The sequence below is a fragment of the Orcinus orca genome, chromosome 12 (assembly GCF_937001465.1).
Source record: "Orcinus orca chromosome 12, mOrcOrc1.1, whole genome shotgun sequence".
NCBI lineage: Eukaryota > Metazoa > Chordata > Mammalia > Artiodactyla > Delphinidae > Orcinus > Orcinus orca.
Window position 1 is genome coordinate 78,296,430 of NC_064570.1, and position 72,089 is coordinate 78,368,518.

Consider the following 72,089-nt stretch of genomic DNA (forward strand, 5'->3'; position numbering starts at 1 on the left):
TAGATTCCTATTAATAAATTGCATTTGCAAATAAAGATTATATTTAAAAAGTGAAAATTAGTGGAATCCCAAGACCCATTTAAAATGTCAAAGGGTGAAGGAGAGAAATCATATTTCAAGGTAAGAAAAGCCAAAAGACAGAGAGAGAGAGGAGGAGAAGAATGAGTAGAAGGAGAGAAGGAAAAAGAAAACGTATACTTAAGGTTAAAGTTAAGTTAACTGCTATGCCATTTGAATACCCTAGAACAGTGGTTTTCAAAGTATATAGTCTCTGGACCAGCAACACCTAAGAACATGTTAGAAATGCACATCTTCAGGCTCCACCCCAGAAACCCTGGTTGGGGGACTCTGTGTTAATACAACCTCCAGGTGATTCTGAGGCACAATGAACTTTAAGGACTACGACTAAGCTTTAAGTTCTATTATCTAATACTAAGACTATAGCAAAAAAGGGGTGGATTTAATTAATGGATGTTAGGTGACTGAATAAGCTCATTCTCTGAATGGGATAAAGAAATATTCAGGAATGTAAGGAGGATACAATAAAATGATTATTTATTTTGAATTATGCTATTTAAATGTATATCCGTAAGTAACAAAGTGTTTTGAACTTGAGAGAACAAAGGCATGGGGAGGCGGGAATTGGAGAGACACGGACCTCCCAAGAGCTTGAATGCCAGGATCACCTGGGGGCACTTTATTTAAGCTGGACATGTCTCTTTCCCTCTTACCCATTGAACATTCTTGCCATAGTCAGCCATTGTACTGATTGGAGTATTTTTATGTCCTTCAGATGAATTGAGGTGGAAAAAATGCTGAAACACACTGGATCGTTGGTGGATATAGGACCAATAATAATAAATTAAAAGAGCTGCAAGTTATTTGATATTGCTTTGCACCAGCACTGCACTGAGACCTTTAAAATTTTTTTGTTTTAATCCTTACAGCAACCCATTAAATTAAGCATTATCCCCATTCACAAGTTAGTAAACTATGATGTAGAGAGTTTAAGTAAATTATACAAGGTCCACACTTGGTAGCTAGTATGGTTTGGATTTTAGGAGCCCAGTGCAGAGCCCATGTTCTTTTCTTAGAAACAGTGTTTGGGGTTCGGTAGAGCACTTATGGCTGGAGACATAGAATTAATTGGTCACCACTGATGCGTAGTAAATAGTTGAAACCTTTGCAAACGACAAAAATTCTTACTAAGTAAAAAAAGATGAGAACTAGGGACAGAAGTCTGGGGAATGACAACATTTACGGGAAAAATTTTGGGTGACCAACTTTCTTGGTTTGCCCAGGACATTGGGGTTTCCTGGGACAGGGGACTGACTCCTGGCAAAATGGGATGATGGGTTACCCTACAAGTGGCAAAATAAGAGACAGCAAAAAAGAGTGGGAAGGAGCAATTGGAAAGCCAAAGTACATAGCATCGTGTCACAAACACTGAGGCAGCTAGAGCATCCAGGAGGAGTAAATTCTCATGAGTCTCATAGGCTTAGGAGGGCACTGCAAGCCTTCGGAGCACATTTCAACCAAGTGGTGGTGGCCAAAGCCAATTTGTAGGCTTGAAAAAGAAATGGTTGATGAAGAAGACCAAGAAGTTGAAAATTACAGAAAGGAAACAAAGATATATTCAAACAGAGGAAGTCTTAGAGGAAGATTGCAGTCTGTGTGTTAAGGCTTGGGGAGACATAAGCGCATTTTTAAACTAGGAGGAAAGCAAGTAAAGAGATGAGTTTACCATGTTGTAGATGAAGATCCATGGCTAGGGTGACACACCATGAGAGATAAACATGGAAGCAACCACACACGCTTTGTAAAAAGATGCAATACGTACCAAACAGAATCTGGGATTTTCAAAAATAATTAACAAACACAGGGTGTCTGTTATGGGCCAGACTGTGACAAGTACAGTCCCTTGAACAACGGGCGTTTGAACAGTGTAGGTCCACTTGCACGCAGATTTTTTTCAATAGTAACTACCATAGTACTACATGGTGCATGGTTGGTTGAATCCAAGCATACTGTACACTTACTTATTCTGTCACAATAAACCCCTGTTGAAGAGGTCAAACACTTACTCTCAAGAGAATTTTATTGGTGTCAGCACCTAAAAGTAAATACGTGTTTTCTTGAGAACTAAAAATAAATAAATAAACCAAAGAAATTTACTTTACTAGAAATATTATCACGTTTCAATTGGTTTTCTTCACATAAATTAGCAAAATTCTTTCTGATTCTTGCCATATTTACATAAATAATCATAAGTCAAGTTCTTAGCAAAACTGGTTTGCCCTTGCTATTCACCTTTCAATGTCTAGAAGACTTAATCCTATTTGTAAATGTTAGCATCCCTTTATTTTTAATCCACTTCAGTTTACAGCTAAACAGAATCAGGAAGTGTGACACCCAAAATTTTATCTTTGGTCATCTAGTTTCACCCACTCCAGGGGATGGGGGATGGGTAACCACCTTATATTTTTTAAAAAGTCTTTATCCTTATCTAAAATTATTTGTTCAAGTACTAAAGCCTTTGCCATTTAAGTTCAATTTATGCTTTATAACTAAGTTAAAAATGAAATTATTTTATCTGTATAAAACAGTGGTTATAACCTCAGGACAATGCCTTAGAGCTAGAAAGTATCTACAAAAGTTCACCAAAAAGAACTCAAATAGAAAGAGTCCATAAAGTAAACAACTCAGTGCAATTTCTGGCACAGAGCAGGGATGAAACAAAGGCTAATTTCCCTCAGCTTATAGATGTACAGACCAGTTTATGAAGGTTTTTTTATATGGAATCAATTATTTATTTTCTCTCTGTTCCCAAACTCATCAAAAAGTTAACTCATTTTACAGAAAACAATTCATACCAATTTTTTCTGGACGTTTCTTTTTCCCATTTATATTTATTTTTACACCAACATACCTCATTCTGCCAAATCAATAGTTTCAAATATTTTAGATTATCTTATTGGTCAATACTATCAGTTTTGGATTAAAGGCCATAAAACCCACAGAGAATAAATATAATATTTGTTTAAAATAGTTTGTGTTAATGCTAGCATGGTTATAAAGCTTGGGAATAGTTAATACATAATCTTGTTATAATGGCAGTGGTAGTAATGTCAACATTAAATAATACTTCAAGTTATAATAATCATACTGCTAAATTAATATGTATTATGTTATTAACATTTTCTTATTAATATAATAGTTCAAAAGAGGTGACTGTTCTGTATCCAAAAAATCCACAGTATTTTATCCACTGAATTGTGCCAAAAATGAGAGATTTAAGACCACACATAACTACAAAGGTCAACTGCAAATGTCAAAGGATCAATTCATCAGTAAAGTCAAAGGACAAGTTTGAAATTTATTTTTACACATTAGGCCAATTTTTTGTCTGCTTAAACTAATTTGACTTATTCTATACCCTAAAGGGAAAGACCCAACAATTTATCATTTAAATGATAATTACCATGACACTGTTCCTGTAAAACTCCACCCATTTAATTTAATGTGGTATACACAATATAAAACTATAATTACAGTTAAAACATCATTATTTGTAATTAAAATATTAAATCAGAGAAACTCTTTGATCTGGACATTTAACTCTTACTTTTAGTGGTTTGAAGTATTCAAGTTGACATTGCAACTGTACAAATACTAAAAGTATTGGAACTGTGAGTCTATAAATAAAAATAGAATTATAATATCAATGAAACACTATGTGTACTAAATGCCTTAAAAGATTATAATCCAGATGTATAAAATACTTTAAAACTCTCATTTTCTAATAAACTAGTAGAGTCCAGCATATTTTTTATTCTCTATAATCATTCACACTATCATTCTTTCAACAAGAACCTTTGATTGCCAGCCAATAAAGGGACACATGCCACCATCAGGAAGCCTGGATTGACTAGTAACCCAGAAGATAACAACCAAAATATTGTAACAGTTAGAAAAAAAGGCAACCTATCAGAAAAGCCATCTGTATATATAATTAAGTGAAGTCCTCAGCTAGGAAAAATTATGGTCAGGAATTTTGCTAAACAAATCTAAAATAAGTATTATAATAAGAAGCATGTGTGTTAAATTACACCCTGTCCTCCAAAAAAAAGTGTCACAGACATCAAAGCTGTAAATTTTCATAGGTATTTTTGTTAGGACGCTAAATTATTTTAATATTTTGCTACTCCCATCTGTTATAAATCTTAGAAAATATTCACTGGGTAATCCTTTTTTCATTAATGAAAGAGTTGCCAAAGTAGGACTAATTCTCAAAATGGTACTAACTATTGAAATATCATAAAATTTATTATAAAAAATGCTTACTTCCCCAAATCAGTAGAAAAGCTTAGAAATTAGATAATGCATCACTACAGTGGTGGTAAGACTGAAGTGACAGAGGATTTACATTTATCTTTTTTTCTTTTATAGAAAGGGGCTGAGTTTTGGAAACACTATATCATGGGTCCTTTCATGGAAGAAAAAAGCTTCCAGCATCTGTTGTGTTTTTTGGAGTTTATTGTTGTTGTTTTTTCTCTTTTCAACTTGCATCTCTTTCTATTTAATTACATCTTCTTGGACAAATCAATTACTCCTCTCTCTCTCTCTGTGACAACTGCACTCTGTCCCCCCTCTTACCATCATATCCTGTCTCCCTAGTGACCCCACATGACTTTCCTAAATAAGTAGTCATATAAGATTCAAGAAACTTCGTTTATCAACTGGCTTTGCCACTTACTTTGTTAGCTACTCATTTTTCTTCTCCTTCAGGCTTCTTGTATGGAAAGTAGAAAAAGTCCTAAAAAGTCCCTTCTAGTCTATCACTGGGGGTGAGACCACTGTTCGTATTTGAGCACAATATAAGATATAAACATTTTTGCACCCAAGCTTGTCAATTACTTTCAAACTTTTTTAGAGAAATTTTAAAGATCTCAACATTGGTCTGGAATCATCTCCACGCCAGACAAGCTGTCCAGAGTTGATGACATAACTCAGCATCTCAGGCAGACAGGGAGAGCTTGGATTCTAATCAATCCACCACTGTTTTTTCCTGCTGTCCCAGAATGGGGCAATGTTCTAAGCTCGTCCTCTTAGCAAAATAGCCGTTAATAGGTTTAGAATATGCTCAGTGTGAGAATGCTCACTGGCCCATCTTCCATCACAGGTTGCCACAGTTCTCTGAGGGAGGACGATCCATTGCTCTGCTGTCTGGCTCACTCAAGTGAGCTGACCTCACTTGGGTTCTTAGTGTCACAAATTTTAGCTCTCGTGTTATTTTAAAATTTTTCATACGTCGCCATTCCCCTGGCTGCCAGCCATACCACACATGAAATATTTGTCTCCTTTCCTTCCCCATAGTCTTCATCACTGCCAGGATTAGGCAATTTTCCTTCTTTCCTTTTCAAACCTCAATAGCAAAGGGTTGGTTGTACCTTGCCTGACCTCTTAATTGCACCCAACCTCTAAGAACAGCTACACAGATTGTCTTTAGGGCCCTACATCTGCCTGAAAATTCCTCTCTTTTTTTGACTCAGTGGACTCTGTTGGACCCTGAAGATCCACCCAGCTCCATCCTACTCCAACTTTCCCCAACCTTCTTTAGGTTGACTTTTGACTTTTATCAACCAGATTAACCTGAGTCCTTTGCCCGCTAGCTCTCGATTCGTTGGGCAATGGAGAGTATAATAGCTATAAAAATGCACCTCTCAGATCTCCAACAGCAGGGCCAGCTGGTGCATTCTAAAATCCAGCCCCGCACTTCCCATGTGCTACACCCAGGCAGTCATTGAACATAACAGAGGACCTAAGGGAGGTTCATGCCTACAAGATCTAGGACTCCTCTGATGGATAGTTTCACTTGAGGACTTCCCAATGGCTTTTTCAAGGCTTTATTAAAACTGTATCACAGTCTGACTTGTCCTACCAAATCTTCCTTCCTACAGGCTTTAGATGGTGGCCTAATGACTCACAGCCTCCTCAGGCGCCCTCTCTATTTCTCTCACAGGCATTTCCCTGATAAATCTACTGCACGACCAATTCCATCTTGATGTCTGCTTCTTGAAGGCCCTGAACCGATATAGAGGATGAGAAGAGAAGGCAAGGGCAATTTCCCTGAGTTCTTCCTTGTTGGGCCACAGGTTGGAAGCTCCTATTAGGTTGCACTCCTCTAACAGTTGCAGGCTTTTCTGGGTTCTGGTAACTGCTCAGTCAACTTGTTCTTTCAGACCCAGAGTAGGTAACAGTTTCTTCCTGTTGCCAACCCTGGATGCTTCACCACCCTTTAATCTTGCCCTGTCTTTGTCCCTTTATTAAACTCTCTTCATTCAACCCTCCTTTTTCTAACATTTTATTTTATTTTATATAAAGACATATTTAAATATCATTAAAAATCAAAAATAATATAAAGAACCCCTGTATACCTTTCACTCAGATTCCCCAATGTTTAACATCATACACATTAGTTCTCTCTCTCTTTGTATAAAACTTTTATTACTTTTTCTCAATTATCTAAGAGTACGTTAAATGCTTGATGCCCTTTCTACCCTAATAATTCAGTGTGTATTTCCTAAAAACAAAGACCAAGGACATTCTCTTACATATCCATAGAATGATTATGAAAATAAGGGGAAAAAATGAACATTAATGCAGTATTATTTTCTAAACTGCAGATCTTATTCAACATGTTTCAAATTTTTTCAAAAAAAAATCCTGGACCAGATTTGAATCCAGAATCACATCTCTTTGCCTGCAGCAAAATCACTCTCTTTGCATACAGCATCTATTCTCTTTCAGGATCATAAAATTTATAGTAATTGTTACCAGGGAAGGCCCTGGTAACAAAACCTCAAACAAAACCTCAAAACTGGATTTTAGGATAGGTTTGCTTACATATTTAGTAGGCATATAGATGACCTTATTTCGTTGTGGGGGAGGGAGAGTAATCCATGGCATAAAGTAGCCTCATGTTCACTCGAATTATCAGCGGTGTTGTGGAAGACGGTGCAGGTGGAGACCAAGGCACTGAGAGATCAAGTGACTGCAGTGTTAGTTGCTATGATGATAATGGACCATTATAAAAACTGTATCATGTGATAGCTTCTTCTGATAATCCTAGAGAACATCACAGGAGAAAGACAAATTGAAAGCTACAGGGCACAGGTCAAAAATTAGAAAGCCTCTATTGCAGCTATAAAACTGTTCCTTATCTGTATCCACAGCAGATATGGTCAAAGATCAAGTACAAAGCCTGAATGTAAGGGTTTAGGAGTTGCAACACCACATAAATGTGTAACCTTGACATATCTCGTATCCTCCTGTTGGGGAAGGAGTGGAACCCTGAGACATGGGATGAGGACATTGTGCAGACAAGATAAGGCTGAGAATTTTGAGTCCCCATATCTCCCTGGACTTTTCCTCCCAACAGAAGCAGCCCCATCCCTCCTGGCAGAGGAGGAACCAAGCTTCCCCTGCTATCACCAGGGCAGCTGACTCACAAGGAAATGCCTGTTCCCCTGAGGACCTATCCACAACATCCCTCATTGTCTCCAGGTCCATAGTGAAAGCTGAATACCAGTATAGCCTAGTCAGGGAGGACTAAGGCCTGGCCCAGATGGAGAGAGCCTGCTCTCCTAAAGAAATGCAGGATCCTGACAACATAAATCAGCAGGAATCTGGGGAGCATGTATAAAAATGGATAAATTCTAATGTTACATTAGAATGGAGCAAATAAATAGATATAATACAATCACCAGGATTCCGGATTTACCCATAATGTATATGGGTAACAATAATAGTCTGCTATGTTGATGAATTGAGCTTGAACTCAACTGACATTTACAATCAGTGAGATTGAAATACCGGAACTTAAATCCCTGACATTCTGTAGAGGAAGGAGTCCAGAATTCCACAGAGATGAGAATGCTTGCCTGGACCTATTTATGTACAGCCTGTTCAGTCACTCCCTAATCATAACCCCTGGAGGGCTCAGGGGACAACTTTTCACGAAGGCCCTAAGAAATGCAGTGGTGAGGGAAAGCTCTGTGATGTCTGTCTCCTGCAGGTCATAGATGACGGGGAGAGATGTTGCAGATGAATGGGTCTCCCTTACTTTAATGGCAATCATAGGATCAGGTGACAGGGGCCAGGTGGGAGGGCCTAACCACCAGAGCCATATCAGTTGTACAGACAAGGCAGTAATCAGTTTTGACCAACAGGAATCTGTGGCAATGGCTGCCTAGGAATAAAATCATTGCTGGTGCGCCTTAATATTTATAAATGGAAAAATTCAAGATCTCACTCCCATCACTGTAATGAGAATTCTCAGCCTCTTACCTGGTTGCCAAGCATGTACTAGTTCACAGAGCCTCCTGAATGAGAAGAACAGGTTCTACTGAGAAAGGATCTTACAAATTGGACGTAATGAAAATCATCATTCCAGTCAGTAGCTTTCAACACTGGCTGCAAATGAGACTCACCTACAGAACTTTTGAAAAACAGTAATGCTTTGTCTCTACCTCCAGACATTCTGACACATGTGGTCTATGAGGGCTTGATGAAAAGAAAAATTAAAAGTGGTTAAAGTTTGAAACAATAGAAATGATACTCAAAAACATCCAAATAAATCAGAAGTAACTAAAACAATACCCATACACTACAACACTCAACTTTTCATTTTCTTTACAAGGAGCAATTGAGATAATCAGCTTGTAGAAGTTTGCAGAAAGAAGAGGGAAGAAAGTGTAAATGAAAGTGTGAGAATATTTAATCCAACAGAAAAGAAGTGAAATAGAAATAGAAATAATTGTATGATTGGTACCTAAAATTTTGTATTTAATAATCATGAATAAAATGATAAAGGAATTTTCAAAAAAATAAATTGTTTAAAAATCTCCAGATACAGAAAGATAAAATATGAAATGTACTAGGAATTAATAATAAATTTTACCTGGTAACTGTTATAAATCAAGTTTGATATTCTAATTAGGAAATTGAAAATAAAATCATAAAAATGCTAAAATTTTAGGAAAATGAAAAATTATTGAAAATATGAACTAGACAAATATGAACTGGACAAAATATGAACTAGACAAACTAACACAAACTGAAAAAAAATCCATATTAAGCTTTGAAAAAAAATTTTTACTGACTTTAAAATATACTTTTCTGAACTTTAAAAACATTCATAGTAGCTAAAACTCTGTGATCTTTGATTCTGGTAGGTTGAATGTTTTCTACTGCTGTTATAAAACAGCTGATTAAAATTTTGCAGGAATCATTGTAACCTGTTAATGTCACTCCATAATTTACAAAAACTTTTAAAATAGTTTAGAAGAAACAAAATTTTAATAAATTGATTTAGTAAATTTTTTGAATTGAGTTTTTTCAAATTTATTTTAAGCTAACTGATTTTCAGCTTAAGAGTGTAATAAAGAGATTTTATGATCCGTAAATACCTCAATTTTGCCTCAATTCTCTACTGCTTTGGGCTATGTTTACACAGACTCTAAACATCTAGATGTGTCAATGAAACAACTGTTCAATTCTGAAAAACATGTCAAAATAATTTACTGCTAACATTTTTATAAAATGTAGGAATTCCATAGATCTCATCCATATTTTCATCTTAATACACATAAATTCAGTCAAAAGGTATTTCTAAGTTCCATTGGTAACAACTGCTAGAAGAAAATATGTCCAAATTATGCAGAAGAAATGGAAGAGGAGGAGAAAGGGAGGGGATGAGGGAAGGAAGGAGAACAAGGAGAGTGCTACATGTGGGTTTTGAAGCACCCCTGTCACTACATTTGATGTCCCAACAATTCAGTGAGGTGTTTATGGCAGTTATAACTTTAGTTTTCAGACAGGGAAACTAAAACTGAATGAATTTAACTTATCAAAGACTATATAGAAACAGAATAACAGAGTCAGAACTAAAAACCAGGCAGAGTCAGAAGGGTTTTTGTTGTTGTTGTTTGTTTAAGTATCATTTGAACCTTAACCCTCAATCTTAGAGTATAACTTCCAACCTTACAAACCACATCTTGTGTTTTTTAATCTTCTTACCTTGAATCAGGGTTGGGTATTTAAAAAATCCATTTTGGGCTTCCTGTAAGATCTTGGAATTACAGAGCTTGAGAAAATATTGTTAAAACATTCAGTGTTCTCTACAATTAAATACCATGCTCTATACTAATCCCACTTTTCATAAAACTCCAATGGAACACCCAGTTGCCAAAGATGCGTATAAGGAAGTTTTGACTGGAGGAGCTTGGCCATGGCTAAGAGTTCCAGTCCTGGAGTCAGATGCCTGGGCCAGAACCCACTTCGGCTACGTAGCCAGGGCAGGTGACTCAGCCTCCCTGAGTCTATTTCCCCACTGCCAAGTGGGTAAATAATAAGAGTACCAACATCACAGGCTGTGTTGGGAATTTAATGAGTTATCCATACAAAGCACTTACTCTCTGGCACATAATAAGTACTCAAAAGTTTTAGCTATTAGCTCTGTTTAAAAGGGAAATGTTTTATATTTTTTTCTGGGACAGTGAACAATAAATCTAATACCATGTAATTTCAAAAATATACACTGTTAACAGTGTATGCTGTCTAGCATGCAAAGTACATACTGTTCCAAAAACAAGTAGGTAAATCTTCAATAAAACCCATATCACACTGTGCTCAAACACATGGAGCATATTACATAAGACTAGTTGGATTATAGGTCTTCTGTTGTGTAAGAGTGCCTGCATGTGTGATTATAGACATTCCTTTTCTCTAATCCCATCTGCATTATAGTCTGGACAGTGTCATCAGTGACATAGCTCAAAATTGAGTCCAGATGGAAGGAAAAACATTTACTAGCCTAATGAAGGAAATGCCATAAGACAAGCGTATTTAGTGTGAGAGATGGAGATAGGAGGCTCCTTTGAGACTAAACCAAGTTTAGATATTTTGCAATATAAATTTCACCATTCTTTTCATGTCCTACCTTCCCAGTTATTGCAAAATATCTAATTCATAAGCCTAGTAATGACAGTGTTATTAAAAATGAATAAATAACTCTGGGTTATTATCCTTATGTCTTCGTCCATGGGAGATGAAAGACTTCTTAGAATGTTGCCTATAAAAGCTGAGACTGGGGTTTTAATATGAACAGCAATCCATGAGAATTGGACATCAATAAAAAACACAGCTCAGACTTAAGAAATGTAAAAATATTTAAAGTGCTGTTCTATTGGTGTAATTACTCTTCAACTCTTTCTTAAGCAATGTGATAAACTGACCGTTGTTCACCTCTACTTCACGAGTACTTGAGCAAGCACATTTCTCAGCCCCTCAGTAATTAGGAAGAGCCATGTAACTAGTTCCAGCTGGTAGGCTATGGGCTGAAGTGGTATGCTTCAATTCCTGACCAAAAGACCTAACTGCAGGTGCAAAGTTCTCTTCCTCTCCTCACCTTCTCCATGAGTTTAAGAGGGAATCGCTGAAAGATGGTGTAATCTCTATCAGCCAAGGTCCATAGAAAGCAGTCTCCTACCAACCCATAAGGGACTGCAGCATCACCAACTTATGTTAAACCACTGAGATCTGAGAATCTTTACTGTAGTATAACTGAAACAATCCTGCCTAATAAAAGCAAGAATCAGTATTTTTCTTCCAGATTCCTGGAATGGCTATTTTGAATCCATCTCATCTTACTATTATTAGTGAGAAATGAAAACATCTACACCCTTCAGTGTACTGTCTTCAATAATATGCCACTACTCTTGGGCTGTGTTCTTCAACATGACTTTATTACTCCAAGCAATTTTGCCCGGGAAGAAAGAGTTGCAAATAAATGACCATCAAACTGCTCAACTTTTCAATTGATGCCATCAAATCACTGTTCACTCTCCAAGACTCTCTTTGAAACCCTTGCCTCAAAACCTTCACTTGGCAAGCCCATTGGTCCTAAACCATCATATCATGAACCTTACCCAAAGAGAATCTATATCAACCCAGTTTCAGAGAGACACGTTAAATGTTGCACCCACATGTTGAAATGTATTTACTATTCCTGGTCTAGAAGGCTTAGGGATTAGATGATTCTAGTACTTCTGAAAACACAGAGGGTGAGGCCAACAGTCTCAGGGATTAGAGGATTCAGGAACATCTCAAGGCAGAGAAGGTGGGGCTAGTTGAAAGTCTCAGGGATGGAATCAAAGATCTAGATCATCTTCCCTAGCCCAGGAGACAGGATGATTATTCTCTGGAGAGTGTGCAAAACAGGGACTGTGTATTTAAAAATATCAGGAAGAGCTGAAGGAAACATACCTACTAAAGTCAAGGGGATTTAATGAAAGTTAACATTCAGAACAGGGAGATGCCTAGCTTCCTCCTTCACCTACCATCCTTTGGCTCCCAGAATGCAGGAGCTAGGGCTATACTCTCCAGAAAGAGACTGGTGGATTCAAGAGAAAATGCTACCAAGACTGACATTCAATTATCCCAAGATGAAACAGCAACATTCTTGATCTTATGAGTCCTATGAATTTTAGTTCCTCACTCTCAAATGTAAATGGCAAAGATTGCCAGATATTTGAGGAAAGCCTCCAACGTGAAATGGTATCCTCCACCCTCAAAAGAAAATACGAAATTAAAATGGACACTATGCAAAGCAGAAGAAAACTTCTTAATCAACCTCTGAAACGTAAAATTATTTCATTTGTAAGGGGAAAAAAAGAGAAGACAATAAAGAAGGTACCAGATAAAAACAAAAAACTCTTTAAAATCACAATTATGATAGAAGAAAGAAAAACATCTAATACAAGGATTGAAAGATAAAATTAAAATTTTTCCAGAAAGCAGAATTAAAGAACAAGAGATTAGTAACAGGTAAGAAACAATAAATGTAAGCAGGTCACTGCAGGAATCTGGCGTGACTAATAAGTGTCACAAAAATAGGTAACAGGTAAAACTGAATTATCAAATAAATAATAATAGAAAAACTTCCCAGAGCTGAAAACTGACTTTCTAGATCAAAATTTCAGCAAGTGCTTGGTACAATGGATGAACAAAGACCCAGACCAAGGCACATCATTGTGAATTTTTAAAACACCATGGATAAGGGTTAGAGCCTAACAGCTTCTAGAGAAAAACTTAAAAGGCCATATACAAAGTACTGATGGTAAGAATGGTGTGAGACTTCATCAAAGCATCACTGGAAATTGGAAGACAATAGAAAACAGCCACAAATTTTGATTATGGAAATATCAAAAGTAGAGAGCATAGTATAAGGCATCTCAATGTACATATCACCCAGCTTCCACAATTATTTACTCGTTGCAAATATTGTTTCTTTTTACCCCCACCTATTTCTCCTTCTCTCTGAAAAGTCTGAATAAAATCTAGGCAACATATATCATCTGTAAATATATCAGTGCATATCTAAAAAGAAAAAACATCCATTTTAAAACATAATCACAACACTATTATTCTACCCCAAATAATTACACAAAATTCTTTAATAACCAATAAGTCAATGTTCACATTTCCATAATTATCTTCAAAATGTTCTTCTTTTTTATTTTTAACAGTTTGAATCTGGATGTAAGTAAAATTCATACATTGCCATTGTTAATATGTCTCTGATCTCTGTTAATCAATAGGTTTCCTCTCCATCTCTCTTTTATCCCTTGTAAAATTTTTGTTGAAGAAACTGAGTCATTTTTCCTTCAAAGCTTCCCATTCCTGGATTTTGCTGATTGCCTCTCTGTGGTGTCAGTTATTGTGCTCCTCTCTCTCTTGTCATTCCTGTAAATTGGTCATGAGATCATGAGGTTTGAACAGATTTAGGTTCAAGTATTTTTTCAGCTTGACTACGTCATAGGTTGTGTTCTGTATTTCAATCAAGAGCTACATAAAGATGATGTTAGCAGCCACTGATGAGCATTGCCTGCATCCATTCATTCACTGGTGATTGCAAAACACCACTACTTTTGTTCTAGTTTTTCTTGTTTTTCTTTGTTCTTAACTTGGTATCTGGAATAGTTATATAAAAAGAAAAATAAATGTCCTCTTATCAACTGTTTAGTTACCTGACATGGTTCCTATTGGAAAGGCAAGATAAATTCTTGATTGTTCTCTATTTACCAATTTTCAAAATAATTTTCTTTTCTGGTACCTTCCAATAGTAACCAATGAATTAGGGGGGTTTATATGAACTTACGACTTTAAGTATATTTGATGTGTTCATGTGTCTCAATCCATTGAGGTTATTATGCTTACTGATGCCCAAATCATTGCATCATTGGCCATGTAACCCTTTTTAAATAAGCCCCAAGTCCTTGTGATATGATCTGATAGTTTTTTCAGCTTCCTTGCTTTCCAGTATAATAAAAAAATTCCAGGCTTATTTTTTATATTTCCTGACCCAGATCTGGAATAAGCCATTTCTCCGAGCTTTCTGATTTCTTTCAGAAGAAATGGCACTTAAAGAACATAATAATCTGGGTGCTAGGTGGATACAAAGACACTGGGTTGCTCACTGTGTCTAGACTTTTTCAGTTGACAGAGTTGGAAAATATGTAATATGTAATTTTTCAGACAAAATACATCACAATATAATACAACAATAATATATCATTGATAATTTCAATTAAAATTCAACATATTGGTTTTTTACTTATTCCTGTTAACTCTTACATATTTCCTTCCCTTCTATAATAACAGCAACAATAACAAAATATCTATTCTAAAGGACACTGACATCATTAATATCTGTTTTGTCTCATATGCATACAAAGCTATTCAAGAGCAACAATACTATCATCATCTTTATGAGAACTGTAATAGTTTAAGATGTTTTTGCACTTCTTTGGTCTTCACAGAGCTAAGAATGTATAGTCAAATCACTGTGTTGCAAAGTCACTTGTAAAAATTCGTCTCTCTAAGGTTGTGCCACCAAACTGCTCCAGCAGCATCAGAATTTCCTGTAACCCCCTTGTACTCGACTTAAGATGGAATCGTTCTCTCTCAGTTTCAGCTGCTCTCTTCAGAATTGCCTGTGAAGCTTTCCAGTGAGTACCTGATTGTGGTAGTGGTATTCTCCAGGTCTCTGGATTATCAAAATCTCATTGTTTTCCCTGCTCTTCCTCTTGAATTGCTTCTGATACCACATGGAGCTATTAGTGGTTTCTTCCCATTTGGTCATATTTTGCTGTTTTGTCAACTAGTTTTGTTAGTTTTCCAATTCTAGTTTTTCTGTGTGTTTCACTGGGAAAATTCAGTGACATTTTAAAACAATGTGGTTTCCTCCCATCTTCCAAAAATGCTTGAGGTTAATTTCATTTCCTAATCTTTCTCTTCAAAACTTTGACTAACAATACTTTTCAATTTAGAATACTGTATCCAGTGAAATCTCAATCAAGTCTGAGGCTAGAATAATGACATAGTCACACGTGCCAAATCTCAAAAAAACGTACTTTTTATGTACCCTTTCTCAGGAAACTACTGAAGTATGTGCTTTGACAAAGTGAGCAAGAAAACAGAAGGAAGAGCACATAGAATCTAGAAAACAAGAGCTGTCAGATGGGATATTAGCAGAGAAAGTTCAGGAGGAAATTTCCAGGCTGCTACCAGGCCTAGAGAGCAATCAGGCCAATGTGGAGTAAAGGAATTGAAGTCTCCCAGAGGCAAGTCTCAGAGGTAAAGACACTGACAGATTATCTAATGTGTTTAAGTCTGTGAAATAGAGCATTGGAAGGTTCTACAATTTTATTGGAATATTTGGGACATGTGGCAGAACTTCTAAGTGTCCTACAATTTCCTTTCTCATATTCTTACTCACATACCTTCTTGGAATAAGAAGGATGTTTCCCAGCTTTCTTTGCATCTAGGGGCAGTTATAGGACTAAGCTCTGGCTAACAGAATGTAAGTGGAAGTGATGTTTGAAACTCCTGGGAAGTATCCTCAAAGAAAGGAAATATGCTTGGGGAGAGCAGCCAAGATGACGGAGTAGAAGGACCCTAAGCTCACCTCCTCTCACGAGCATACCAAAGTCACAACCACCTGCAAAACAAACATTGTTGAAAACCCTACCAGGAAAGATCTTCTATAACTAAGACACAAGGGAAGAAACACAACAAGATGGTGGGAGGGGTGCACTTGCAATATAATCAAATCCCATATCCCCTGGGGTGGGCGAACCACAAACTGGAGAATAATTATATTACAGAGGCTCTCCTACAGGAGTGAGAGTTCTGAGCTCCACATCAGCCCCCCAACCCAGGGGTCTGGCACTGGGAAGAGAAGCCCCCAGAACATTTGGTTTTGAAGACCAGCTGGGCTTGATTGCAGGAGCTCCAAGGGATTGGGGGAAATAGAGACTTCACTCTTAAAGGGTGTACAGAAAACCTCACATGCACCTGACCAAGGGCAAAAGCAGTAATTCGATAGGAGCCTGGGCCAAACCTACCTGCTGGTCTTAGAGGGTCTCCTGGGGAGGCAGGGGGCAGCTGTGGCTCACCCTGGGGACATAGACACTGGTGACGGCTCTATCAGGAGTATTTACCTGCATGAACTCTCCCAGAGACTGACATCTTGCTTGGATCATTAGCACCAAGACCTGGCCCCACCCAATAGCCTGTAGGTTCCGGTGTTGGGATGCCTCGGGCCAAACAACTAACTGGGTGTGGACACATCCCCACCCATCAGCAGACAGGCTGCCTACTAACTTTCTGAGCCCTCAGCCACCTTTAGACATGCCCCTAGACACAGCCCTGTCCATAAGAGTGCCCAGGACTCGTCTCCACCCTTCAATGGGCAGGCACTGGCCTCTCCCACCAGGAAGCCTGCACAAGCCTCTAGACTAGCCTCACCCACCACAAGGCAGAAGCAAGAAAACTACAGTTCTGAAGCCTGCAGACCGAGTCCGCAAATGCAGGCCAGACACTACCCTGGGACCAGCTGGTCCCTGGCCCTTGGATGACAAGTGGGGAGTGCACGGCTGGGATGCATAAGATGTATCCTACAGAGGGACACTACTGCAAGGTTGAGAGACATACTAACCTACCACATACATAACAATACAAATAACAATTTAGACAAAATGACGTGACAGAGAAAATGTTTCAGATGAAGGAAAAAGATAAAAACCCAGAAGAAGAGCTAAGTGATGTGGAGATAGGCAATCTACCAAAGAAAGAGTTCAGAGTAATGAGCATAAAGATGATCAAAGAACTTGGGAGAAGAATGTATGCACAGACACTACCCTGGGACCAGCTGGTCCCTGGCCCTTGGATGACAGGCGGGGAGTGCACGGCTGGGATGCATAAGATGTATCCTACAGAGGGACACTACTCCAAGGTTGAGAGACATACTAACCTACCACATACATAACAATACAAATAACAATTTAGACAAAATGACATGACAGAGAAAATGTTTCAGATGAAGGAAAAAGATAAAAACCCAGAAGAAGAGCTAAGTGATGTGGAGATAGGCAATCTACCAAAGAAAGAGTTCAGAGTAATGAGCATAAAGATGATCAAAGAACTTGGGAGAAGAATGTATGCACAAAGCAAAAAATTAGAAGCTTTTAACAAAAAGACAGAAAATATAAAGAACAACCAGAGTTGAAGAATACAATAACTGAAATGAAAAATACACTAGATGGAATCAATGGTAGACTAAATGAGGCAGCAGAATGGATCAGTGAGCTGAAAGAGAGAGTAGGGGAAATCACTACCACAGAGCAGAAAAAGGAATGAAAAGAAATGAGGACAGTTTAAGAGACATCTGGGACAACATCAAGTGTGCTAATATTCACATTATAGGGGTCCCAGGAGAAGAGAGAGAGAAAGGGCCTGAGAAAATATTTGAAGAGATAATAGCTGAAAACTTCCCTAATCTGGGAAAGGAAGCAGTCACTCAAGTCCAGGAAGCACAGAGAGTCCGATACAGGATTAACCCACAGAAGAATACACCATAGCACATTGTAATCAAAATGACAAAAATTAAAGATAAAGAGAGAATATTAAAAACAACAAGGGAAAAGCAACAAATATTTAACATACAGGGGAACTCCCATAAGACTATCTATCAGCTGACTTTCTGGCAGAAATTCTGCAGGCCAGAAGAGTGGCACAATTTACTTAAAGTGATGAAAGAGAAAAACCTACAACCAAGAATATTCCACCCAGTAAGGCTCTCATTTAGATTTGAAGGAGAAATCAAAAGCTTTACAGGCAAGCAAAAGCTGATAGAATTCAACACCCCCAAACAAGTTTTACAACAAATGCTAAAGGAACGAAAAGAAAAGGCTACAACTAGAAACAAGACAATTACAAAATGGAAAATCTCACTAGCAAAGGCAAACATACAATAAAGGTAAGAAATCGAGAAGCCACTGCAGTGAGAAGCCCATGCACTGCAACGAAGAGTAGCCCCCGCTCACCACACTAGGGAAAGCCCATGTGCAGCAACAAAGACCCAACACAGCCAAAAATACAATAAATTAATTTTTTAAAAATCCCCTTAAAAAAAGCTAGTAGGGAGGTTAAAAGACAAAAATAGTAAAATCATTTGTATCCATGATAAGTTAAGGGATACACAAAACAATTAGATGTAAATATGACATCAAATACAGTAATCATGAAGTGAAGAGAGTACAGATGCAGGGTATCTAAAATGCATTTGAAATTAAGAGATCAGCAACTTAAGCACATATATATGTATATATATATAGAGAGAGAGACTGCTATACAAAAACCTCGTGGTAATTACAGACCAAAAATCTATAATAGATAAGTGCAGAAAAAATAAAAAAGAATCGAAACAACACTAAAGATAGTTATCAAGTCACAAGAGACAAGAACAAAATAAGAAAGGGGAAAGGAGATATGCTCTTATTTTTTTCTTTCTCTCTGCTTCTGAATGTAAGGTGGGCAACTAGATACAACTTGAGTAGCTATCTTGAATCATAAGGTACAAGCCACGTGTTGAAAATGGAAGAGCAGTAAAGATAAAAGGAGAAGACTTAAACACTGATGACCACAGCGCTGCCACGACAGCTCTCAACTGCTCACCTACAGATTCTGTTTTCCAAGGGTAAATAAACTTCTACTTATTTAAGCCACTGCTATTTTTTTCTGTCACTCTAACTGAATCTGATCTTAAATATCTAGGAAGAAATAGATACATAGAAAACTAAGCAAAATATGGAATATAAAAATATGAAGCAATTAATAACTCCAGGGAAAACAAAATTGTATAAAAAAGCAAATGTCTTTAGAACACACCACTTTACTTAGCAGTAATATGCTGTTATAATGTCATAAGAATGTAAACACTGGATATTGATTTAATCAGTAATTGTGATATAACTATTTGGAAGGTGAAACAAGGTGGTGTTACTAGAAGAGTAAACCCCATTTCTTTAATTAGTCAACATAATACTTAAAACTGATAGATGAATAATAACAATATGAGTATATTATTTTAGAATATGTAGAAAAATACCAGAATAAACTACTTTTAGAGGTAAAAGTATTCACCAGCGGTTGCCTCTAGCAGAGAAACTAGATGATGGATGGGGTCTGGTAAGAGGCTGCTGTTTTTTCTTATAAACTTTGAAGAATGATTTGTTTTTTAAACTCTGTGCATTTATCTCTTTGATAAAAATGTAAGTAATTTTTAGTTGCTAGATTGGGTTAGGTGGTCTGCCTGCCTTAGATGCAGCAACAAGCGCTCTAATTCATAGTAAGATGTCATTCTGGCTGGTGAAGGTAGAGACAAATACTAACTCATCACTTGATCTCTGCAATGGCCCAGTGGACTTCATTGAATATTTGTGTTTGACTATCAGGAAAATTCTTCCTCTTTCATCACTTCAGAAAATATTATCTATACCATCCTTTAAGACTCCACAGAGGAACTGCATAAACTTCTATTGACTCACTCACTGTCTTCCACGCTGCCTGGTTAGCAACAGGAGGGCTGGCGTTTGGTTTTCCAGTCCTATCTTGAGCTCAGGGTGTGGCACATGGCAATTACTCAGCAGGTATTTGATCTTTAAATGACAGCATTTCAGGGCCTAAAGTCTAGTTAACTTACACTTGTCTTCCAATGATCCATGTATAATTTGTACTTTCTCATTGGAGCATTTCCTTTCTTATTGATGCTCTAAAAGAAATCATGGGTAGGATGCAGGAAAGAGGAGAAGGTATTCCAGAGGGAGGAATCAGTGATATCCAAAACAGAGGAATGGAAACGTGCATAGCATTTGACAAGGGTAAAGGGAGGGGGGGAAGACAAGAGATTGATGTTAGTCCAGCCCCATATACTTTCAGCAACTCAGAATGGGAACCTAAGCTCAGAGACATTCATTAACTTGTCCAGGGCACATATTCCACTTGTGGTAAAAGGAAGATTAATTCACCAGCTTGTGTCCACAGCAAGGCACTAGTAATTTTTCATCGTGTACAGATACAGATTAAAATAAATGTATTTACACACATATGTAATTCCACAAAAATGAAACCACATAACTGATATTTAGAGGACTGTGGTGAACTAATGACATAAAATTTACATCATTTTATATCATGCTTGTTCAAAGAGTGGTTTTTAAGAACAATCTCTTTCTGAAGCTTATTCAAGTGTCTAGAACTTTGGACAAAAGTCACCATATATAAACTCAGAAATAAATGGATCGATAAATCAGAGATGTCACGATGTGCTCCTGGTGGAATGCTAGATTAAAGCAGAAAACAGTTATTCAGAAATCATAGACATTGTTTAAGAAATGGGAAGTTTGGACAAGTTCTCATGGTTCAGTATCCGTTTTCTACCCAAAAGCATGCTAGCAATGCACCCCACCTGGGCCACAAGCATTCATGTTACAGTTAGGGGTCTTGTATCCACCCTCACCAATAACACTGGTAGGAGGGCTGATAAAATGAAACAGCATGTGCTTACACAAGCCTTTATTTAGCAAAAATGTGACTTAGTGTTTTGTATTCAAAAAGTAACTTTCTGGCTCTCAACATTTTAAAAAATATAAATCAGTTCCCATAACACATAGCAAGAAATGTAAGGATTCTCAAGCTTGAGAAATGGGGGTTGAAATTATTAAAAAGGGGGGACTTTTTCTGCACTTCAATGTTTATTTAATCTGCTTGAAATTAAGCTTAGCATATCTATAACATACAGCATGAAACGTGAACTATTTGGAGCTTAATATTGTGCATAATACATTTATAAGTACTGTACATTTTTAGCACTTATTTTTAGATCAAAGGTTAAAAGTTTTTTTATTGAATGAAAGATTCTTTAAATTCTATAGTACTTTACAATTTTTAAAAGTTTCACACACATGATTTCATATAATCCTTTAAAAACCCTTTTTTTCCCCAGCTCTATGTTGCCCCTCCTCCCTTCCCTCTCTCCACTAGTAACCACTAGTTTGTTCTCTATATCTGTGAGTCTGCTTCTTTTTTATTTCACTTACTAGTTTGCTGTATTTTTACATTCCACGTATAAGTGAGATCATACAGTGTTTGTCTTTCTCTGACTTATTTCACTTAGTGTAATGCCCTCCAAGTCTATCCGTGTTGCTGCAAGTGGCAAAATTTTATTCATTTTTTTATAGCTGAGTATTCCATTGTATATATATACATTGTATATATATACAATGTATATATATACATTGTGTATATATATATATACAATGTATGTATATATATATATATATATATATATAACATCTTCTTTATCCATTTATCTATTGATGGACAATTAGGTTGCTTCCAGACCTTTGCCATTGTAAATAGTGCTGCTATGAACATTGGGGTGCATGTATCTTTTCAAATTACTGTTTTTGTTTTTTATGGATATATGCCCAGGAGTGGGATTGGATCATATGGCAACTCTATTTTGAGTTTTTTGAGGCACCTCCATACTGTTTTCCACAGTGGCTGCACCAATTTACATTCCCACCAACAGTGTAGCAGGGTTCAAAAAGGGGGATTCTTAAATCTAGAAACTGTAAGAGTTTCTAACTCACTAGAAAACTGTAAGAGTTCTTTAATATTGAGATTCTCAATTTATCAGTTTTAAAGGTGATGCTAATTTACCTTTGAAATGGAGTTTTCTGATAGTATTGGCTGTTGATTTGAGTGATATCACTTAAAATGATTTCAACAAATCTAAATTTGTTCCTTAAGTTTTACATGATGTAACTGTTGATTATGTAATCTAGAAAAAAATAAAAGAAAATGTACATGGAAATTTTAAGTAGAGAGAGCTGGAGGAGCTTGGAAATCACAGGGTAAGCCAACTCTTTGCGGGCCTCTCACTGCTGTGGCCTCTCCCATTATGGAGCACAGGCTCCGGACACGCAGGCCCAGCGGCCATGGCTTACGGGCCCAGCCGCTCCGCGGCATGTGGGATCTTCCCGGACCAGGGCACAAACCCGTGTCCCCTGCATCGGCAGGTGGACTCTCAACCACTGTGCCACCAGGGAAGCCCAAGCCAACTCTTTAGTTCTCTCTTCAGTCTGCTTTTTGAGAAAGTAGAAAGACACTGGCCATGAAGTCAGACCTAGACTAAATCCTCCCACCAACTAGCTTTGTCACTCAGGCTCTTTGCTCTCTCTGAATCTCAGCTCCTCGTCTATAAGTATGGGAAGAAAAATATCTACCTTGTAGAACTGAAGTGATTATTAAAGAAAACGTTATATAAAATGTATAAGCTGAGCATCAGATCAGGTAACCAACGAGCCGTTGTCATCATCTTAATTCCAGCTCTGAATCATATTAAAATAATTCTTTGCATGGTCTTATCTTCAATTTCTCATGCTCCTTTTCCCTGCTCAATCTTCATTTTCTACAATCTTCATCCTGCTATGCTATGCTTTTACTTGAGGTGTTCTCATTTCAATAAAAAAGATTTCATTATTTTCAATGGTACATAAAAGAAAATTAAGTGCGACAGGCTATAATAAATCTCTCCTGAGATTATTATCCCTCTTAGATTTAATTACAATACAAATACTGTCTTTCTTTTTATGCAAAGATGGTGCTGCTGGCAGTAGTATCCCTGTGTGGGTATATAGCTACAAAGACCAACGTGTGACCTGAAACCTTTCTCTCAATTATAGCTTATGGAGATCAGCCTGTTTTTAAACTTCAGTAGAATCCATTTAAGCCATTTACTACAAGACTAAAACCATGTTCTGAATCACTAGGGTAAGATTCAAATATGTAAGTCTGTGGTTGTTGTTTTTTTAAATTATTTGCCTGTTTTAATGCCCATCTCTTATATTATGCTTTTTTACCCAAAACAAAATAAGATTCAGATTTAGAGAAAGGATGCTTCTTTTTTTTTAATGTGTTTGGGACCATGAGAAAAGAGATAAGAAGCTCCAGTGGTCCCTCGGTAGACAATTCTCTACTGTCAATAGCTCAGAACTGCTGGGAAAGAAATGAGGAGAGAGAAGCTGTCAACAGAGTGACCTGCACATCCCTAGAGCTACTCTCAGCAGCTGGCCCAGAAAAGCCGGATCCTAGAAAAGTCCATTTGCCATGAGTTCTAGAGTCAAAGAAGAAGCAAGAGAATTTCTCAATATCAAGCAACTAGAAAAATGGAGACATTGCCTTCCATTTTTAGTTGAATATTTGCTACCACTACCAAGATATGTATGCATGGGAGCACTACCCACCCTTTGGGAAATAATTAATCACGTGAGGTCCCTGAGGAGGTATGAGAAGAAGGGGTTCACCCCAGAGGCCCCAGGAAGGAAGCTTTAATCTGAAAGTCTACTTCTAGTGAGACAGGGCGTGTACTAAGGACACATATGAATGCAAGGAAGTGTATGGGAGTGGCAGGAGGGGGTGGCACAGAAAGAGACCACTGAACAGCCTCTACTACGGGAATGCCATATATGTTTGCACATATATAAAACAACACATGTACAAAAGCAGTTGAGTTGAGTAGTGATTGTCATCGTATTTATTCTAGGGCACTGACAATGCATGCTTTGGCCACATTCTCAGAGCTCTCAGTCTCTGGGCCAGTGAGAGCGGCACATTGCAGCAATGCCCATGACAGTGTGCCCTGTACCATGTCACCCTGGGCAAGGAAGTTCTGCAATGGACCATGTTTTCTGCACTTGGACCTCTGTTTCTACCATTTATGTTGTTGATCTGTAATAACTAATGAAAAGATATGGACATGATAATTCTGGACCAAAGGAAAGATGAGCATCAAGAATATTAGAAATCCAATTTCATGGCACCTCAGTCACCTTTAAGAATCTGGTAGAGGTAAAGGTCAAAGGATATCCAGTGACTGGTGGGAATTCTTTGGCATTATAAAGAGCAACATCAAATGGCACTGGGTCATGGACTGAAAACTGCATGAAGGTCTGCAGTAAGAAACTGACCAGAGGCTCGTCCTGCCACCAGGGCATGTGTGAGGACCAAAGACCATGTGTACCATGCTGAGAAAGTGGCCCTTACACCACGTTATAACATCACCTAGAGCCCTGGCTCAACCTGGCTCCATTTCTCACCAACCCTACCCTCCCTGTCACTATTCCGTCCACACACAGACAGCAAAATTAGGAAGCTTACCTCTGTCATCTGGTCCCACACAATGACAGACACCAACTTGTGTTCACTGCCATGCACAAATGTGTCACCTCTATCAAATAGCCAGAGCCAGTGCACAGCTACACAACAGAGACAGGAGCCTCTGAGGCATTAAATGAGGGCTGAAGAGGAGAGGAAAGGAGCACACACATATCTCTGCGTCTCTGCCCACCTCAGGTCTCATTCAATTAAAAAGAAGGAGAGCGTAGGAAGGGAGGGCAGGACGGGACTGGGGAAGAGGCAGAGAGAGAGAGTCAGACAGGAAATCAAAAGCAAGTAGCAGACATTCTCAACAGATAGAGAATTTTGCCCATTTTTCATCAAAAAATTTCTATGTTTTATATTCCTAAGCTATTATATGTCTATTATTTTCATATATGGAAAATATCCATAGAATACTGAATGTTTTCAAACATCTAATGCAATTTTAATAAAGTAACTTTACAATCATTCTATTGTGTATTATACTTGACCAGTTTTATTGTAACCATAGATTTGGGTATTCATAACTTCCTTCACTACCATTATCCTGGTTAATCAAGAATTAACTTTGCCTTATGTTAAAGAAAATATTTAAATTATTTTCTTAAATCAGAGAATTAAGCATTTCTTAAATCTGGATTTCTTAAGTCAGAGAACAAAGCATTTCTGAAGATTCTCTTACTTGCTTTATTCCTGTGGCACCTGTAGTGTCTTCTCTTACTATCTGTACAGTGAAAGCAAGAGTTGAGGGTTGATGCCCATCTCATAAAGTACAGCATCCTTGGAAATGAAACCCAGCTCTAGGTATTTACATGTCTAACTTCTTTTGATTTTTCCATGAACTTCTTAACTATGGGGTCTTAGAGCAGGATCCACTCAGGATCTGCTCAACAAGAATGACAACAGGAAGATTTCAATCTATTTCTGGCTTCAGTTTATCAAATAGATGAACCAAGCCTATAGAAAGCTATGTATGTACTGAACACTAAATCTGATGTAAAGTTAAATGAAGTTCAAGTGCTTCTGTAATTATTTTATGTAATGAATTTTGTATTTTGTATTATTTTGTGTGCAATTTGTATTAAATATAATTATTTTAAAACTAAATGAGAAAATGTATACACACATCCTGGTTTGCCTTTTTAAAGTCCAGGTTTATGCATGTTACTTGGCATAATTATTAACAGTGTCCCCTTGTTCCTCTCAAACATTCCAAATAATCTTAAAACTTCAGTGGCATAAAACAATACATATACCAGACTTTTCAAAAGTACACCCTTGGTGTCAAAAGGGAAATGCACCTTGAACTTCATTGTGCTTCTGTTCAAATATCTTTAATCTCTCCACCTAAAATATTGTAGAGCCTAAGAACCAATCTTTTGAGGGCAGATTTCATTAGCATACCTTGGAGGGCACATGAATTTATTTAATATATACTCAGTTATTTTGCCTCTCAAGTGACCTGCACTATCTTTTTTCCACTCCAGATATCACACAGAACATCACAAGCTCCTATGGGGCTGATTCCAGCCACCTTTGTGACAGAATTCTATCTAGCTTGCTCTGAAGTTCAGAAAAGGTGTTTCAAAATTCTAAAGTCTGAGGGCAGAAGTAGCATTGTGCTGCTGCAAAATAATTATTGGTTGATACCAAAAAAACTTCTGAAGTTAGCTTTTCTTCCAAGAGCAATCAGTTTAATGTGATATACTGTGACATGACAGAATAAATAAGAGAAATGGAATTATGTTTAATTATGTCATATCACATTAAGTCATATGATAAATTTGAAAAGGGGTTTTTTGGGGAAAACCTTTTAATGATATGAGCTTTGACTTCAGTAGAAAACATTTTTTTTCCTCATTTCTGGCAAATCAAAGCAGAAATCTCAGCTGTTACAAATAATTTAACTACTTCCAACAATATTTCAGACAAACAGATTACATCTGAAGCATACATATAAGGCTAAAATTAAAAAAATACTCAGTTCTAATTTTTACACTAAATATGCAGACTAACAAATTATCAAAAGACTTGCTCTTACTTACATTAACTTTTCCCAGTAAAATAAGGACTTAGATGTAGCCACTCATTTTTTAGGATACCATTTTTTATATTCTGTTGAGCAAAAATTACTAAACCAGAGAATAAAAAAGGAAAATACGTATGGTAGATCTACACAATTCAGAGAAAAATAGTAATATTAGAAAATGATATAGAGTTGTCCCTCAGTGTCTGCCGGGCATTGGTTCTAGGACCCCCGTGGGTACCAAAATCTGCACACGGTCCATTTCCTTACAGTCAGCAACCTCTATTCACAGGTGCGCCCCATGAATGTGAAGGGCTGACTGTATAAGAATTGGCCTTATCTAAAACATTGACATCCTTGAATTTTGTGATTTATTTGAGAAGTACCAGAGTTACTGAAATAATCTTATCAGAGCGTATAACAAGTATGATGACCTATTTTCACAATAAAAAGTGAAAGAGTAGTTCTTTGGGGTAGTCCCTGGCCAGGACTGAAATTGATGTTCAGTATCTCCCAGGCCTTGCATGACAGGAGACAACTGTTGGGCATCACCACACAGCAGTCAACATTTCAGAGGTGAAATACACCAACTGACAATAGCCATTATTATACAATCTGTTAACAATGTAACGGGATAACACTGACTGTGTAGGAAAAAATTATGCAGATGGCCTTCTCACTGTGTCCCCATAGGACAGAGAAAGAGAAAGCACTGGTCTCTCTTCCTCTTCTTAGAAAAACACTAATCCCATCACAGAGGACCCATCCTCACATCCTCATCTAAAGCTAATTATCTTCCAGAGGCCCCACCTCCAAATACCATCACATTGGGGATTAGGGCTTCAATATATGAATTTTGGGGGGACATAAATCTTTAATCTATGATATTCTGCCCCTTGGTCCCCCAAATTTAAATCTTTCTACACGCAAAATATATTCATTCCATCCCAACCTCCCCAAGTCTTAACTCATTCCAGTGTTTAAAGTCCAAAATCTCATCTAAATATCATCTAAATCAGATATGCGTGAGACTTGAGGTACAACTTAACCTGAGGCAAAACTCTTCTCCAGCTGTGAACCTGAAGAACCATATAAGTTGTGTGTTTCCAAAATACAATGGTGGAACAGACATAAGACAGACATTCCCATTCCAAAAGGGAGAATCAGAAGGAAGAATGGGGTGACGGGTTCCAAGAAAGGCCAAAACCTAACAAGGCAAGTTCCATAAGACCTTAAGGCTTGGAAATAATCCTCTTTGGTTTGATGCTCTGTCTTTTGGATTCACTGAGGCAGCAGACCTAACTCCACAGCCCTGCTGGTCAGGGGTCGCACTGCCAAGGCTCTGCCAGATGGGGTCATGAGCCCAAGGCTCTGCTAGGTGAGGTCATGTCCCCAAGACTTTGCCAGGCAGGGGGCCCGCCCGTAAGGCTCCATTCTTCCCCTGTTTTGAAGAACGGTATGTGTTCACAGCCAAATAACTCTACGGTCTGGTCCTGTAAGATCTAAGAAGTCCAATAGCCTTCCTTCCTTTCATTCCATTTCTGACTCCTTCAGTTAAAACCGGAAGGGGCAATATAGGGGTAGGGGATTAAGAGGTATAAACTATTAGGTATAAAATAAGCTACAAGGATATATTGTACAGCACGGGGAATATATCAAATATTTTAAATAACTATAAATGGAGTATATCCTTTAAAAAAACTGGCAATTTTTCTGCTCATATAATCCCATAATCTCTTTATCAAGCGATACTCCAGTCAAACTTTTGGCATTCTCTGCTAATGTTTCCTCATTTTTTGCATTGTGGACAGGCTGAGAATCTTCCAAATCTTTCCTTTTTGCTTAACAATTCCTTCTTCAATTCATTTCTCTCTTTTCACATTTTACTATAAGCAGCCAAGAGGAACCAAGCACATTTTGCTTAGATATAACCTCAGCTAAATACCCTATTTCACCACTCACAAGTGCTTTCTTCCACAAAACACTAGAACATGAACACAATTCAGCTAAATTCTTTGCCACTTTCTAACAAGGATCATCTTTCCTTCAGTTTCCAATAATGTGTTCCTTATTTCTGTCTGAGACCTCATCAGAATGGCCTTTAATATCTATATTACTACCAACATTCTATTCATGATTATTTATGTATTCTCAAAGATGGAAGCATTTTCTCCAGTCCTCTTTTCTTTCTGAGCCCTCACCAGAATCACCCTTAATGTCCATATTCCTAGCATTCACCTCAAAACCCCTCCAGCCTCTACCCACACTCAGTTCCAAAGCTGCTTGTGCATTGTGGTATTTGTTACAGCTGAGCCCCACTTCTTAGTTGTACAGAAATCTGTATTAGTCCAAATTCTCCATAGGAAAAAAACCATGTATATATACATGTATATATATGATTTACTAAAGAAATTGATTTACTAAAAGAAATTGGCTCATGTAATTGTGGAGACTGAGCAGTCCAAGACCTGTGGTTGGCAAGGTGGAGACCCAGGAGAGCCAATGCGTAAGTTCCAGTCTGAGTCTGAAAGCAGTAGAAAACCAATGTCCTGCCTTGAAGACAGTCAGACAGGGAGGGAGACTTCTTTCTTACTCAGCCTTGTATTATATACAGGCCTTCAGCAGATTGGATGAGGTACCCACATCAAGGAGGGCAATCTTCGTTTCTAGTCTACTGATTCAAATGTTTGTCTTATCCAAAGACACCCTGACAGACACACCTAGAAATAATGTTTAATTAGATATCTGGGTACTCCATGGCCCAACCAAACTGACACATAAAATTAACCATCCTGCTTATAATCATCTCAAGGGTTACAAGTTATCATACAGAGGGGAAAAGAGAGATCTACAGGCTTTACATTGATAATTAAATGGGCCAGCCCAGAAACGACACAAGTCACTTTTGCTCCCAACCCATTGGCCAGAATTTGTCGTATGACTTCATCCAGTTGAAATGGGTCAATTTCATGGTTGTGTAGTGCTATGTTATTGTGGTTTTAGTTTGCATTTCCATGATGATTATGAGTATTAAACACATTTTCAAATGTGCTGGGCTTCCCTGGTGGCACAGTGGTTAAGAATCTGCCTGCCAGTGCAGGAGACGTGGGTTTGAGCCCTTGTCCGGGAAGATCCCACATGCCATGGAGCAACAAAGCCCATAAGCCACAACTACTGAGCCCACGTGCCACAACTATTGAACCCCACGCACCTAGATCCCATGCTCTGCAACAAGAGAAGCTACCATAATAAGAAGCCCATGCACTGCAACAAAGAGTAGTCCCCACTCACCACAACTAGAGAAAGCCCATGCACAGCAACAAAGACCCAACGCAGCCAAAAATAAAATAAAACAAAAAACAAATGTGCTATATATAGTGCAGGGCGATCAGCTTGGTGCTTTGTGTCCACCTAGAGGGGTGGGATAGCAAGGGTGGGAGGGAGACGCAAGAGGGAGGAGATATGGGGAAATATGTACATGTATAGCTGATTCACTTTGTCATACAGCAGAAACTAACACACCATTGTAAAGCAATTATACTCCAACAAAGATATTAAAAAGAAAAAGTGCTTATTGGCCATTTGATAAATCTTCATTGATGAATTGTTTGTTCAAAATTTTGCCCATTTTTTAATTGATTGGTTGTATTTATTATTTTATTATGTGTGTTATATTATTTTGTTAAATATTCTAGATACAAGTTCTTTGTCAGAGAGAAGTTTTGTACACACTTTCTCCCAGTCTATCTTGCTTTTTAATTACTTAATAGAGTATTTTGATGAGAAGAAGCTTTTAATTTTGAAGAAACCTAATTAATCACTTTTAAATTTTACTTTTATTATTCCGTATTTGCTTTCTAAGAAATATTTGCCAACCTCAGGCTATATTTTCTTCTCTAAATGTCAGAGATATAGCTTTTACATTTAAGTGTATCATCCATTCCCTCAAAGAATTGCTTTAGCACCTTTGTTAAACATCAATTGATTGTATATGTGTGGTCTATTTTCAGACTTGCTATTTGGTTTCATTGATCTCTTTGTCTATTATTATGCCAATACCCCACTCTCTTGAATAACAATTCTTTATTGTAACCCGTGAAATGAGGAAGTTTAAATCCTCCAACTTCATTCATTTAAAAAATTATTTTGAATATTCCAGGACCTTTGTATTTTTATATAAATTTTATAATGAACTGAATAATTTGTACAAAATTTTCTGTTGATATTATGATCAGGATTTCACTGAATTGACAAATTAAGTTGGAAAAAATTAACAATTAATGAAATTCAGTCTTCCAATTCATTAATATGGTATATTTTTCCACTCCATTTCTTTCAGCATTGTTTTGTGGATTTCAGTACAGAGGACATTCACATATTTTATTAGATTTATTCCAGAGTATTTTGTTTTTATATTTTAAATGTAATGTTGTTTTAACTTGTTTCCTATTTGTACACAGTATATAGATATACCTTTGATTTTTGTAAATTGATCTCTTACCTATGAAATCTCTAAATTCATTCATTATTTCTTGTAGTTGCTTTGAGATTCCTTAGGAATGTCTACATAGATAATTACGTCCTCTGTGAATAGAGATTATTTTACATCTTCCATTACAATCTTTATGCTTTTTATTTCTTTCTCTTGCCTTATTGTACTGACTGGAACCTCTAAGACACTGTTAAAGTGGTGAGCATTAGCATTCTTGCTTTGCTACTCATGCTAGGGGAAAATTATAGAATTTTGCATCATTTAGTATAGTTAGATGTAGTTTATGATTTATAGGTGTTCTTTGTTGGACTGAGGAAGTTACCTTCTTGTAATTGCTCAACATTTTTATAATGAATGTGTGTTGAATTTTGCAATTTTTTTTTTTTTCAGACAACAGAATAAAGAATATTTATTCTCAAGCAGAAAAGCAAAGTCAGATAAAACTGCAGGGGGCTCCTAAGAACCTGTTATCTATGTTCAGGATCAAGAGAAACCTGAAGAGGGCCTCTGAAATTTACAATAGCTTAGGGGTGTTGGTGAAGAAGAGCCTGTCCCTTCTTGCAAAGGTGACAGGCCTATCATTCATGAGTCATTCATTCATGACTCAACCCTGATGTCATTTGTTCTTTTCAAACCTTCCCTTTGGATTTCTCCTCAGAATTATTTGTGTATAGTGTGCCTAAATTTTAAGAGCCACAGATTCTTTTCGGAATAACAACAGTAAGCAGGTATAAAAGTCTACGATTCCTCCTCTGCAACCCCTCCAGTCCATTTCTTCTTCTTCTTTTTTTCTTTTTTTGGCCATACCGCCTGGTATGTGGGATCTTAGTTCCCTGACCAGGGATCGAACCCGTGCCCGCGGCAGTGGGAGCGTCGAGTCTTAACCACTGGACTGCCAGGGAATTCCCCATTTCTTCTTTTGTGTTCTCAGTACAACCAGTGACATCCTGGCACTTGCTGTGTGATGGGACTGATGCAATAATCTTCTAACTGGTTCCTCAGATGCTAGCCTTTTCCAGCTCCAATATATCCTGTATATCTCTGCTAGACCACTTTTCCCACAAATTTTTTTAATTGAGATAATTATATGGTGCTTCTCCTTCATTCTGTTAGCATGATTAATTAGACTGTTTGGTTTTCAAATGTCTAACCTGGCATTCCATGTACAAGCCTCACTTGGTCATGATGTATTAGCCTTTATATACGTTATTGAATTTAGTTTGCTAATAGTATATCAATGATTTTGCATCTATGTTCTTTAGGAAGGTTGGATAGCAATTTTCTTTTCTGGGTTTTTTGTTTTGTTTGTTTTGTTTTGTTTCATATTTTGGTTTTAGGGTTGTGCTGATCCCATAAAACAAGTAGGGAAGTGATTCTTCCTCCTCTGTTTTTCCGAAAAAGGTTGTATAAGATTGGGATTATTTCTTTTTCAGTTGATAGAATTCACCAATGAATCCATCTAGGTTTGAAGTTTTCTTAATGGGAAGATTTGTAATAACATATTCCATTTCTTTAGTATATACAGAGCTATTCCGATTTCTTATACTCTCTTGTGCCAATTTTGATATTTTATGTTTTTTCAAGGAATTTGTCAATTTTATCTATGCTGTTAAACTTCCTGGTAAAACACTGTTTGGAGTACTCTCTTTTTATCTGTTTGAAGTCTATAGAATCTGTAGGGATATCCCCTCTTTCATTCTTGATATTAGTACCTTAGTTATCTCTCTCTCTCCTCTCTTTCCCTCTCTTATTTATTTATTTATTTGTTTGTTTATTTATTTATTTATTTAGCCCAGTCTTGCTAGGGGTTGATCAAGTTTTATTAAACTTTTCAAAGGGCCAACATTTTTCTTTGTTGATTTCTTTATTTTTATCTGTTTTCTATTGCGCTGATCTTTTTACCTTTCATTTTAAACTCTTCTATCTTTTGATATAAGTATTCAAAGTCATAAATTTTCTTCAAAACACTGCTTTGGATGCATCCCAACAAATTTTTATATATTGTCTTTTCATTTTCATTTAGTTTAAAAATTGTCTAAAACCCCCTGTGATTTCTTCTTTGACCCATGGGTTATTAGAAGTATGTTGCTTAGTTTTAAAACATTTTGGAATTTTCTAAACCTTTCATTGTTACTGATTTCTAATGCAATTTCATGGTCATCAGAGAATATACCCTGTAAGATTTTAATCTTCTAAAATATATTGAGACATGTTTGGTAGTTAAGGATAATCTGTTCTAATGAGCAATTTTTATCAATATATATGCACTTGAAAAAGAATGTGTATTCTTCAGTTGTTGGAGTTAATGCTCTATAAATAATAATTAGACTCAAATGATTGGCAGTGTTGCTCAAGTCTTCTACATTCTGCCTGATTTTTTGCCTATTTGTTCTACATATCACTGAGAGATTGGTGTTTAAAAAGAACTCTAAACCATGATTGTGAATTTTCCTAGCATCTTCTTTCTTCTCTGAGTTTTTGATTCATATATTTTGAAGCTCTTACGCACATACACAATTACAAATATTAAGTCTTCTTGTTGAATGGACCCTTTTATCATTATGACTTGTTCCTCTCTATCTCTGATAATACTCCTTGACTTGAAGTCACTTTGGCCTAATATGATCTTTATGGTTAATGTTTTAATGGTATATCTTCATCTATCCAAACGGGAAGAGGAAATAAAAGTGAGAAAAGTAAAAATGTTCAGCCTATCTAGTATTTATATCTAAAGTATCTCTCAGACAGCATGTAACTGAGTCTTGCCTTTTTATCTAGTCTTACAACCTCTTTTCATTGGAATGTTAATCCACTTATACGTAATGCAATTATTGAAACAGTTGCACTTAGATCTAGTACTCTGATATTTTTTATTTGCACTGTTTTTTATTCCTTTGCTATTTTTCTGCCTTCATTTAACTGATTTGAATATTTTTAGTATTCCATTTAAAATGTTTTATTGTCTAAGAAGCTATATCTCTTTGCATTATTTTTGGTGAATCTGTAGGGATTAAAATGTGCACCCTTAAATTTTCACAGTCTACATAGAGTTAATTTTGTATTACTTCATGTCAAATGTAAAAATATTATACTTCTATTTATACTCCCCACCTCAAACTTTGTGTTATTGTTGTCATATATGTTATACATACATACATTATAAACTTCACCATTCAGTGTTATAATTTTTGCCTTAAATAGTCATATGTCTTTTAAAGAAATTAAAAGAAGAAAAATTTTTAATATTTACCCACATATTTACTCTTTCTTGTGCCATTCAATTTCTTCTGTAGATCTGAGTTTCTAGATAGTCATTTCTCTTCAGACTGAAGAACTTGCTTATCATTTCTTGTAATGCAGGACTGCTGTGAGTAATTCAGTTTTATTTTAAGCCTGAAAATTTCTTAATTTTGCCTTCATTTTTAAAAAACATTTTCACTGGTCATAACACTGGATTGACAGAACATTTTCTCCTTAGTTTTCAGAACTTAAATATGCTGCTTCATTGTCTGTTGGCCACCATTGTTTCTGATAAGGAACAGTTATGTATATATCACTGTCAGCAGTTACATGCATCATTGTTCTCTATATGTAATGAGTCAATTTTTTCAAGTGACTTTCAAGATTTTCTCTGTATCTTTGGATTCCACCAGTTTGACTATGATATTCCTAGGTGTGGCATTATTTGCATTTACGCTTCTTGGGTTTTGCTAAAATTCTTGGATTTTAAGTTAATGTTTTTCACCAGTTTTGGAAAAATTTTAGGCATGATGTCTTCACATACTTTTTGTGTTCTCTCACTATTTTTTTTCATTCTAGTCTTACAGTTACATGCATTTTAGACTATAATCATACTTTACTTTATTGTGTTTTGCTTTATAATGCTTCACAGATATTGTATTTTTTATAACTTGAAGGTTTGTGGCAACCCTGCATCTAGCAAGTCTATTGGTGCAAATTTTCCAACAGCATTTGCTTACTTCAGGTCTCTGCATTACATTTTTGTAATTCTCACAATATTTCAAATTTTTCGTTATTATTATATATGTTATGGTGATCTTTGATGTTACTACTGTAATTATTTTGGGACACCACGAATTGCACCCACATACAATGGCAAATTTAACTGATAATTGTGTGTGTTCTGACTTCTCCACTGACTGGCCATTTCTCCATCTCTCTCTCTTTCCTTCAGCCTCCCTAATGTCAACAATATTGAAATTAGGCCAATTAATAACCCTACAATGGCCTCTAAGTGTTCAAGTGAAAAGAAGAGTTGCATGTCTCTTACTTTAAATCAAAAGCTAGAAATGATCAAGTTTAGTAAGGAAGGCATATTGAAAGTCAAGACAGGCTGAAAACTAGGCTTCTTATACCAAAAAGTTAGCCAAGTTGTGGATGCAAAGGAAAAGTTCTTAAAGGAAATTAAAAGTGCTACTTCAGTGAACTCATGAATGATAAGAAAGTGAAACAGCCTTCTTGTTGATATGAAGAAAGTTTTAGCAGTCTGGATAGAAGATCAAACCCCCTTAAGACACAACAACCCCCTTAAGACGAAGTTGAATCCAGAGCAAGGCCCTAACTCTCTTCAAGTCTATGAAGGCTGAGAGAGGTGAGGAAGTTTGAAGCTAGCAGAGGTTGGTTCATGAGGTTTAAGCTATCTCTATAACATAAAAGTGCAAAGTGAAGAAGCTGATGTAGAATCTGTAGCAGGCTGTCCAGAAGATATAGCTAAGATAATTCATGAAGGTAGCTATATTAGACAACAGATTTTCAATGTAAACACAACAGCCTTCTACTGGAAGAACATGCCATCTGGGACTTTTATAGCTAGAGAGGAGAAGTCAATGCCTGGCTTCAAAGTTTCAAAGGACAGACTGACTCTCTTGTTAGGGGCTAATGCAGCTGGTGAATTTAAGTTGAAGCCAATTTACCATTCTGAAAATTCTAAGGCCCTTAACAATTGTGCTAACTTAACTCTGTTTGTGCTCTATAAATGGAACAATAAAGCCTGGATGACAGCACGTCTGGTTACTACATGGTTTGCTGAATATTTTAAGCCCACTACTGAAAACTACTGCTTAGAGAAAAAAATTCTCTTCAAAATATTACTGCTCATTGACAATGCACCAGGTCACCTGAGGGATCTGATGGAGATATACAATGAGATTAATGTTTTCATGACTGCTAACACAACATCTATTCCTCAGCCCATGGATCAAAGAGTAATTTCAACTTTCAATTCTTATCATTTAAGCAATACATTTTGTAAGACCTGAGCTGTTTTTTTTCCTCTTAGTTTTTCTCCTGTTCTATTGACTTCTCTTCACATTCACTAATTTCCAATCTCATATTAAGCCCATTCAGTTCAAATTTTTCATTTCAAATACTGTATATTCAGTTTTATAGTTTCCATTTGGTCTTATTTTATAATTTCCATTTCTCTGCTGAGATTCTCCATCTGTTCATTCATTATGAAATATTTTTGTTCCAACCCATGAAAATATTTACAACAGCCTTAAAAAAAAACTTCTCCATTAATTCGAACATCTGAGTCATCTTGTGGTTGTTCTCTTTACTTTTTCTATCTTGTCTGTGGGTCACATTTTCCTGTTTCTTTACATTTCAATTCATACTGATCATTATGAATGATGCATTTTAATATCCTGGATCCTGTCAGTTTTTCCTACAGTGTTGATTTTTGTTCTAGTAGTCAGTTAACTTGATTGGATTCAAATTCCAAACTCTGGCTCTTCTGTAAGCAGCTGAAATTTCTACTCAGTTTTGCTTTCTGGCAAGTCTGCTGCATTCCACCATGTATGCATAGTTCAGGGACCAATCAAAGTGGGGTTTATCTGCTGGTTTGGGGGCCTCCACCTCAATTAGCTCCCTTTCCAGAAAGCCTTTTCCTCACTTATCTTCTACCTTGGCAATATCAAACTCCATTCTTTGACTCCTCAAGCCATTAAGACTGCAGATTTCTGCTTGAATTCCAGCCATTCCATGGCACTTTCAAAGAGAATGACCTCAGGCAGAAAATTCATAAATGTAAAACTCACCCAGAGCAGTTTCCCTTTTCAAGTGTCTATACTCCTGTTTCTGCCTGCTTTTGGTCACTCTCCAGTGCCTTCAACTAGATGTTTTTTACTTCACCAAGAATTTATTATTCTTCTCTGCATAATGGTTTGTCTAATACAAACTACTCTACCATTAACTGAAGTAACACCTCCTATTTATAGTTTATTAAGATAAAATAATACCTAACTCCAGCTTATTTGAATAGAAAACATAAAAAACAAAAACAAAAAAAACAGTTCCCGGGGACTTCCCAGGTGGTCCAGTGGTTAAGACTCCACGCATCCAATGCAGTGGGTGTGGGTTCCATCCCTGGTCAGGGAACTAAGATCCCACATGCCACGGGGCAACTAAGCCTGTGCACTGCAACTACTGAGCCCGCATGCTCTGGAGTCCATACGCCACAACTAAAGAAGCCCACATGCCACAATGAAGAGCCCATGCAGCCAAAATAAATAAACAGTTCCCTACTTTCTAGTGAACAAATGTTTAAAATATATGCATTTAACTCCCACAAATTCAAAGACAAAAAAAAAAAAGGTAGTTCTTCTATTACATTTTAAAATTACCCTCTTCCCTTTAAAAATACACAGAAATTCTACTGCAATAACTTCTACTCTTACTTCACAGGCTTATTCTAACTTCCTAGTAGAGCCCTTCTTCTTGTTATACCTCAATAGCTAGAGAATATAAGAGTTTATCAATCATATCACTCTCTAGTTGCTGAAAAATATAGTTAGCTTCCTTATCATATATCAGTTATTACTTTTCAAGTTGGGGGGGTGGTGGTTACAGTAGACCTTATGGACAAGCTAACCCAACTTGATATTCACCCTCCTGCTCCATTCCATCTCTATCACAGAAGTTGAAAAAACTAAATACTCAGCTATAGTTCCCTTTGCTGCTAGAAGTGGGCATGTGACAAGTTTTGGCCAATGATAAATAAATGGAATTTTGCTAGATGACATCTAGGAAAGCATTTGTTTCCCTGATAGAAAGAAAAGATGTCATTAGCACAGCCCCTGCCCCTGTCTACCTATCTTTAAAGCAGTCACAATGCCAATGCCTGGAATTTGCAAGCATGAAAGAATGACTATAAGGATGGTTCTATCATTCAGTGCCATTGAACCAAAGCCAGAAGCCTCCCAACCCCAGAAATCCTCAGTAAGAGAAAGCTATTCATTTCCTTACGCACAGCCAAAATTACTTCTAACTGCTATAGAAATCCATTTCCTTCATAGCACATTTATGCTAATTTATATCCCCAATGCCTGTTACAGTGCCTGGAACACAGAATTTACTGTCTTTGTTAAATTAATTAATATATGTCTATAATTTATAGTAATATTAAGATTTAAAACCAATTCAAATTTAAAATATAATCTTGGAAGTCAAAAAATTTTTCAAATTTGCATTTCTCCCAATACCTTCTAATGAGCTCTTTGTTGATGACAATCACATGTTCACATTACTATATCATCCTTCACAGAATGTTGACTTTGCGGTTGGTTTGGAATATTCTTTAAAAAGTCTCCCAAAATGTATAAAACATACCTGCAAATGTTAGATTCGAGGGCAAGTATTCCTGTATGAACCTTTCTTATGATTTTAATGTCCTTACTTAAATTTCTAACAATTCTTCATCTCATTTGTGAAGATTTAGTTCATCTCTATTAACCTCACCTTAGATACATTTTTTTTAAGATTTTCAAAGACGTTTTTTACCATAGAACATTGTAATAATTATAAATTGCCAAAGCAAAACATTGCAATATCTAAAACTCTGAGATTTAGATTCTGTGGTTTCGATTCTATTTTTCACTAGTTATGAAGAACTGCATTTAAAAATATTATATTGCTTACAGAAATCTAAATCATTAAACTTTTGGAAAACATTAACTCCATGGAGAATAATCTGTTTATTTTCATTAATATGTTTCCATGCAGTTTATATGTTTAAAATAAAACTTTTCTAGTAGCATAATTTCTCATCCTGAATGTAAATATTCTCAAAGTAGAAGTAAGTGGTTGTTAACTTGCAGTATTATTCAGTAAATATTTTTGTTAAAACCCTCGGTATTTTAAATCACAGAAAGTAGTTATGGATGAACCATGTTTTGGTTGTTTAAAGAATCAAAGGGAACATAATGGAAAGTTTCTCTTGTTGCTGTGCTGCTCAGAAAAAACTGATCTCATCCTGGTGAGGTTTTGTGGTGTGATTGACACCAAAGCTTCCGTGTAAGGTATGGAGACAATGCATCAACTCTGCCCAGAACACAAACATGTGGTTTATAAATCATGAGAATGGCTTCAAAAGAAAACATGGAGACAACTGAGTCCAAGGGCTTCTGAAATGAAGGCACCCATGTATCAGAAAGCAACAAAATAGTTTCAAAAGTAAGTGAACCCTTTCCTGGGATAGTGGAGTTCCCTAACTCCTTCCTAGGCTCTGAAGAAGTCAGGGAATTCTAAGGTTGAAGAAGTTCAATAACTTGGTTTTTAATCCTCAGCCCGTAGTAATAGACAACAGAGATATAGATAGATATAGTGTGAATATAGATATATAGATGTCTGTGGTTAAGATATATTAATCAAAGAATAATGTTTAGGCAAAAATCTCTAATTCCAACCTACGGCTATTCAATTTTATGCAAAGGGCCAGAGTTATTTCTTATTTAATAATTAAATATTCTAATGTATGTCCTTCTATCAGATGGACAACTTAGACACTAAGTAGAAAGTATTCCTTACTTCCATAAATGATTTTTTTAACTTATTTTTATTCTGTCTTATGAGTTTAATCTCACATGTCTGAAATAACAAGACTGGAGGTGGGCAGAGCTCAGAAGTCTGAGGCGCAGCATGGGTTTCTTTGAACAATAATTAATCTCTATTCCAAGTAATTTGCATCATTCTATTCTCCAGATTTCTAGGAAATATTTACCCACCAATTGCAAGCCACAAAACAATGCAAAAGCACAAAAGAACAAAGAAACAAAAAAGATATAAAACCTACCCTGAGGGTTTCCCTGGTGGCGCAGTGGTTGAGAGTTTGCCTGTCGATGCAGGGGTCACGGGTTCGTGCCCCGGTCCCGGAAGATCCCACATGCCGCGGAGCGGCTGGGCCCGCGAGCCATGGCCGCTGAGCCTGCGCGTCTGGAGCCTATGCTCTGCAACAGGAGAGGCCACAACAGTAAGAGGCCCGCATACAGCAAAATAAATAAAACCTACCCTGACAATAGGAGACACTAGGAAATAGTCATACAATTTCTTGTCTTAAGAAAGTCTAAGAAATTTAAAGAAGAAAAGGTCGAGCAAAGTGAAAAGTATCCCATTTCAAGGAGAATCCAAAGAAAGCATCCATTACATGTAAACACTTTTATATTCTGATTTTTTTTTTTGAAAAAAAGTAAGAGATTCTAGAGACATTATTTGGTAATGATTGTGGATCAAATTTCTGGCTCGAAAGAGCTCCATTTTCTATATCTTAGCTAAACTTACAGATTTGGCCATTTGATGAATGAGGCCCTCAAATTATAAGATTTTCATGAACTGCAGAACTGTGTCTTTAACAAAAATACTACATAAGGAAAAAAAAGCTGAACTTAGGCACAACTCTCCTATTCTGAGATTTTGCTAACCTCTGATATACATAATAACTAAATTGGCTGGGAACTGAAGACTTGCTGTCCTTAATTTCACTTTTATGCAAAGGTGAGAATGTCATTCATTCAGGCATCAATCTTAATTAAGACTTCTTGGTGCGGGGGGAAGATGGCCGAGCAGGTGACCAAGTCGGGGGTGTTCGTGTGTCTGGGTAACATCTGTCTATTACCCACTGCAGAAGCAGTCTTCAGGAAACTTGTAACTGATCAAAGCGTTTCAGATACTTGGAGGATGGACAGTGCAGCGACGTCCACGTATGAACTAGGAAACCCTCCTGATTATCGGGGGGCAGGCTTGCATGAAGAAGCATGGTACTCCCATGAGTCACGTTGCCCGGCAGGTTACCAAAGAAGACTTTGCCGCTGCTTTTGACTGTATACTACGTATGGATGAAAGCAACCGTAGAGATTTGAATAGAAAAAGTAACCAAGTTAAAAACTGCAGAGCGAAAATTGAACTACTTGGGAGCTACGAGCCACAAAAACAACTCATTTTTGAAGATCGCTATGACGGCAGGGATGTTCACTTTGAGACCATCTACCAGCAGTGCGTGCAGTGCTGCAGAGCTGCCCTGGAGAAGGTCCGCTGACCCGGGTCCAGTCCTGCGCGGCCCAAGCTCAACCCCACAGCCCGGGGGCTCAGTCGAGTGTCACAGTGTCACCCTTCCCTAGCTCAAGGCACAGGCCTTTCTTCAGTTGACTCACGTTTCTTACCTTAAAAAATAATTGTAGATGGAAATCAGTTGTGTTTGGCGGAAGAATAAATAAAAATTTTTGATTCAGACAGTTTACGAGGTGAAGAAGAATCAGAAAGCAATGCTCCCACTGTCCATTTTGGATGATGTGTGATGTTCGCCCGTCTGCTCAGGGTCAGGCAGTAGTCCGGGCAGAGTAAGTGCATAAGTAAGCAAGTTGCTTCCACTTGAGTCATCTGTTCATGGAAGAAGCTGGAGGCCCTGCAGCCATAGCGGCCTTGCCCTGCTACCTCCATCTTCAGCAGAGTGTGGGTTCTCCTCCTTGGGGCTGCAGCCCCAAGACAGGTCCCCGTGTGGAGGACTAGATGAGCAACAGCTCTCCTCCACTCACTGTTTATAGTTGGCGACCCAAAATCCTGGGAGCACACAGGCACAGCTCAGTCTGAGTGACGGTCGCTTAGAAGCAGGGAGAGTTCAGAGGAACGACTTCCAGTCCTCGGTATCGGGAGGGTCCCCGGTAGGAGACGTTGAGTCTTGAACCCACTTGGGACTGAGGGATGTGCAAGGCAGCTTTCCCACCAAGCCACCAGGGGTGGCAGAGGCAGAAATACTGGGAGGTCTTGGCAAGAAAACTGAGCAGGGCTTCCCTGGTGGCGCAGTGGTTGAGAGTCCGCCTGCCAATGCAGGGGACGCGGGTTCGTGCCCCGGTCCAGGAGGGAGGATCCCACATGCCGCGGAGCGGCTGGGCCCGTGAGTCATGGCCGCTGAGCCTGCGGGTCCGGAGCCTGTGCTCTGCAACAGGAGAGGCCACGACAGTGAGAGGCCCGCGTACCGCAAAAAAAAAAAAAAAGAAAGAAAGAAAGAAAAAGAAAACTGAGCAAACTTGTGTCTGGCTTCCTGCGGAATTGCTCCATGAGATTCTTATCCTGAAAACTTGAGAGGTTAAGTGCATTGAGAATTTGATAATGGTATCCCTAAAAAGTAAAGAATTGAGAAAAAATGTTTAACTGCAACTAGAACATAGGAAAGTAAGGCACTTCAAAAGTTATACCCTAGTGCCCTAATCATTCAGTAATTGCTTAATAATCTCAAAGTAAAGAAATTTCTTACTCTTTTCTGTTCCTTCATATTCATAAATAAATCTCGACAGTTTGCTTTCTTTAATGTTTATATATATATATGACTTAACTTAAATACGGATTCTCAGACAAATCCTAGGATTCTTAAGTTGACTTTATCCTTACAGCTGTATCCAGACTAGGAGTCATATGAACAGAGAAACTCATTGCTGAATTCACTTGTCTTTTAAAAATTAGATCCAATCAGATTGGTTCAAAATATATCTACCTGTACAAATCTGGAGCTTCTTGGAAGTCTTAAGGTCACTCTTAGTTTAGTGTTTCCATTACAAAGTCATACAGGAAATACAGATGCAACCCTCATTTGAAATATTCACTAACAAATCAGGTTCTATCTTAAGAAATATGTCAAAATACATAGCGCCACTCTCTTTAAAAAATGGTGATTTCATTGTCCCTTACAAGAATTCATAGCCTTCCCATTTTATTTATGTATGCCTTTTATATTCTGTGACATTCTTCCAGTATTTCAATCTCTTCATAGATTTGTAACTCACGAATTCCCAATGATGAACTTTTTCGGAAGTAAAGAGTCACTTTGAAGATTTCATTATAACGACAACAACAAAAAAGACTTCTCACTTTTCTTAAGAGGCCCTTATTCTACTTTTGGACTGGTTGTTTATTATAAACATCTGCCCTAACTAAGTATCCTAGCTATACCAGATAATATCCGGCGGACACATCTTTGAAATTTCAGCTGCCAGTGCTTATTAAAAACCATTTTGGAAAAAATATTTATAGTCGTTAGAAGCAAACATTACCATTGTAGTTCTCATGTCATATCTTAATCTCTAATACCATTCTCCACTTGGACAAATAGCTGATTCCAAGACTGGGGCAGGGATGGTACAGGTGTGTCTGAGATGTATTGTGACAGGAAGCAAGAAGCTTTCAAAGGTTAGTGGGTTGGTCATAGGATATGAGAGCTAATACGAAGGGGCTCCCACTGGCTAAAGTTGTGAACTTTCGAACAACACAAAGAATAATGATTCTAGTAAATTAACACACATGGATCCCCTGGAAATCCAGAACATTATGCTCAGGAAAAGACGCCAGAAAATACAGCTGTCATTCTCTAAGGTGTCTTCTGAGCCACCTTCATAGTTCAAAAATCGGTAATTAAAGTGAAAGAGTTAAGTAGATATCCTGATTTTCCTATAGAAACTGTACTTCAAGGTAACTAAATAGACTAATTGGACCCATTCTTCTATGGCCTGGAGAAATGCCAGTAAATAAATATCAAATGATAGAAAAAATATTCATTTATTTAAGGATTACCAATTTTCATTAAAACATTAGATAAATTGTTGATGGAGAACTGTACACTTATGTAGTGACAAAGCAACACTCTACTGATTACTTACACAATTCAATGAGAGAACATGTCTGTACAAAGAGGGGATCAGGCTTTCATCACCCTAATCCACAGGTCAGTCTCAGCACTGCTAAGTGTGGGACAACCAGATATAATGTATTTCCTGATTTGATGCACCGTGAAGGACACAGTATTACCCATGGTGTATTCCAGCCAAAATTGTTTAATTGGAATTCATTCCAGTTCATTAGGAAATATAGGAGGTTTTCTATAAGAGAACAGCCACATAAATCCAGAAGATAAAATATCATATAGGACAACAAGCACAGTTTCTTCAGCAAGTCAGTGTCATGATAAAAAAGCACTATTCTAGATTAACAAACTTTAAATGACATAAAAACAAGATTCAGTTCATGGACCTGGACTGGATTCTGGTTTCAACAAACCATTTATATAAAGGACATTTGGGGGGAAGTTGGGAAATGGAATATGGAATATGGACTGGTTTTTAGAAGACATAAAACTTTTTGACATAAAAAATTAAATATTTTAACTAACAATGTAACTGGAAAAAGCAATTTACAAAACATTATGCATTATATGACTTTCTTTTTTTACATCTTTATTGGAGTATAATTGCTTTACAATGGTGTGTTAGTTTCTGCTGTATAACAAAGTGAATCAGCTATACATATACATATATCCCCATATCTCTTCCCTCTTGCGTCTCCCTCCCTCCCACCCTCCCTATCCTACCCCTCTAGGTGGTCACAAAGCACCGAGCTGATCTCCCTGTGCTATGCGGCTGCTTCCCACTAGCTATCTATTTTACGTTTTTTGCAAGACACACTATGATCATTTTTTCTGGGTAGGGGTAAAATGTCTTCTTTCTTATTCTTATGTATCTGTATCATTTGATTTTCTACAATATACATATACTACTGTGTAATAACAAAAGATGATTTTTAACTAGAAAATACTTATGGCCCTAAGAATATGTCGTCCCTTCACGTATGCTGTAACTAGTTGGTCTAATTTTTCCCTTGAAATACACCATATCATCTCAGAGCTAAATATATGGGCCAAATTATTTAGTGCCCACTCCCAACTATGGCAACAGAAACGCTTTCACTCCATGATATGGCTGATTCATGTACTCACCTTCCTCCAAAGGATATATTCAGACAGCACAATATGTAACTGCCTCAGTATGATGTCATTAGGGATTTTAGGCTGTTTGTGAGTACTTCTGGGGAAAACTCAAGTCTCCATATCAGAAATATCGATGCTTCTCATTACCCATTAGTTGGCTTCTCTATAATGGACACTGATATTTATAATTATCTCTCAGTTTTTCTTTGCCCTCTAGGAAACTTAGAGCCACATTCTTGGTCATTCTCCAGGCACTCTTCAGGATGGTGTGTTATGGGCATCAGTCTTGCTGCTGTCTTTATTAATTCCTTACCCAGCTTTTCTCCTTACCCAGATCTGTTCAACTGTTTGATTTTTTTTTTAACTGCATATGTTAATTTGGTTAAGATCTTTTACAGAAAGACATGGGGTGTTGATTAATTAAGACTGACAGGCAACAAAATCTAAGAAGCCTTCTAGCCAAATCACTCTGGCTCGATGACCTCAGTCCTATTTCTAATCCAGTATAGTCATAGGAAAGTTACTTCCCTGGCCTTCATCGTGTCAGCTCCCTGTGGGAATATCTTCCACACTACAATGTAAAAATGATTCCCTAAACGTTCATTGAAAGCCAACATTGTGGAAACAGCCCTATGAAGACATTTTCTGCATGACTGGTAAAGCTGCTGTGGAAGACACTGCTTATTATATTCCTCAATAACAAAGTCAGAGAATTCAACATTTTCTTTTCATTGCTCCCTCTGGAGTTTCTGTGAGAGTCTACTTCAGAGAAAGATTTCCATCCACGAGAAACTGCTTTTTCCTTGCCAGGAGTCATAATACATACATCACCAAAATTGGATCTAAAGATAAGTGCTTCAGTCCAGTTTCACAAGTCTCAATCTAAACATTCCCGATTTATCATCAGTTTTCAGTGTTGCCACACAGCCATTTTGGCAGCCCGAGGACATGATCTGGGAATTGAGCTAAATTTGTAAAAGAACTAATATGTGGAAAGTCTTACCTTTGCAATAAATGCAGACTTCAAAATGATCATCATACAATGAAACCATAGTACTAAGAGAGACGGTGAATACAACAAAAAGGGATCTATAAACACTTAGCTGGAACTTAGAAGTTGAATCTTACAGTTGAGTAAATAATGAAGAATGAGGTAATGAAGTTTTCTGTCCAATGTGTAAAAAGAATTAATAAAACTGCTCATGTGAAAATCTCAAAAAAATTAAGAACTCATCAACTGGAAAAAAGACAAAATTTAAATAGAAAGAATAGGCCAGTTAATAAACTGTTAGGGCACACGACTGAATAAACTATTTCTTTGTAATCACTATGTAAAGTTTTAAATTAAGTTAATAATAAAGAACACTGGCTTTGGAGGTAGGAGGATATGAGCCTGGATGCTGGCTGTGTCCTTTACTAGCTTTGTGACCTTAATGAAAGCAAATTAATTAGCATCTTTTAACCCACTTTCTCCATCTGGTATTGTAGTTAATAATACTCCTACTTGGTAGAATTAATGTGATGCTTCTACGACACACTGCATAAAAATTGTTTAGTCCCGTGGCTGGAACGTAGTATGTGCTTGGTAATTAATATTGCACAGTGTCTGCAATGATCACTAAAAGACTGCTGAATTTATAAGACCATGAAAGTCCAAGGTATTTATTTTCTTTGTGAATCCAAAATTTCTTTCCTTTGGTAATGTACCATAAAGAATTTTGTATCTATATCTGGAGTCATTATGAAAGCAATCAAAGAAGAGTTGTAAAAACATGGGCCAGCAAAACTGAATATTGCAGAAAATAAATAACCACTTAAGAGAAAATGTTATAAATATACCTGGAAAACATACTAGAAATGGAACAAGTGTTAATGTAATCATGAAGAAGTGACAGACATTTATAGATTATTTTGATAGCATATGGTTGTTTCATACATGTTTCAAAGATATGTGTGATTCTGTGTGTACTATGTGTTTTAGCTGCCGAGGTAAATAAAAATATTCCTGTAGAATGGAAGTCATGAGACCAGATCTTCTATTTCTAGGATGCATGTCACTTTCCTCCTAACTTCTAGCAAGCAAACACACCAATGCCTACACACACACACACACACACACACACACACACACACACACACTCACTGGATTTTTGTATCATGAAAGTTCAACAAGGCACTTTTGGTGGATGGTAGATTTATCTAATCCAAGAAACACTACAATGGTTTTAATTTTTTCTACCTATAGTTCAATTTCCTAATTTCAGATTATGTATTATTCATAAATAATTTTTGCTGAATAGATAAAGATAACGCCATTTAGCGAGAGAGTTAACACAGAGGAACAGGTTTGGTGGTTAATGAAGAATTCTGAAGTTTGTTTGGAACATGTTAATTTGGGGATCCAACTAGTTTTTACCTCTCTTTTGAACATGTTAATCTGGAGATCCTACTAGCCATCCATGTATAGTTTAAATAGGCAGGTGCATATGAATCTAAACTTTAGAAGGTCTAGACAAGAGATATAAATCTGAGAGTTTTAAGCATAAAATAATATCTAACATTCATTGAGAACTTAGTACAAGTCACACACTGGTAATATAATCCTCACAATAATCACATAACTAAAGTACTATTATCCTAATTATATGGATGAAGAAACGGAGATACAGAAAGGTCAAGTAATCTGCCCAAGGTCACACAGCTAGGAAATAGCGAAGCCGGGATGTGTATGCAGATACGTGGCTCCTCAGCCATGCCCCAGGTTGGATGGAAAAGAATAGAAAACTCTGAGTGAAACCAAGGATCCATGGGGTCATTTATGGCAAAATATGAAAATTCTTCTAGAAGGGGAAAATGTTTCAACTGGGCTGAATGCTACTGTGAGGTTGATAAACATGAGGACCAAGCAAGGCCACCGAAGTTGGCTCCATGGAGATACTGACCTCCTCAGAAGTGCACTTGGTCTCTGCAGAGGTATGGGTTCAGGTACCAGACTGGAAAGGGCTGAAAGTGGTTGGAGATCAGGAAGTGGACAAGTAACTGCAGAATACTACTTTGAAGTCTTACCATGGATGGGAACAGAAAGAGGGTGTGTGCGAGAGTTGTTTATTTTTTTTTTTCAGTTGTTGGTAATGGGAGAGTGGGTAACAGTAAGAGAAGGATCTTAGGAGAGGATGGGAGGGCTTCCCTGGTGGCGCCGTGGTTGAGAGTCCGCCTGCCGATGCAGGGGACACGGGTTCGTGCCCCGGTCTGGGAAGATCCCACATGCCGCGGAGCGGCTGGGCCCGTGAGCCATGGCCACTGAGCCTGCGCGTCCGGAGCCTGTGCTCTGCAACAGGAGAGGCCACAACAGTGAGAGGCCCACGTACCGCAAAAAAAAAAAAAAAAAAGAGAAGATGGGAAAAGGGATGCAAAGAACAAGTAGAAGGATTGGCTGTGATCAAAGAAAGGCCACTTCCCTTATGAAAATAGGGAGGAAGAAAGAGGAGTGGGTGCAGATGCATTAAAGAGAAATGATTTGGTGGAAGGAAGATGAGAGTTTCCAAATTAATCTGTATTGTCTGCATTATAATTAAGTGTGAACTGAGATCATCAGCTGAGAATTAGAGTGAAGAGGTGTGAGACAGGAAAAAAAGAAGAGAATGTAATGTCATCTCCCTGAATGGGAAAGTAAGCTTTACAAAGAACAATACTGATGGCTGGGCAGGGTTGAGAGCCAGTTTCAGGGGTGAAATCATGAATTCAAAGAGAAACCAATAAAACAGTTGTGTGATTTTTTGCAGCAATATTTACTTGTTCTGGTGCAAGCAGGGAAACGAGGAAGATGACGATGATAATATTCACTGAGAACTTACTTTGTGCCATTTTTCTAAATGATTTACATATGATGAACTTTAAACAACCCTGGGTGGAAACATTACAAACAAAATATTAAAGAGGGAGGAAAGGGTTGAACGGTTCACACAACCAAGTGACTTTAACTGTAGACCCGCAGTGAGAAGATGGGGCACGGTATCAGCAGCTGTAATTACTCCAGGTGAACTAGGAGAAATGATTTGGAAACAGCCGTGGGACATTGGAAAACAATGCCCCACTTCCTGGCCCTGAGATACATCGCTCCAAGGGAAATCGGTATCCTCGAGGACAGCCAGATTTTTAATTTAGTGAGGAGGTAGAAAGGGCATTCAGAGGAGATTCTGAAGATGCAGTGGGATTGCTAAACAGAGGTAGAGAGTTCCAGAAGATACATGCACAGGTTTAAGAGAAAGAGAAGGAAAGGAGATTGGATTCAATCTGATGATGGCTAGAGTAGGGTGGGAAGGAAAGGCTGGGTGTGAGGAATAATGGAGCTGGTTCTGAAAGTATCTCAGAGGACTGGTAGAACTAAGTTTTAGCATCTGATATGGAATGCTCAGCCCAATGGCCATATCATGAGTCAGAGTCTGATCAAGAAAACAAGAATTATTTCAGGTATTTTGAGCAGGAAGGGATTTAATTCTGGGAATTAGAGATGTCAAAAACTGTTGGAAGGCTAGGGCTGTGCAGGCGTCTCAGGGAGACAGCACTGATGGTCTCAGTTGCCTGCAGCAACGGAGGGGGTCACTCTCAGGACACCAGACTTTACATTGAAATAGTGCCTTGGCTTCTCCCTGACTCCCAAGTTGAATATAAATGCCTCCCATCAACAAAATTTAAATAGGAACCTTGCTGACAGGAAGTCTGGAAAATGTACTTTCCAGAATTCAAGTCCCTGAACACAGAAGAGAGAAGTGAAGGGGAAATAGCACCAAGTTACCAACATAAAATCCTTCAAACGACCTGACACGACTGACATGGCCTCTCCTGCTCTCCTGCCCGACCTCTCCTGGAATTACAGGGCGTAAATGCTGGCCTGGCCATCACCCATCCCCTTATACCACCCCAGCCCATCTAAGCAACCACAGAGTTCGATCAGTGCTGCCTCTTCTCTTTGTCACCACGCTCTGTTTGCACTGAGCTGTATCTCCCCTCCATGCCTTCACCCTTCCTGTTCCCTCTGGATTCCTCCTCCAAAACCAGCACCCCCTTATTGGGCTCCTTCCTACTCTTTCTTCAGATATCATCTTGGTGTCACTTACTCCCAAAAGCCTCCCCTCATATCCACCCAAGAGGTTTAGATGCCCCTTTCATGTGTTTTCATAATGTTTCTCCCATGAGAACTCATAGTACATTTTTAACTAGGTTGATTGTTAAGTTATCTCTCTCTTCCACACAGAGAGACTGGGGCTCTGTTAGGACAGAGACTATAGCTTCCTCATTCTTATTGTGACCTCAGTGCCTTTCATAACATAGGTCCTTAACACGTATTTGTGGAAGAAAGGAAGATAGGTTTATGGACTGAATTTTGTTCACCCCAAATTCATATGTTGAAGCACTAACCCCTAATATGACTATATTTAGAGATAGAGCCTTTAAAGAGGAAATTAAGGTTAAAGTTGTCAAAAGGATGGGGCCCTAATCCAATAGAAATGGTGTCCTTATAAGAAGAGGAAGAGACACCAGAGATGTGCTTGTCACATTAGAAAAGGCCATGTGAGGACACAGCAAGAAGGTGGCCATCTGCAAAGCAAGGTGAGCAGTCTCAGGAGAAACCAAACCTGAGAACAGCAGAATCTTGGAGTTCTAGCCTTCAGAACCATAAGAAAATAAATGTCTGTTGTTTAAGCCCTCCCGTCTGTGGCATTTTTTTATGGCAGCCCTGGCAGACTAGTACAGACAGGGAAGAAAAAGAAGGGAAAAAAGGAAGGGAAGAGAGAAGGAAATTGATAGGACTTAGCTTTTATTTCTTGATTAGATTCATTGATGTAATATAGTCTATTTTCAAAATCCATGCATCTAGAACACATCATTTACTTCGTTTGTAAGGAATTCCTGATATATTTATTTATACTGTTCGTTTATATTCCCACTGATGTGAAACTAAGCTCTAAGAAAATACACTGCCCATATCAAGAAAAATTGGCAACTACTTTCTTTTTTTTAAAGTAATTTCACAGAATAGCGGATCCTTGAAGGGTAAGATTTCCAACTGGGAGAAAAGGTAAAAGTGTTTCCCTATTCTGGGCCTCTCCTATATGACCCAACTCCAAAACAAATGCAAATCAAATTATCAAATACACCAAACCTCCTGTGTTCCAGGCCCAAGTTTAAGTTTCCCAAGAAGAAGTTTTTAATGAGTTATTAAAAATGTGATGAGTCCAACTTATTATTTTTCTAGGTACTCTGCTTTTTAACAGTGGAATCTGTATTTTCCCTGCCCAATATGATAGCTACTAACTGCATGCAGCTATTTAAATTTAAGCTTAATTAAAATTAAGTGGGCTTCCCTGGTGGCGCAGTGGTTGAGAGTCTGCCTGCCGATGCAGGGGACGCATGTTCGTGCCCCAGTCTGGGAAGATCCCACATGCCGCGGAGCGGCTGGGCCTGTGAGCCATGGCCGCTGAGCCTGCGCGTCCGGAGCCTGTGCTCCGCAACGGGAGAGGCCACAACAGTGAGAGGCCCGCGTACCGCAAAATAAACAAAAAAAATTAAGTGAAATTTAAGATTCACTTCATCAATTCACTTCCTCAACATTTCCCTAATGTCTACCATATTGGGCAGCCCAAATGTAGAATATTTCCATCGTAACAGAAAGTTCTATTAGATGGTTCTGCACTAGATCAATAGTTTAACACAAAGAAATATCTCTGAGGGTAGGAATTTCAGACAGGTAGATTATGAGTATTGGCCTCCTTGCTCCCTTCCTTTCTGATCCCCTTTAACAGTATGGTAGGTTTTTATTACACATATTAGAAAACTCATTTCAAATTGACACAAACAATATAGGATTTTATTTACTCACATAACTTGAAAATTCACAGGGAATTCAGGCATGGTTTAATCAGGGTGCTGGCTCCATTTTTCTCTAATTCTTTCACAGTCTTCTATTAACACTTAAACCTTAGCCTAATTTCTCTACACTTTTACAAATGGTTACAGCAGTTCCAGGCTGTGCATCTGTATCCACACCACTGAGATAAAGAGATTTTCTCTTCATCCTACCTTAGAATAGATGCCATTTATTTCACCTATTCCCTCTGCTTGGCCCAATAAATCTTAAGCAACACAGTATCCAAGTAAGTAACACTGATAAGTCAAAGGACTGGTTACTGAGCCAATCATCATGGCAACTGTGTCATATGAGGCAGATTTGCTTAGGTCTGTGAGGACTCACTCTGGGAACTGGGATAGAGTCAATACCCCAACACACACTCCAAAACAACTGTGCAGCTGCTATGCAATAGGGGTGGGTAGTTCTCCAAAAGAAAATGCCGTTGCAAAGGGAAGGAATGGATGCTGGGCAGGCACCCAACACATGTGCCCCTATGCCATCATATAAAATATTAGGTTTCTAGAGGTTTAAAACTAACTCACCTTTCATTTTGAGAGATACGTTGAGTTCAAAACTGCAAAAGCTCAGAGATTTTAGCCTACTTATAAGCTTACAAGTTAGCATGCCATGGTGACATATACATGTGCGTGTGTGTGTGCGTGCGTGCGTGTGTGTGTGTGTGTGTGTGTGTGTGTGTGTTTGTACTGACAGAAACGTCAGCTCTCTGGGTCAGAGAATAGACCATTTATCACTTACAGCAAGAAAAGCAGCCATAGTGGCATCTTGCATTTTTTTCCCACAGGGCGACACAGTGGAGACAAGATGTTCCCCCGCACAGGCGGCAGGCTTTGCACCACAGGAAAGGATCCTTGAAGTTAGGAAACGCATAGCTTATATCAGGTGGCTGCACCTGCCCTCCTCAGCAGAGAAAAGAGAGAGAGAGAGAATGCTTTACAACCCTGGAAGGTAAGCAAATGTCTCTCTGGGAAAGGTAAGTTTCTTCAACTCTCTGGAGAAATTCACAGCCTCTAGTTTCCAAGACTTTTGCTATGCAAACAAGCCCCTTGCTCAGAAAACCCAGACCGTGCAGAAATGTGAGAATATCCATGGAGAACTGGCTTCCATAAAGGACATTAGCAAATTCACCTTCAGTTTGCCATCCTCACTGCTAAGTTTGAGACTGTTTCCTCAGACATTTACTATAACAATGTTATCAACTTTCTCTTAGTTTGCCATTCTCACGAGGTAAAATTTTATCTCAAAATTTGACTAAAACAAAAATTTGTGTTTTTGCCTTAATTTATATTTCTTATTAATTAAAATCTACACGTCTTTTTTTCTTTTTGTTAAACTTCCAGCTTATTCCTTTGCCCATTTTTCTAGTGTGCTTTGTCATTTAGCATGAATTTATAGAATTTTAAATAATCTTTCCCTGGGGTCCTCTGAAAGCATAGTCTGGGAAAATGGTTAATGTAGGCTTGATTTATTTAGGAATATGATCTCAGAAAACAAGGATGAGGGACAGGAGAGTCTATGTGGAAGAAGAGAGAGCCAATACAAAGGGCAATTTTCAAGTTGTGGTTGGCAGAAACCCACAGATTGCCTAAGGAGCGTTATAGGATGGATGTGTATCAGGAAGGAAAGAGGAAGGACTTATCTCTAGGCTCCTGTACCCCACTGGTCAAGTCTTGCCTTGGTGAGTACAAATGCTTTCACACTTCCTGGCACTGGGGTATGCCTGAGTTCCGGATGGTTTCTGTTGGTCCCCAAACCTCAGTGTCAGTGAAGCCTCAGGGCAAGAAGGGAGAGGCATACAACACGGGGCTGGGATGAGCTGATTTCTGGTTATATCTGCTCAAAAGCAGTCCAGAACTAGTCACCACAGCCATGTATAGACTGTGAAATGAGGCTGAAGGGATGTAAAATTGTGCACAAGAAGTATCCGGTAGCACTTGGGCGCACCACTTGTAGCCCTTGGGTTCCCCCCAGATCCAGTTTATCACTGAGTCCCCAGAAGACAGAACTCTTTTCCAGTTTCCCTATCAATGAAATGTCTATTCTCTGTATTCTTCTCCCCTTGCTCCAGGTTTAAATTAGGGTAGGAAAATCCTGCAATATCTTCTCTGGAATTCCACTACTGAAGTTCTATTTCAGCATCACAGACAGATAACGATGTCCAGTTAGTATCACTCTGAATTTCTGACAAATATTTCAATGGTTCCTGTGAAACATTTCCAGAGGGCATCTTTTTATTCTAAATTTTTCTCTGTTTTCTGTATCTAGACAATAAATGGTACTTATTAGAGTCCATCTGTACAAATATCAAATAATTTTTAGAGGTCCTAAATGTACTCTCAGGCAGCCCATAAAGTCCCATAAGTAAGTTTGACAAAAGGCCAAACATACTGCTTTTACTGTTTGTTTACAAATTGGTTTCAATTTCAAGATTCAAAGGGATGGAACCTACAAATGCAATTGTCATTACTACAAATTACGGATACCCCTCGGAATGAAGCTCTACTCAAAGCCATTTCCTACAATAACTCAGTCAATGATTGAGGTCCAACCAAATACCTCACTACCCGAGTAAAGATCATCTAGTCCCTGAACTAAACTGAGAATCCAGCTGGAGAAGCAGAATGAAGTCAAACCTGGAGTTGTCCAGTCCATCCTTCTTTCATACAGACCTTGGGAAATCTTTAAACATGAAATGCAAGGATTTGCCTCAGGGTAAGGCAGTTTGTCTTGGCCTGAATTCAAGAGGTAAGGCTCTGTAGAACCTTTACATCAACATGATATTTTCTTTGTAGAACCAGATTTAACAGGGTTTGGTGAAGATCTGTCAGGACTGCACTAGTTCCGGGCTTCCCCGTTAGATTCCTTCCCATTTTACAACAGTCCAAGAAAATATGGTTGCCTTTGACTGATTTGTCTGGGCTCTCCCTTCTTAACTGGGCATTAGGGATGTAGTTTATGGGTCTAATTGAGCACCCTGAAATCAAGTATCTACCCACAGACCAGGCAGAGGTCCCCTGAGGCTCGCTCAAAGCCAGCACACATGTCCAGGAACAGACTCAACTAAAGCCCCAGACAGGACCCCAGAAACAGAGGAGAAAAACTCTAACATTTTTCAACTGGTCATAAATATGCAGCCTAATTTTCCTGCAGCTCACTTTTTAGGTTTTCAGGAAGAGGGCTAATTCAGCCTCCACAATTACATCAGAGGAAGGAAGTTCTGGAGGAGACCTGAGCTTCTACCCCTAACTCAACAGCAGTACCATGATATTCAAAGTTACCCTACCCTCACACACACACACACACACACACACACACACACACACACAAAGTTTTCCACCTTCCCTTCCATTCCAAACGGCCTTGGAAAATAATAAAATAAAATAAAAATCCAGTGACAGAAGGAAGGAAACACATGGGAGTGGGGTGTTCTTCATTGCTCTTGCGATCCATACCCAGGCATTGATTTTTTACCTGCTCACTTATATGGTGCTGGGAAGAGTTGGGTGTATACGTAGGCAGAACCTAGACATTGCATGCAACCTATTTTTTTTAATTAACACTCGTATTTAAACCATTTTACTATGGGAAACCTGTTATATCTTGTAACATTGGGGTCTTAGGAGGCTTTGTTGTTGGTTTAAAGCTGTCTTGACTGACCTTTGAGGCCCTGGCCACGCAGCTCCCCTTATCTTGAGCAGTCAGTTAAGTCCACGCCCCCATGCCCTTCTATCAGGTTCTCACACTCAGGCCCACTATGTACTAGCACTCATCACCTGAGAGCCAGATACCCAAAACTCAGGACAGTTCCTGTGCCCCTAAGGCAGCTGGAATCCACAGGGACCCGTGGGAACCTTGCAAACCCACCCAGCTTGCCATACGAGCTCCCTGACAGTTCCAGCTTGCTGGAAACTTCCCCAGCTGTGGTCCCCTGTATGACACTCCCCAGGGATAGCCTTCTCTCCCAAAAGTTCTGCCTTTTATCTATCTGAGTAGCAGTGTTGTTTTCTGCCCCCAAAAGAATCTTCCATTTCTATAGTCACACCGCCAATCAGAAACAAAATACAGGCCTTTTCCCATCACATCCTTGAAGAACTAAAGAAGCCTGATTTTTAAAGGAAAAGCCACAGCCTATTTCCATTTTCTATGAAATATCAAGTAGGGTGCTGGAACCAAACAATTTGAACCATCACGGCTAAAAAAGCTACCTCATCCACACCTCAACTCCCAGCTTCCGCTCTATAAATAAATATTTTTAAAAGGAATCTCATTAGGTCATCCTCTTAATCTTCAGATTAAGAAGCTGACATAATAATACATTTTATTCATATGACTTTTAAGTCATAAATTTTGAATTCTAAAAATAAAAACAGAGAATACACAGCCACAGAGCCTTCTCCGTTATCCCTTCCAGGAGCAAGTTCTCATCGTTTAAGCCCGTGGCAAATGTTCCCAGGATTAGGCAGTGCTGGTATCTGATTCTGCAGGTGTTGATACTCTCCACTTCTCCTGAAACTTTCCACTTTCCCACACACTGCTCTTGTCTCAACAAAGAACCATGAGGAATAAACACTTTTTAAGAGCAACATTCTACAATAAAATGTATTAGCTCATTTCTGCCCTTGGACACCATCCATGCATCCAACACGCAATGACACTGTGCAAAACCCCCAGGTGGGCTGCCAGCCTGCATGGCTCCCCATGTGAAGATGAAACCACATCGTCAGGACCCCGGAGACTAAATAAACCAGAGCCAGAACAGAAAAAGGGCAGGAGGGCGCATTCTCCTCAAAAGCTGAGTGAAGAGTTCTCCCTTCATTTTCCCTTCTGGATACCCTACAAAGGAAGCACAGCTGATCCATCCTGTCGGCCTTTCTCTTTCATCAAGTCCCCACAATCCCCCTGCAAATTTCTTTATTATAAAGATGTAAATATCAGGGAGCACAGCTGCTCTGTCAATCCATCATTGTTTATATTTTTTAAACTCTTAAATACTGAGTTTGGGGGGAAAAAAGTATTTCAGCTAGGGTTAATGGCATGAAAATAGTGAAAGGTAAATTTCAAAGTGAAAATCCTAAAGACTAAAGATTTGAACTTTTAAACTTTTCTTCCTCCATTAGAAGGAAACTAGGGGCAATTTTAAATGGTTTCCCTAAAGTGTCTTCTCATCACTCTGCTTTTCTTTTTTTTTTTTGGCTGTGTTGGGTCTTCGTTTCTGTGCGAGGGCTTTCTCTGGTTGCGGCGAGCGGGGGCCACTCTTCATCGCGGTGCGCGGGCCTCTCACTGTTGTGGCCTCTCTTGTTGCGGAGCACAGGCTCCAGACGCGCAGGCTCGGTAGCTGTGGCTCACGGGCCTAGTTGCTCCTTGGCATGTGGGATCTTCCCAGACCAGGGCTCGAACCCGTGTCCCCTGCATTGGCAGGCAGATTCTCAACCACTGCACCACCAGGGAAGCCCACTCTGCTTTTCTTAAGGAAAGCAGTCAATTAAGGATTGTAGCCATCCTTGCATAAACAAGAGTAGATATAAAGTGTTGAGCATAACAGTTTTATTATTATTATTATTTCCCCACAGAGCTTTTTCTACCCACATAAACTTCTGTAAAGGCTTTCTTAGGCCCAAGTATGCTAATCATATCAGACTAGCCCTGGCCTAAAAGTCCTTGAGTTTCAGGTCATTATCTGTAAGCAATTAATAGAGAATTTATTTACCATGGCATCATTTTCTATAATTCTGTAATGAAAGATAATTGTTCTGGACCAAAAACTGTGTTATGAAGAAAAGCAAGTAAAAATCTTTCTTTCTGTTCTAGTACCTATACATCACGTTCTTCTTTTACAATTCAAAGAAAAAGTTTATGAAAAAAGTCTTCTGCACCTCTAACTGCACTTGTCAGCATCTCTAAAACTGGCAATCAATAATGCAGATGGCCCCAAGGATATACAAATAATGAAATGTGTGTTGTACGCCCCTCTGTGTGCAAATACAGCATGTTCTGCTATTAACAGAAAGCCAGCTGTCGACAGGCAGAGCCATTAAAACATAAGTGATCTTTCATTCCAGCTTTCCTTGAAATTATTCTGCCAAATATAAATGGAACTGCAGTATCCTCAAAGGTTAAGGACGATGTAAAGGAGAAAACATAAAGAGAAAGAGAAAAATCCTTTGAATTGTTACAGACCTGTCTCTTGTATCTAGCTATTTTCTTTTCTTTTATAAACAGAGATTTTATTTTTTCACAGACAGCATTGTACACAGTGTTTTCTTAGATAAATATTATGATGTTAACCATATCAGACACACCTTTTGTACACATGCTTTTTCCTCAGAAACCAAGCACATTTAAGATTTTGAACTTTACCCAGAATATTTTCACAGATAGTGTTTTTCAAAATTGTCACACTTTAGCTAGATTGGAGACACTTACCTTACAAAAGAATGAATATTTAGGGATGCTCCTTATTCTGTTATTATAAAGATCAAGAACCTTAACCCCGGGAGGTAAACATCCAGCTATTTTCTTGGAGCACAACTGTACAAGCACCCAGAATTGATTTGTTATAAATTCTAATTTACGTTAGACTTATTAAAGAATATCTATTTATAGATTATAATTCAGAATTACAAAACTAGAAAAGTCTCTTCCTTACTAAATTCTAAAAGGCAGTAACATAGTATATCACGGTTATACTAGAACAGACTGCACCGGGAATGTATCAAACCAAAGACTAATTATTCTAATGAACCCAGGGAACCATATTAGCTTTCAAATTCAGCTCAGGGCAATCTTCCAGTATTTTAAGCACTTTGTATTCTTTGGTTTAGACCACTGATGTGAGATTTTCCTGAAATTTGGCAACATAAATCTAAGGTTGTTTTACTATAAAACTAATAAATGTCAAGAACTCAGAAATAAGCTAAGGACTCCCCAAAGGTCAGAGTAACTGAGATGGGATATAATACCTTTCACCTGAGTAGTATCACGAAAACTGTAAAGAAATGGAAATCAGTGCCTAAAGAAAAAAAAAACAAAACAGGTTTTCCTCAAAATGTTTTCAAGAGTCTGAGTCTGTAAGAAAAACATGGCAAATTGCTGGAAGGAAAAGATGTTGCAGAGACTGCTAGCTGTGCACCAGGAAAGAGAATAAAGTTCTTCCTTTCTTCCACGTAAAAACTGCAGTTGTGAAACAGCTGCCAGGCTGGGATGGAGCTACCAGCAGTCCCCATTCCCTTTGTGTAGTTATATGATTAGATCCACAGCTTCACCAGCAGACTAGAGCAAAGATGATTTGTCTGATTCCATATCACTTGCTTAGGTGGAATCCTCTGGCCCCAGACTTTTGCTCTTCCCCCCTTCTTGCTAGGAGATTTTGAAAGTCACCTGTTGACCATTGCAACACCGCCACTCTTCACCTGGTTCCAGAAACCCCTGCACGGAGCAGAGCCGGCTGCCAGCCTTGAGCACTCACCCCAGATAAAGTGGGAAAGAAGGAAACCGTAGTCTCTCAGCCATTGAATTTTGGAATTTCTTTGTACACGTAGCTTAGGTGAGCCTAACTTAACACCGAACAAAGTAAGAAGAGGGAAGTAACAAGAAGAGCAACAGGAAAGAACTAGAGATGATTATCTAAAATCTTGGCATTACTTAAGCTCACTAACAAATATGAGATATAATTCTCCAATCATTTGAACTCATCTATTTGACAACAAATAATTATTGACTATCTAGCCTTTGCCAGGAACTCTGGGGAGACAAGTGAAAAAAGACTAAGTCCTGCTCTTTGGAAATGTACGATCTTATGGTACCTGACAGAGCATCCCACAACAGGCTTCCTTCTGTTACCCTTCTCTCTGCCTCTCTTCCTCATAAAAACAGAATTGCTAATATATTTGATTTGGAGGGAAGAGAGGGAAAGCACAGATTGCTTAGACATAATGGTGCCAGGTTTTTATTTCCTATCTTGATGATTTTCTAAAAGTATATGCTCTAATATAAATGAGGCTATAACTTGTGCTTTACAATATAACAAACTTTGTGAATTTTTAAAGGTTGGATTATAATATTTCTACTTTTTAGAGAGATACTCTCTTCTGAGAAGTTGTTGACAGTGTGTTTACATCCTTTGTAAACTGTAAATTTCTTTTATAAATAACAACTTCCAAGGAGGATGTTCAGACCCACGGTACTATCTCTCTAAGATTCTCTACCACTTTGAAAGTGGAAGTCAAGTCTTATTTACTTCATATTCATCTTGTGCCATGCCTGGCAGCAAGCAGCACTTCGAAGAGGTTATTAGCATTACAAGTAGGTAAGGCACCTTAGCTTCATGCTACAAATGAATCAGTGAGATCTAGGAGCCCAAGCCCACAAAGACAGTGGCAGGGCTGAGAAGACAAACCAAAGTCTTACCTCTTAGTGCAGTGTCCTTACAATATTTGCTGATGCTTCACGCATCAAACTGCTCAGTATTAGCTGTCGTTCTTATGGTTAAAAAACGGACACTTTTCTTCTCTGATGTTTGCCTAATTATTAGCATTGGCTCTTTCTAGCTCACTAGTTATATTCAAAAAAACTCAAACGAATCTGAATTTTTACTTGTGAAACTATGATTAATCATCGTGAAATTGAGCCTCAAAATAAACCCAGTTGTTGAGCTGTCTAAAGGGTAACATAATATGGTGATTCGTGATTTTTGGCAGGGTGGAGAGCAGACATAGGCCCTGGGGGCAGCAAATCCTAATTCTGAGAAAACGTTTTCAAACTCTTCAAACTGAGAATGTCTTCATGTCTCCCCTTGATTACAGTGTGGCCCCTTAGGGGTTCTGAGCATAACTACTCTGCCCAGCCTCACCTCCACATCCACCCAACCACGGCCTTTGAGATCTGTCGGGGAAGAAAAAAGCTGAGCTCTATGTAGGAGGTGATTGAAAATGAAAGAATGAAGGCAATCAAGGTCTAAGAATATATTATCAGAGAGATGTACTCTTATTCATCACTTCATTCCTGAAGAGCCTGTGGAATTTACAACAGCTACCAATATTACCAGACACACCCAAGAGGCTTAGAAGACTCAGTCTTTACCTATACTTAGAAAAGAAGGAAAATAAAACATATGTGAATAAGAGAGAATAAGTATGAAACATATGTTATATATACATATATATCATATTTTATGTGTGTGGATGCTTGCGTGTATATAGGTACATATATACATACCTGAGTATACTCAGAGTAAAGGTGGGCAGGTTAATAAGGAAATAGACTGGTTGAAATGAAAGAATTTTCCAAACAGGAAAAAATAGCATTACAGAGGCTAAAAGGAATAAACTGTATAGAAAATAATTGAGGGATGTCTTTGGCCATGTTGAGAAGTACCAAGAGATGGAGCTAAAAATGGTCAGATGGTGATACATGAAAGTAGGGATTAGAGAATCTTGGCAGTCAAGCTCAAAACTTTATATATGTGATAAATGATAAGAGAAAACCACCATTAAGTTCTCGACCAAGGAAGGCAATGTCATAAAAACAGTTCTTGTGGGATATTTTCTTGCAATTGTGAATAAGGGTCTACAAGGCCTGAGTTGGAGACGTTGGGACATAGTATAGAGGTTCAATAGGAAGCTTATAGTGCCTGCAGAAGAGTGGAAGGATTTGGCATATAATAGGAGGTGTGAAGAGTGGAAGGATTTGGCATATAATAGGAGGTGTGCACCAACGGAGGAGAAAAAGTCAGAAATAGCTCTGAAGTTATGAGACTGGAGAGTGTTTTGCATTGCTGTAGTATCATAAGCAAACAGAAATTTATTTTTATCTTGGTCTCTTTATAGAAAATTGAAACATTCATGGTCACAGATCATTTTTTTATCATGATTTTCTTCTGCTTTTCACGTAGAATGAAATATATCCAGATCTTTTTATTTTGGTCAGTTCACCTCGCGTTACTATGCACGCACACACACACACACACACACACACACACACACACACACACTTCCTCAAAGAACATTTTTGAGAAGTGACACATACGTTTTTTATGTACAAACATGCAGCACAATCTATGTGCAAGGTTTATTTATCTCTCATCATTTCCTATTCCTCAACACCCACAAGCGCAATAAATGACCTGCCCCTTTCCAAATGACCTGCCCCTCCCTGAACACTTGTTCATGCCCCTATGTTTAGCACATGATTCTAGAAGATGGTCCTATCAAATGCTCATCCTTCTCTTATTCACCTGGAAAGTGCCAACTTATTTTTCAAAACCCACATCATTGATTCCGCCTCTGTGATTCTTTCCTCAAAGCGCTCTCCATTCCTCAGCAAGCATTTTTGGTACCACTGAACTTAATAAAAGATGCTTAGGTACAGAAAGACAAAATGTCATTGTCTCTCAGGGAGCTCACAATCTAATGAAGTGACAAACATACACAGAAACAGTTATAATATAATATGAGGTGTTTTATAATACAGGCAGAACTTGTACAAGGTAAAGTAGAAAACATAAGTAAGAAATATCTAAGTCTCTTTGTGGAAGGCAAGAAAAGATTCCCTTATAGGTTGCACATTCTCCTAATTATAATAGTTACCACATTTTTTTTCTTGCCTGGAACAGTTATTACAGTTTGCCTACTAGTAATTTTTATTTCCATCATTTCTTCTACATTTATTCATTGGAATCCTATTGTAAGGAATAGTGGTCCTTTCTAACCCACATAATTATTCATTCCATTATTTATATCAATTTGGACTCAGATATTTTATTCTACGGGGTATAATCCATTACTATCACTATTTTATTGTGCAATTTGTCCAAATTTTACCATGTAGAGCTCTTTCAAGTTGGTTTCTGTATCCTCTCAACATGTCCCCATCAGTTTCTGATTACTTCCTTACTTTCTGGCCCTACACGTTATCCCACACCATCTTATATTTTCCCTGGCTTAATCTTGGAGTCCACTAATTCTACAAGGAACACTGGCTCTTTTTTTTTTATTTTAACATCTTTATTGGAGTATAATTGCTTTACAATGTTGTGTTAGTTTCTGCTGTATAACAAAGTGAATCAGCTATACGTATACATATATCCCCATAATCCCTCCCTCTTGCGTCTTCCTCCCACCCTCCCTATCCCATAGGTGGTCACAAAGCACGGAGCTGATCTCCCTGTGCTACATGGCTGCTTCCCACTAGCTGTCTATTTTACATTTGGTAGTGTATATATATCAATACCACTCTCTCACTTCATCCCAGCTTACCCTTCCCCCTCCCCGTGTCCTCAAGTCCATTCCCTACGTCTGCATCTTTATTCCTGTCCTAGGTTCTTCAGACCCTTTTTTTTTTTTAGATTCCGTATATATGTGTTAGCATACAGTATTTGTTTTTCTCTTTCTGACTTACTTCACTCTGTATGACAGACTCTAGGCCCATCCGCCTCACTACAAATAACTCAATTTCATTTCTTTTTATGGCTGAGAAATATTCCATTGTATATATGTGCCACAACTTCTTTATCCATTCATCTGTCGATGGACACTTTTTTTATAATTATTTTGTGTATCTGTGTGTTATCAGTTCAGGTCCTCTTAAAAGCAGACGCCAAGATAAAGGACAAGAAACGTACTGGAGGTAAAGTTTACGAAACACAAGGAAAAGAGCAGGAGTTGGCAGGGGAAGCTTTTACACTATGATGCACATCTGCCACCTGTGCGTGGAAAAGGAGATGGTAGCAGGATTGGGTAAGAAGAGCTTCAGACCGCAGAGCAATGCGAAGAAAGTCTTGGCCAGGCCAGTGGGGAAATGCAGCAAAAAAGATTACCTGTGGAGGAGTCTTGCTTTAGACAAAAGTAGTCAGGCCCAGTACGTCCCCATTCTCAGCCATGGTTGCGGGAGCTTCACGGGGAGAGCTTCACCTCAGCTCAAATACTGCTGTAGATCCCACTGGCACAGGAGATGCCTGGTAACTGCACGGAATGGCAAGTTCTCTCTTGAAGGGAGAGCTGAGAAGTGCACCTGCATAGCTGTTCTTGTCTGATTGCTCAAATGCTGAACTCTTTCAAGCCCCAGACCAAGCTGTAGTCTATTCCTGTGTCCAGCATGAAACTGGACTCAGTAAGTGCATGAAAACTCAGTAAGTGCATGAAAAATGCTTAATAAAATAATATTTTTTAAAAATTTTGGTCAATATAATTTATTTTTTATTGAAATATAGTTGCTGGACAATATTAGATAAGTTACAGGTATACTATATAGTGATTCACAATTTTCAAAGGTTATACTCCATTTATAGTTATTATAAAATATCGGCAATATTCCCCATGTTGTGCAATATATCCTTGAGGTTTATTTTATACCTAATAGCTTGTACCTCTTAATCTCCTACTCCTATACTTCTTCTCCTCCCTTTCCTCTCCCCACTGGTAACCATTCGTTTTCTGTCTATATCTGTGAGTCCGTTTCTGTTTTGTCGTATTCATCCATTTGTTTTATTTTTTAGACTCCACATATAAGTGATATCTTACAGTATTTGTCTTTCTCTGTCTGACTTATGAAATGACATTTTTAAATGCAGTACAGTACGTTAGGCATCATGGATACAAAATGTATTATTTATTTGATCATATAAATCTTATGAAAATATAAATGACACTGTTAGGTAGCAAAATCTGTTAGGATGACAAAGGAAAAGATAGAAACAGGAATTGCTACAGGACTATAAATCTTACACAGAATGGACCTAGTGACAATTCTAAAAGCTTGTCAAATTCCAGCTTCCCAAAGACACCTGGATTATAGACTTTTGCTACAGTTCCACAGAAATTAACTTAGGACTGTGTTTGGCCCAAGCTAAGACAGCTCAGGAGGTTGGGAATGATGGATAAGATGTTCAGGGCTAAAGGTATGGAGTATACACTGTACTTTTGCAATCTACTGTACATTGTGCAACTCTGAACCTTATGAGATCTGATGTTACCCTTGCTCACTCAAACTTAACATGTGCAACTGTCTGCTCACTGGTAAGTTCCAGCTGAGGATTCCATAAGCTTACACCTCCATCTGTCATTAAATAATGTTGTGATTTCTCTATTAAGTACTCTAATTGACTTCCTTTGGCTTATTTTAGATGATTAAATCTTTTTGATTTACCCAAGTGGTACCTGTGTATGGCTCCTTTCAGCATTCTGAGCCTACTATTAACATTTTCAACAAAATGATTATGCAAATTGGTGACAACAGTGAGATGGATGCAAAAATTGTTGAGACCAATCGTGGTTACATCTCTGCAGAGGAAGTTCTGGGATAATGGAGGGCAGGGGAATGAATCTGTGATTCCCAGCTGCTTTGCTGACCCTCTATGATTTGAGCTGGCTAAGACATTAACACAACTGAGGTAAGATAAAAATTTTCAGTGAAGAATGAGTAATATGCTATTAACTCTCAAAGGTCTGGCCATCTGGATAAAAATTAATTAATAATAAAAACTTCCAGTGGCCCAGTTATTTCTGGGTACAGTGACAAGGGACTCACTAAAACTTGGGACATGATAGGAGATGGAGGTAAAAGAACAAAAGTTACAATCAATATCGAGATTTGTATCACATAGGGCTTCCCTGGTGGCACAGTGGTTAAGAATCTGCCTGCCAATGCAAGGGACACGGGTTCGAGCCCTGGTCTGGGAAGATCCCACATGCCAAGGAGCAACTAAGCCTGTGCGCCACAACTACTGAGCCTGCACTCTAGAGCCCGCGAGCCACAACTACTGAAGCCTGCGCGTCTAGAGCCCGTGCTCCACAACAAGAGAAGCCACTGCAATGAGAAGCCCGTGCACTGAAACAAAGAGTAGCCCCTGCTCGCCGCAACTAGAGAAAGCCCATGCGCAGCAACAAAGACCCAATGCAGCCAAAAATAAATAAATAAAAATATTTTTTTTTTAAATAGTAAGAAAAGAAAAAGATTTGTATTGCATTAAAAGTCATATGATGAGCTGGGGCAGGCAGAGAAGGCAGTGACTATGAACCTAGTTCTTAAAGAAAAAGCCTAAAGAAGGGAGTGGGCATCGCAGGAACGCATTAGGACAAAAAAAGAGTTGCAGAAATAAAAGAGAGCTTACCATGTTCTAAGTATGATAAGGAAACCTTTGCAAAGAAATATTGGTAAATTATTTGTTCATTTATTTATATCTTGTCTTGCTCCAAAAAGGATTCATGGCCACTTATCAGAATATCAGATTGGGGTAAAATTGTGTAGGACCTTAAATTCTAGGCAATAGAATTTATTTTCCATGAAGACTGAAGTGTCAATCATAATTGTGTTTGATGAATTTCCATGTTTCAGCACAGTGTGGGATGATTGTGAAGATAGTGCATATATACAAAAGCAGGTGCCCAAAGATTAATCTCTAAGGACCACCGTTAAGAGGGATGAACATCCTTTCCGTCTATATCACAAGTAAAGCAAATGTGTTTGTGTGCATCTGTAGTACATCAGTTTCCTTTTATGCTGAAACTTGTGAGAGTTATAAATAACTGCATATAAAAAGTAAAGGCTGGGGGCTTCCCTGGTGGCGCAGTGGTTGAGAGTCCGCCTGCCGATGCAGGGGACACGGGTTCGTGCCCCGGTCTGGGAAGATCCCACATGCCGCGGAGCGGCTGGGCCCGTGAGCCATGGCCGCTGAGCCTGTGTGTCCGGAGCCTGTGCTCCGCAACGGGAGAGGCCACAGCAGTGAGAGGTCCATGTACCGCAAAAAAAAAAAAAAAGTAAAGTCTGGAGAGAGTAGGCATAAGCAGGTTCCAGACCAACATCATGATGTCAAACATATGGGTCCACTTACAGGGCATCTAAGTGGAGCAAAGGTATCTCAGGGAACCATACCAAGAGTTGACCAAGAACACAACTTACTAAACCACCCTTATATTCCAGAATCCTCATCCAATTAGTACTCCTTAAATCTTATGTGTCTTAGAAGCAAGCTATTGGCATGGTTGTAAAATCTCATCATTGTTTTTCAAAAACTCAAATTCCAATAGTACACATGAAGAGATCAATTAGAAAACCACTGATGTGTCCAGGCAAGAGTAAATAAGGGGAAACATTGGCAATAGAAAAAACAAATAGAAGATGTATTAGGAAGAGCTGGCCAGATCTGGCAACTGGTTAGGTGTGGGAGTTGATAGAGAGCTCAAAGGCTAAAGGTTTTGGATAATGTTAATAGTAAGATGACAGTGTTATTGTTAGGAACAAAAAAAAAGAACATTAGTTTCCAAAGTGAAATCTATGTGGGAAAGTATAACAGGCAGATAGAAATAAGGACCAGAGAGAATTTTGGACTTGACTGCCTGAAATCTTCACCTTGACGTCATGTGGCATCACCCAGGACGTATCATCTGCTATCTGCAACAACCCACGGATTCCCCACAACCATCTGCAGAAATGATTCTGGAAATTCACTGCTTGTTTTACGCTTGCTCCCATTCAGTCCTTTATTGAGAAGACTGAACTCCTGGCTCCATTCTCCACTTGTACTCCTTTTCCTAACCTGAGCACTGAACGTTGATTTTTGATGTTCCCATATTAACTCTCTCAAGTCTCCTTGAAGGACTGAACTTGAAATGACTCCTTAGAAGTTCTTGATACTCCAGGGAGCCTCCTCTGCCCACAGCTCCCATCCTGGTGCTTTTTAAATCTTTTAAATGTCATGTCTGTATTAGTTATAAATCAAAAAACAGATTCCTTTCCAAATATGTCTTAGAGTCCTCAAACTGTGTCCATTCAAACAACCATGACAAAAGAATTTAGAAAGAGCTTGAGATGGCAATGTTGGAGTCATCCCAGAGTCAGTACTGTAGGCATGAATGAGACCACCAGAGCAAGATTGCAGAGTGATAAAACAATTGGGTAGCTTTAGAAAATATCCACTTTTAGGAGTGAAAAGGAGAACATGCAACAAAAGGAGCACAAAAGGAACCATCAAAAGACAGTAAAATGACCAGTACATGGCAGATCACAGAGTGCAAGGAAGGAAAGAATTTCAAGGAGTAGAGAAAGACAAAAGTTATAGGAATCACATACAAGAGGTTAAGCTGTAAATATAGTGAAGAGAGTATAAATATACTAAACTTTCAAGAATTCTGAAAGTGAAAGCAATGTGAGAAATAGGATGAAAACTTGTGGTAGAATCAGGTTCAAGAGAAGGGGGCTTCCCTGGTGGCGCAGTGGTTGAGAATCTGCCTGCCAATGCAGGGGACACGGGTTCCAGCCCTGGTCTGAGAGGATCCCACAAGCCACGGAGCAACTAGGCCCATGAGCCACAACTACTGAGCCTGTGTGTCTGGAGCCTGTGCTCCGCAACAAGAGAGGCCGCGATAGTGAGAGGCCCGCGCACCGCGATGAAGGGTGGCCCCCGCTTGCCACAACTAGAGAAAGCCCTTGCACAGAAACGAAGACCCAACACAACAAAAATTAATTAATTAATTAATTAACTCCTACCCCCAACACCTTCTTAAAAAAAAAAAAAAGAGAAGGGTTTTTCTTTTCTGTGAATATAGAGACTGAAGCATATTTGCAGGCAAATGATGTGGTCACTGAAACTGAAAGCTTGAAGATAAAATGAGAGAAAAGGAATCATTGATGGAACAAGCTCACAAGGTTGGCAAAGGGGAGGAAATCGGTCATAGCCACATATTAGGAGGAAAGAAGACAGTGTAGCACGACAGAGATTGAAGAAAAAGATATTAAGAAATGGGTAAAGGGGTATTAGAAAAAATACTAGAAAAAAGTGAATAAGGAAATCTGAGAAGGGACCGTTGGTCACCTACCAAGAGATCAAACTGTGCTTTTGAGAGGAGCAACTTCAACTGGTTGTTGGGAACAAAAGCAATATTGCAGGATAGGAAGGGAAAGGTAGGAAGTAGAGGCAATAAATGTAGACCACTCTTTTGAGAACTTTTGTGGAAGACAAAGGAGGAGAATGGTAATAATTCAAGAGATGCTAATCAAAAGATTTATACAAAGTCAAAAGGACTGAATGTATTTGCAGAAGAGAGAAAGATACCTCTAGAGAGGGAAAAATAAAGGCACTGAAAAAAGGGAATGATTGCTTAGAGAGGCATGAAGGCATTGGAAAGAAACAGGACCCAGAGCATAGGCTGAAATATTAGTCCTGGAGAAAGGATAAACAGTTTGCCTCAGAGAAAAAACAAAAAGAAGGTTCAGTGAATGCATACACAAAGATATTTTGAGAAAGGGAGTAACTTCAAACTTAGTCCGAATTCTCCCAAAGTCTTTATGAATGGTTGTCATTAGTGAATCAATTATGTTAAGTGTAACTCAGGCATAGCAAGCTTATGTTTCATTTGAATTTCTCATTTACATGGTTTTGTTTGAAATCTGCTTCATGTCTGGTGCCTTGTCTCTATGCTCTATTTGCATTGGATTGAGAAAGAATATACTTAAACAACTTAAATTGAGAGGCTGGAGTCATAATGATGGAGTAAAAAAATCACAGAATTTAGGGAATTACAGCAGTAAACAAAGCCATAGGGAGCAAAGGCTCTGTCTTCTTTCTAACAAAAATAAAAGAGAGGGGATTGACAAGGTTTCAGGCTAAAAAGGAGGATATTTATGTTCACCGGTATAGCATTGCAAAACTGACCCATGTCTTCAGAGATGCAAGTCAAAACCCTCTGTGCAGTGCCAGCCCAGGTAGTGAGAATCCTAAGAGAAGCCTGAGAATGAGGAAGGTAGCAGGAATGGTAAATAGATTTGTTCCATATCAAACCTGCTCTTTTTTATAATCAGCTTTCCATATTCTGCAGAAAGCTAAAAGTTTTGTTTCTCAGACACTTTTCTGCTACTGTTCTGGGTGTGACTCAGAATCTGCCAATCAGATGCACGTTCATGGGACTTATATTCAGAATTGAAGTAAAGGGAGAGAGAGTGGAGAGAGGTAGCACTTGAAATATAGTCAACTGGTGCTAATTAGCAGACACCAGGTGACTCTGAAATCAACAGTTCTGGCAGTGGCTTCAGCATTCCCCCATCAGAGGTAAGATGCTATGTTTCTGGAATAGAAAGGGAAGAAGCTGTGGAAATTACAGCTGTGGAAATACAGGAAGTTAAGTTGTAAGAAAGAGAAGAGAGTATAGATATACTAAGCTTTCAAGAGTTCTGGGAGTGAAAGCAATATGAGAAACAGGATGAAAACTTGGGGGGGAATCAGGTTCAGGAGGATTTTCTTCAGAGGCTGAGGACCTTAATACTGGAGACAGACGGAGATGGCAGGCTCCTTGGCAGGCCCGTTCTGCCATGTCGTTCTAGGGTTCATCTGGAGGTCCAGTGTAAAGCCTGCTCTTCCAGCTATTCCATATGTCTCTACATTATATTCCTTTATGCCAGTGGTTTCTTTTTCCTAAAACTGGAGCCTGAATGATACAATATATTAGAGCTCAGCAAACGACAGTCCTTGAGTCAAATCTGGCCAACCACCTGGTTTTTATGGCCAAGGAGCTATGAATGGTTTTCACATTTTTAAATGGTTACATTTTAAATAATTATATCAGGTAGTGTTGCCAGATTTGTTAGATAAAAATACTAGATGCCAAGTTAAATTTGATTTCAGATAAACAACAAATAATTTTTAAGTATAAGTATGTCCCAGATATTATATGGGACATATTTACACTAAAAATATTTTAGTTGGCAACCCTAATATAGGTGCATACATAATATCCTTGATTTTGCCTTTTGGCATGCAAATTCTAGAAGTTTTACTATGTGGCCTCTAAGAAAAAGGGATTTGTGAACTCCTGCAGTAAATGGCCTCTCTGCACACATATCACTGGATGTCCAGAGCTGTTGAAATAATTCTGTCAGGTCAAGCAACATTTAATGAGCATCTACTATGTGCAGCACCCTGGGGAGAATACAGGGACAGACTGCTCTTAGTGCTTACTTGGGAGTAAACTGAAGAATCTTGAGGCAACCAGAACAGCTAAGGGAGGTCCCTTGGTAAAGGATGCTGATGCTGCAGGGAGTTAGGCCTCAGTGGCAGGACTCACTAACAAAAGTCAAGCTCCAAAGGAAAGGGAAAGGGGGCATTTCTCTCTGTGAGACGGCATACTGGTTCTGGTCCTGAGAGAACTGGAACCGACAGGATAGTCTCTAGAGCAGAAACATCCCTGGCGTGCTATCTTACTGTATTCTGCCTGGAGTTGGACTGATGGCCCAAGGCTACTCACATCAAGGGGGCCCAGAGATTACTGTGGATCCACCATAAAGGATGAAACTATAAAAAATTAATAAAGTGAAACCTCAATTAAATAGATTCAGGAGACCAGTAGGGGGCGCTCTCACCACCCGTAAAGATAGCAGAGCCCAACAGGAAGAAGAAAGACTCCTCTTCTTTCCTGGACAGGACTCAGCCAATGAAAAGCCATGGACTCTTTGTTTACTCCAGCCCTCCCACATTCCTTTTCCCCTCTATCAAAGTGTTCTGTTCTCCTTCCCTTGCTGTGCAGGGGACTTGCACACAGCTCACAATGGTTGCAGACCCCAAACTGCAATTCTCAGCCAATCCTGAATGAACCCAACTTTGCTAGAGAAATTTCTGGCAGTGTATATGTTTCAGTTCAACATTTTGGTTGTCCATATGGGGTCCAGAGAAGACCTCCCCAAAGGCTCCAGGGCTGGTGAGTAAACAAGGGCAGTACCCACAACTGAGCCCAATGTCACTCACTGCTTTTCTCACTAATCCTAGAGTTTGAAGGCATGTCTTCCTCTTGGATCTGAACTCACACCCTCTTTGCATTTGAAGTTCTCCAGATTTTATCCCAATCTATTTAAAAGTTTTTTCTTTCTGGTTAAGACCTTGTTCTGTATGTGGGTGCTTGTTTGAAACTTCAGTCTGATTTTAAGATCGACTGTTTCACTGAAACTGGCTAGCCTTCAACCCATTCCTTCAAGGCCAGGGGTTGTTTCTCTG

General features: G+C 38.4%; 1 pseudogene; it reads left to right on the top strand.

Annotated features, from left to right (window-relative positions):
* Nucleotides 1-40,994: 40,994 nt before the first annotated feature.
* On the top strand, nt 40,995-41,475 carry LOC101288135 (low molecular weight phosphotyrosine protein phosphatase-like; annotated as a pseudogene).
* The last annotated feature ends 30,614 nt before the right edge of the window (nt 41,476-72,089 follow it).